Genomic DNA, 72,089 nt, shown 5'->3' with positions numbered 1-72,089 from the left:
TGCATAGGTGAAGACCCGGACAGAGATTGAGTTAGAAATTGTGCTGGTTCTTCTGGTGATTTGCCAAGCCCATTTCCTGTGGATTAAGTCCTAAATCCTCATGGTTTAAAAACAAAGATCTGTGCACTTGGCATTGGAGGGCTGAAGGTTCTTGAAATTCTGGTTCCGTCTCTGAACACTCCTGGTTTAAATCAGTGGGGCGGGGGCGGGGGGACGGGGTTGTTGTTTCGATGTTGCTGCTGCTACTGCTGCTGAGTCTTGATGTTACAGAGGCGTAAAATGCAGGGAACAGAAACCGATGAGAATGCTGTAGGCTTCAGTGTTCGTGTACTTAGCATTTCTTATGAAGCAAAGCATGCTTAGTCGCTCAGTTGTGTTCAGCTCTTTGCCACCCATGGACTGTAGCCCACCAGGCTCCTCTGTCCATGGGATTCTCCAGGCAAGAATACTTAGGTGGGTTGCCATTCCCTTCTCCAGGGATCTTCCTGACCCAGGGATCAAGTCCAGGTCTCCTGCATCGCAGGCGGATTCTTTTCTGTCCGAGCCACCAGGGAAGCAGGGTCTTTACTAAATGTGCTACATTCTGTCTTCTTTCATGTTTCCTGTAGGATATGACATCAGCCCCACTTCACAGATGGGGAAACTGAGGCTCAGCAACTTGCCCAAAGTAACAAATGTGTGAAAATGTGAAGCCAGAATTCACACCTAAACCCCTCATTTTTATTGCAATCTACTAGCACTTGACCTGTGTATTTTGACTTCTTGGAATAGAAGAGCAAGTAGCATGAACCCAGGCAGTAACTCTAGGAGTTGTGGTGATTTAATGAATGTCTGTTTTGTGTTCTGTGCTCTGCCAGCTTTATTGCATTTGGCTTATCTGACATCTTTACAAGTCAAAATGTTTCTTCCCATTTTATAGATTGGGAAATGGCCATTCAGAGAGGTTGCACGTTTCTTTCAAGGTCACAGGACTGGGACCAGAGGAACAACACTGACTGCAGGGATGTATGATGCCAAAAACCCAACCCTGCTCCTTGGAGTAGAGTGCCTTTGGAAGCATGAGAAGTATTTTCTTTCTTTTTCCTTTCTTTCTTTTTTTGCTGTACCAAGTAGCAAGCAGGAGCCTAGTTTCCTGACCAGGAATTGAACCCATGTTCCCTGCAGTGGAAGTGTAGAGTCTTAACCATGAGACCACCGAAGAATTTATGGGGTTTGTAAATAGAGATGTCTGAGCTTGACCCCAGCAGATTTCTGATTTGTGGGGGGACAGGTGAGACCCATGCATCTGTATTTTGAAAAACTCCCAGGAGATTCCAATGTACAACCAGAGTATGAACTGTGCTCACTGGGCTGGGATGGAATTGACTAGGGGAACGTTTAGGTTCTTTCTGCTCCCCAGGAGTCTGTTATTATGGGGAATTGAAGCCGTAATTATGCTTAGGGTCAAGGTTAAAGATGAAAGAATATAAATGCATGGATTTGAGATTTGTATCCTCAGAGTTTTAATGAGACACAAAATCTGCAATCATGAAGGCAAGGGCCCTGGAATTCCAAAGGTCCTCCAGGAGAGGGGCCTGGAAGTGATGGCCGGGAGAGGCAGCAGAGGGCAGCATGGAGAGGTCAGACCTAGACCCACCCACGAGGGCCAAACCTTTCCCAGCTGTGCAGCCTCCATAAAGGGCTCTACCTCTCTGCTTTCAGCTCCCACACTTGCACAGTGAGGCTGGAGATCATGCCCATCCTGCAGGGTGTTTAGGAAGATGGAAGAGATGCAGGGCACATGCAAACCCAAGGGCAAGACTCTCTCCCTCTTCAACAAACACAAATCCAGTTGGCTCACCCATCCAAGGTAGGTTGAGCATCAGAGAAACCAGCAAACATCATTGTGCTCCGACAAGGTGTCCCACACTGGGTGCTGAAGATCAGAGATCAGGAAACTGAGGTGTTTATCCTGTGCCAATATCTTTGTTCCTACGAGGGCCAGAAAGCAAGGCATGCAAAAGCTTGGGGACCCCAAGGATGGGGGCTAATGGTGCCTTGGGCCACCTAGCAGAGGGGACAAGGGAGCAGTGGTCCTTAGGGTAATAACCAGTCAATGTCCAGCTTCACTGCAGGAGTGACAGGCACTCTGCTGCGAATTGCTTTAACCTTTGAGTGAATTACTGTATTTAACCTTTCCCCATCCTCTGATTGGGCTTCTCTGGTAAAGAATCTGCCTGCAGTGCAGGAGACCTGGGCTTGTTTGATCCTTGCCCTGGAGAAGGGAATGGCAGCCCCCTCCAGTATTCTTGCCTGGGAAATCTCATGGACAGAGGAGCCTGGCAGGCTACAGTCCATGGAGTTGTAAAGAGTTGGACAGGACTGATTGACTATCACTTTCTTTCATGTTTTTTTCACCCTCTGATCATCTGTGTTTGAGGAAGTCCCCACCCCTCTCTCAGCTCAGGCTCTTTCCCCTGTGCACCAAGGCTTTGAGAGCAGAAGATCTCATTTAGGGGAGCAGGGGGGCCAAGGCTCTTTTGTTTTTATGACCCTTTGCATTTTTCTGAATAAAAATTATAAATGCTGAATGTGCAAAGAAACAGTTTATATAGATGCTGGCTGATCCCTGAGGTCCCTTCTGGTTTCCAGATGGACAGTGAAAACAGTAGAGCATGAGGTTTACTTATTCATTCCTTTAAAGTATTTCCTGACCAAGGACTTTATCCCAAGCACAGTGCTGAGTGTTGGTAGCACAGTAGCAAGTAATGACTGCAACTAACATTTATATAAATGTTAGTTGCATATAAATTGTGAACTTGCTGTGTGTAAGCTTCTTGCATACAGTTATTTTTAATCCATGTAAAAGTTCTATGTTATTATCCTAAGTTTATAAGTAAGGAAACAGACACAGAGAGGCTATATGACATCTTTAAGGTCGCATAGCTGGTGTTAATAAATGGCAGAGTGTGGGCAATGATGACCCCTTCTCTCAGGGAACTTGCAGTCTAACACGGGAAAGATGGGCCAGTGGTTAACCTTGTAGGAAGGTTCAGGCATACACCTGTATGAGGGCGCCCAGAGAGGCAGTGCTTCACCCAGACGTAGGAGCAGCAGGGAAGATTTCCAGAGGCAGAGATGAATAAGCGGAAAATAAGTTTAAATATAATTTTGAGGGCCGAGGGCTGGGAGAGGTGGATTAGCTGTATCTTCCAGCCAGAGGGCATGGGATATGAAGTATCGACAAAGGGAAAATCATGAAGCAAGGCAAGGAATAACAACAAAACATCTCGCAGCGCTACTCACAATAGGCAAGAAGCAAACTCAGTGTCCACTGATAGATGAATGCATAAAGAAGATGCGATGTAAAATATGCATGTATATACACACAATGAAATACTACTCAGCTACAAAAAAGAATAAAATAATGCCATTGGCGGCAACATGGGTGGACCTAGAGATTATCATACTAAGTGAAGCTAAATCAGAAAGAGAAGGGCAAACGATATATGATGTCACGGGTATGTGGAATCTAAAATATGACAGAAATGAACTTACTTATGAATAGAAACAGATGCACAGTCATAGAAGACACACTTATGGTTACCAAAAGGGAAAGGAAGTGAGGGAGGGATAAAGTAGGAGTTTGGGATTAGCAGGTACAAACTACTATATATAACACAGATCAACAACGAGATCCTACTGAACAGTGCTAGAAACTAAATTCAGTATTCTGTAATAAACCATAATGGAAAAGAAAAGAACAATGAAATATCTTAACATGGCCTGAGATACCCATTGGGTTGCAGGAGAGGGCAGAGGCTGGGGATGAAAATAGGAACTAGGTCACAGGAAGATTTTCAAGTCCTGGGTTCAAATTTTTCCATAACCAGAGTTCAGAGGGCAGGCTGCGTCTCCCTTCTGCCAGAGCCCCTTACTGGGACACGGGTCAGACCTCGAGCTCCCCTGCTTCTCCAAGGGCCATCAGGTTCTTATTTGGTTTCAGAAGCCTCTCCAATCACATCAGCTCACTTCTGAATCAGTTCTAGGCCGTTTGTCAAACTTCAGACAAAAAAAGAAAAAGGAAAAAAAACCTAACTCTAATAAAGAATCAAATTAGATGTGATTCAGAAGAGAGAATCAAAGACAACTGGATTTTATTTCACAAGGATAAAATAAATTGGCTTCTACAACAGAACAAGCCAGAACCATTACCAAGTACAAGCCTCTGATGCAGGAACATTGAGCTATTGGGCTATAAACTTGATGGCAAGGGGAAAAGTCAGGGGACTTTCCGGATAGATGAACTGTCCATATAACTGAGGTATCAAGCACTTCACACTTAGCAAATCAGTCTATCCAGTGGTCTGGTCTATCCAGTATCATTAATCTGAAAGCAATGACCATTATTCAGCATTAAAAAAAATAGATGTACACTGTTCTTGCCATAAGACTTGTGCCATGATATATCTTGGTTTGGAATGAGTCCTTCCATTCTTGGCTCCTGTGAAGAACTCCCCACATCTGCCTCTATCAAACACTAATTTTTGTCTGCCTTGTCTTAGAGTTGTGTATTTCATCTATCTCCTTTAGGAGACTGTACGTTCTTCAAAAACAAGTACTGTGTCTTCTTTTATTTTTCTTTATATGCTCTCTAGCCCAGAGCATCCTCAGAGACCACTTAGTCAAACTTTTCGACTCACCGCTGAGAACCTGAGAGCTATGAACTATCCAGTGGACCGGAATGAAGACCCAGATGCCCTTGTTCCCAGATCTGTGATCTCTCACTAATCTCCTTCCCTGCTGCTGTGTCTGCAGCCTCCTCGGGGCTTCTGCATTGCTGTGTCCACAAGGCAGTGAAGGTTAGATCTCTGCTGTCAATTTGGCACAAATAAACCAAGCAAGAGAAGGTGGTACTTGCCTTGGAACAGAACTCCCAAGCTGGTAGTTATCGCTTTGGGTTGTGAAGCTGTGACTGTTGTCTTTTCTATCTAACCGTGATTAAGCACATTCTGCTGTGGTACCTGGACCACCACCGCTGCTTACTAGCTGTGCGGCCTTCATCAAGTCACTCAGGTTCTCTGAGCTTCTGTTTCCCCCTTGGCAACATAGGGCTGGTCGTGAGGTTTAAGTGAGATGGAGCCTGTAAGTGCTTGCTGAACCTGTGTCTTTGGAGTTTGTGCCTCTGTGCGGTCCATATCAGGTTCTGAATGGGTGAGATGGTCAGTTTATCTAAATTGCCAAATAGGTGAGGAGTCGCCCTATTGAAAGGTATGTCTGCTGTCTCGGGATATTATCTAATCGAGACTGCCGTTCCTGTGCCAAGCTCTCTGCTCTGTTTTCCCCACAGGACAGTGCGCTCAGCTGCAGCAGCCGTTTCACACAAGCAGGACCTGGAATGACAATTTTTATTATCTAAACATATAACCCAAGGCTCTGGAAGTGAGCCAGAGTCAGGGAATTTAAAAGTAAGAGAAGATTTTAGAAAATAAAAGTGATTGTTGCTTACAGCTTTGAACATAGATTCCAAGGCTTTAAACATCTCAACTCACTCTGCAACCAGAGAGTAAAGCTGCCCTGTTGCTCAGAGGCTCCCAGCTCACTCTGCCCTGCCCTCCCCTGGACCTGGCCTCTATCCATTTGGAGGCCATATTGCCTTCTGGCTAAATGCATAGAGTTGGCTATGTGCCCATTGGCACATAGGCTAAGTGCCCGCTGGCACACAGGCTAAGTGCCCGTTGTACCACTTGCTCGCTGTGTGACTGTGGGAATGTTACTTAACATCTCTGAGGCTCAATTTCTCTATCTGGTAACATGGGGGCTGAGTGTCTATGGCATTTAATATATGAAAGAATCAGGATAAAGCTTCTTTTTTCCTTTTCTTATAGGAGATGATTTAATTAACATTAGCTCAAAAAAGACAAAAATTCCATTGAAAGACTTCCAGTTTCCTGGAAATTGAGGATCATCGCAAGTTTAGTGGACAGAACTTGTCCACAGGATCTGAGTGCCTGTAGGTAGCAAAAAGATCTGAAGAAATGTTGCACTTTTATACTTAAGAACACAGTGGGGCTAAACATTTACTAATGTGTCTCGGTCTCTTGTCCAAGGAGCTCAATGGTCATTACAGACATGTTGAAATGCTTCCTCATAATATGTAGGCAGGACTTGGACATGACTGTCACCTTTTTAGAGCCATTACGGTCCAAAGAGGTTAAATGACTTACTCAAGGTCACACGGTGAGTCCAGCTTAAATCCCAGGTCCACTGACTTGGAGATGACCCATTAAAGCACTGTACCCTGTCCACCAAATAGAGAAGCCTGAATGAAACACTGATTGTTAAGGAAGGAAAATGGCTATCGAGCTACGGAAGTTGACATTTAGCCAGCCCGAAATCATTAATGTGGCCAGGTTTAAGGAGAGCTCTATTAAACTGTCCATCAAACACTTTACTCTTAAATGGATTTATTGAGAAAGGAAAAAGACCAGGTTAGAGAGAATGTATTAGAGGTGGCTTTTCCTTTGTCCGCTGGCAGTTCATAGTCCCTCGCAGGGAGAAGGTTACGTCTCTAGAGGAGAAGTTTTCTAAGAACAAAGGGAGGAATTTCTCAGCACTTTGGAGCCAGAGAAAACCAGCTTGGAATGTTGGTCATTAAACCAAATAGCTGTGTGTCATCAGACACATTTTTTTACCTCTCTGGGTACCAGAAAAGCATTGGGAGGGTCCACTGTGATGATGCAAGTAAAACGTGGAGCTTGGCTTGTATATGCATCCTCTAAGGTGTAACTATCTGATGTTATTGTTTTTATAGTGAAAGTGAAGTCGCTCAGTCATGTCTGACTCTTTGTGACCCCGTAGACTGTAGCCTACCAGGCTCCTAGGTCCATGGGATTTTCCAGGCAACAGTATTGGAGTGGGTTGCCATTTCCTTCACCGGAGGGTCTTCCTGACCCAGGGATTGAACCCAGGTCTCCCACACTGTAGGCAGACACTTTACTGTCTGAGCCACCAGGGAAGTCCTATTGTTTCTATCGTGAGTTGAAAATAGAAGAAGGAAAGCGATTGGGTCCCTGAAGCTAAAAAGTGGTGGACCCAGCCCAGCCAACTATATCAAGCATGATAATAGGAGATGGAAAAGTCAAAGACTTGTTAGTTCAAGTTCAGTATCATTATCAGAGAGACATAGAAAGAGAGAGTCAGTGCACATCTCATCAGGCAGGAGCAGACCAGAGACTCAGGGTCCAGGGGGACACCCACTGGTAGAGAAAGGCTTTTAGACTGTTCTTTTCAAATGGCGTTGCAGGTTCTAATCCACCTTCTTGCCCAGAGTGGTCAGACGATTAAGCTGTGCTGCCCACCATACATGCTCAGTTCGGTTTTGTTGCTCAGTCATTTCCGACTCTTTGCAACCCCATGGACTGCAGCATGCCAGGCCTCATTGTCCATCACCAGCTCCCAGAGTTTACTCAAACTCATGTCCATCGAGTCGGTGATGCCATCCAACCGTCCCATCCTCTGTCGTCCCCTTCTCCTCCTGCCTTCAATCTTTCCCGCCATACATGCTAGCCCCCTGTAATACATGCTGGCAATGCATAGAAACCAAGTTCCAAACCAAATTGCCATCCTGGTCTTTGTTCTGAACCACTGACCTTAATCCACTCCTCAATACAAAACTTCATTCTGAATCCAGTCCCTTCGGACACTGATTCTCCCTTCATCAAACACGGTCTGTGCCTCGTGGGTGTACAGGTAAGTGTCGTGGCTGAGGTAGGGGCTATGGGCACACAGGGAGTTCCTAATCTGGTCCGGGAGCCAGGAGACCGTTATGACTGGGCAGAGTCATCGAGATGAGAAAGAGCTCCCCAGGATAAAGGGAAGGAGTGATCATTACAGGAAGAGAGAGGAGCACAAGTAAGCATCCACACACAAGAAATCGACTGGCTCCTCATGAGATTCAAGGTTACTGGGATGTCAGGGGTGGACTGGAGAGAAGCTGGAGAAGGCTTTAGAGAGAATGCCTGGGCTTGAATGATGGAGAGCCTTGTGTGCCGTGCTAAGAAGTTTGGGCATTTTTTCCCTGAAGGCAATTGTGAAGGTTTTTTTTTTTTTGGTGGAGGGAGAGTAGAATATGACCAGATATTTTTCTGAGAAAGGTAACCCGAGGACAGTGTGGAAGAGAGCTGGGGCGGGGTGGGGGGGGATGGGGGGGTGGTAGACAGAGGTGGGGACCAGTGAGAAGGCTGCCACATCCATCCATCATTCCTCTGGCCCAGCCTTTTGAATCTGACACCTGGCCCTGCGTGTCCTAGCTGAGACCTTCGCTCTGCTGGTCACGGGTCTGGATCTCTGCTCTGAATGTGCTTCATTGGATAGCATCAGGTAGTTATGTCTTCATGTTTGAAGAGGGTTGCCTTCATTAATCCACCCATCCATCCATCCATTCATTCAGTACTAATTTGACATAGAAGAATAAATAATGCTGAGACTTTGCTTTCAAGAGGAATTTGAACAGTCAGAATCCGCTAGATGTTAAGACATCGAAGGAGGCAGTGGGGCAAAAGGACGGGGTTAGTTTATCTGGACCAAGAAAGGTTTTCTAAAGGACGGAATGCCTATGGGGCTGCTTCTCTGGTGATAAGAAGGTTTCTACCCGTTGAAAAGGATGAGGGCATTCCAGGAAAAAGGAGTTACGTAAATGAGGGACTCAGAGCATAAAACAGCACAGAACGTGAGGGACAAACGAGCCGTAGGACGTGATGGATTGTCGGAGAAATCAAGACCCCAGTGCCGTCCACTTAGGACTAGACTGTCCCTCCATTTCTGCCACTTCCCAGCTGTGTGACCTTCTGCAAATCACTTGACCACCCTGAATTTTCTTATCTGTGAAATGGGGGAACACGATGCTTAATTTACAAAGTTGCCGAAAGGCATAAATGAGACGACGTTTGAAAAACATCTCACATAGGGCTTGCTCAATAAATGGTAGCTATTATTATAATTATTTTTATTCTGAGTGCCTAGAGGTTCAAAATAGAATCTACATCTGGTACTACAAAGCTGTTTCACCTTAAGTGCCAGTTCTTGTTGATCAGTCCTGGTTGTTTGGAGCAGAGAATGGTGAGGCTGCATTTGAGATCAGCAGGAACACATGCTCTGATCTATTAGTAATGTCTGTTCAGAGCAGGGAATGTCAAGTGTCATAGACCCTAAAATGGACGTTACTGAAGAGCTAGGAGGGGGCTTCACTCATGGGTCAGTAGTAAAGAATCCGCCTGCCAATGCAGAAGACATGGGTTTGATACCTGATCTAGGAAGGTCCCAGGTACTGCAGAGCAGCTAAGCCCGTGTGCCTCAACTCCTGAGCCTGTGCTCTAGAGCCTGGGAATTGAAGCTTCTGAGCCTATGCACCGCAGTTACTGAAGCCGATGCTCCACAAGGAGAGAGGCCACCGCAGTGGAGAGTCCAAGCTCTGCGAAGAAGAATAGCTCCTGCTCACCGCAACCAGAGAGAAGCCTGCACGGCAATGAAGATCCAGTACAGACAAAAACGAAATTATTTTTTAGAAGGAAAGACCAGGAGGCATGAGGATAGGCTAATGTGTTATGGGAGGAGACATGAGGGGACACTGAGACTTGAATTAACCCCTAAGGGTAGATAGGTATGGGGCAGGTACTGTAGAAAGGAGCTGGGTGGGGGGGGTGTGGGGGTGTGGGGAACTAACCCAGCTGAATTTGGATTTCATCTTATTGCCAACATCACATTCTATTTTGGGGCCCCAGCATCACAAGCCAAAATATTAGATACTCATCCCTATCGAATGGCAACAAAACAAACATTCCTTGGCAATGCAGGGGCTGATAGAACAGAATTTGAGCGAGTAGGGCAAGAGGTACGTGCTTTATTCCCCAAACCCCCAGGTCTCTGGTAACTTTCCGGAATGCTAAGCTGTTTATTTTGGGAGTCTTTAAGCTTAGTCAGTTGGTATTTAGAGACAGCTAGGAATTTTGGATTTCACTCTCATTCCAATAGAAAAGAGAAAAAAATCTTAAATGCCTTCCAAATACTGGTAAGTCAAGTGAGGACAGCCTGGCTCCAATCTGGGCTACTCTCCCACCCTCCACCCGCTCCCAGAAACACAGAATGAAAAGGAAAAGAAACATAATCAATGCACTCAGCCACAAGTTAAAACTTCCCCTGGAGAACGCTAGACAACCAGACTCCCTCTGCATTAGCGGATGCAGAAAAGCATCTGTCAGTATTTGTGAGTGTTCAGGGCAAAGGAGGGGCTCTGGAAGCCAGCTGGTCTGAGCCGTGCTCCAATATCCATAAGGGTGTCTCTCCTGTTCTTCGCGCGGGGCTTTGACACAAGCCTTTGAAAGATTTTCATTAGCGATGTAATTGATCTTCTGATGAAAAGTAAGACAAAGTCCAGCAAAAAAAAAAAAAAAAAAAAAAGAGAGAGAGAGAGTGCCTACAATGTACAGAACTAGACACATATTAAGCTGCAGTTTTCAAGTTTACAGTCACAACCATCTATAAACCATGCTTAGATGTCACTTTCATTATTTCCTGGGAACTGTCCTTAGCTCGTGAGTCCTCATTTCTGCCAGAGGCAGGAAAATTAATCTTATACATTCAAATAACTCACTGATTTTCAGATTTAAATGTGATCGATTTAGGATGTAGTGGTGATTTACTCGCTAAGTCGTATCTGACTCTTGCGACCTCATGGACTGAAACCCACCAAGTTCCTCTGTCCATAGGATTTTCCAGGCAAGAATACTGGAGTGGGTTGCCATTTCCTTTTCCAGGGGATCTTCCTGACCCAGGAATCAAACCTGGGTCTCCAGCACTGCAGGCAGATTCTTTACTGACTGAGCTACCAGGGAAACCCCAATTTAGGATGTAGACAGGTCAAAATTCGGTCTACTCCATCCTTCTCCTCATTTCCCCAAAGTGGGAAAGGTGAGCTAATTTCCAGTGGCCCTTACTTTTGTCAATCTGATATTGACAGGTGGAAATTTGGACCTCATAGACCTCCATCCAGATGCTTCTGTTTTTATTGGTGGTCGCTCTCCCACCCAGGATCGTGGCATCCTCTTATTTCTTCCCCTGCTTCCCAGTTATGAAATATTTTCCAGTGATGGGGGGCGGGGACTTCTCTGGCAGTCCAATTGCTGAGACTTTACCTTCCAACGCAGGGGTGTGGGTTCCATCCCTGCTTGGGGAACTAAGATCCCACATGCCTCGTGGCCAAAAAACCAAACCATAAAACAGAAGCAATGCTATCACAAATTCAATAAAGACTTTAAAAATGGTCTATATAAAAAAATAAAAAAAAATTTCTGGTCCACCAGCACCTCCATGCTCCACTGGTCTGCTTTCTCAGTGTTCCCTGAGGGTGTATGGACTTTATGAGTGTGTCCCTGGCTCAGCCCCTGGACATCTACTCAGCCAGGATGCCTGGCCTGTCCTGGGTCCTTGGTGGCCAGGCAACCATTCCCCTTGCTCTATAGTCCCCTAGGCTCCCTTGGGCTCCCACATTCTGCCCTGAGTAAATTGCATTATGGCCCCAAGGTTTTTTGCCACTCTTGATATTCATGCTTGTTGCCAGTGACTCTGGAATTCTTTTCACAAAGGCAGGGCACACACCTCCTCTGCCCCCCATCCCCAACCTTCCTGCTTTATTTGACTTTGAGTTCAGCCATGTGACTCGCTTTGGCCAATATAGTGAGGCAAACATAATGATGTGCTATTTCCAAGCCTGGGACTTCATAAACCCTCTATTTCCCCACTTGCCTTCTTTGCCTCTGCCATTACCAAGAGAATTTTTCTCAGCTTTCACTCTGATTCAAGGAGGATGAGAGATATATACAGCAGAACCACCACAGACAGCCCAGTCTAAATAAGTTGACCTCTAGTTGACAGATAGATCTGAGAGCATAAAAGCTTACTGTAATGTGTCATCAGGATTTTGTGTTTGTTATGCAGCAATAACTAACCAATACATTCCTACATCCAGAACTTACTTGGGAGGCTGGAAAGCATGTTTTTGGACAGCAAGAAATCATTTCCTCTCTTTTAAAAATCCTGTTTTTGTAAGCTTCAGCATTCCAATCTGCAGAATCAGTTAAGTAGTAAAAAACAAATTCATTCAGAAAGGCAAACCAATGGCTTTAGTACCCTTGACTGTGTCTGATTTCTATAGCATATGTACAAGTGTCTGCTTCTGCATATTGTCTAAAATATAGGGGAGGTTTATTTACACTGAAACTTGAGCTCTTAGGCACCACATAAAAAAACAACGGTAATAACATCGTGAATAATAATGACTGACTTTTACCAGTTGTTTACTTACTATAGGTTAAGTATCATTGTAAGAGGTTTGTGGACTAACCTGTCACAAAAGCTCTGATGGGAAAGTAATCTTCCCCCATTTTCAGAGATTAACAACTCGAACCCCTCCCCAACCTCAGCACTTATTTTATCCGAGTGTGTTCATTCATTATTTGATGCAACTGAGTTGTCTGCCACAGAAGGCATTTTAACAGGGACTGGAAGAGTATTTTCAGGAATTTTGTGTGCTGGACAGTGGGGATTTTGTATGCTATCCAGTGACCACTATGGTGTCTTTCCCTCTCTGACATTTCTTATTCGATACCTCATGCTCAGTCACAACCCTTCCATGTTCATGGACAAAGAATCCTTTCCACCTGCTGGTTTTCTACTCTGAGCCCAACACTAAGCCAAATTTTGTGTCATTACTGCCATGTTTAAAGGAGACACAGACATAAAGGACAGACTTTTGGACTCAGTGGGGGAAGGAGAGGGTAGGACGATTTGAGAGAATAGCATCGAAACACTCACATTACCATATGTAAAATAGGTAGCTGGCGCACATTCACTGAACAAATTGGGGCACCCAAAGCCGGAGCTCTGTGGCAGCCTGGAGGGATGGGGTGGGGAGGGAGGTGGAAGGGGGCTCAGGGTAGAGAGGACACATGTGTACCTGTGGCCGATTCACATTAATGATTGACAAAAGCCACCACAATATTGTAAAGCAATTACCTTATAATTAAAATAAATGTTTTTAAAAGTGAAAAAAACAAAAACAAAAACAAACCTCATCCCAATCCCCAGAGCACCTTGTTTTTGCCCTTCATAGAAGTTGCAATTTGTTCACTAGACACCCATCTTTCCCACCAGGCTACTACCACTAGAGACAGTGAATCTGCTTATTTTCTTTTGGTCTGTGGCCTGGGGATATAGGAATGCCTCTCTAAGCTGCTGGCCAAAGAGTGGGACCCAGGCTCACGGAGAAATGACCGTCTTCAAAGGCAGCTGCATATGGTGGATAACAGCAGGGCTCTGAAGCCAGACTACTTGGATTCATGTTTTTAGCTGTGTGAATTTCAGCCAGTGATAAAGTCCTCTGTGCCCCAAGCTTCCCCACATGTAAAGGAGACTCACATTTTTACTGCACAAGGACGTTAAGCCTGGAGATTAAAGTCAGGGCTCTGGAGACACACCGCCTACAGTCGTATTCCAGCTCTGCACTGACCCCTGGGGCACCTGGGGCAAAGCTGGAACTCCCTGTTTCTCCCCTGACCTGCAATAGCAGCTCCTATCTCAAAGGGATGTACAGTCTAAATGAGCCCGTCCTTGCAAAGCGCTCAGAGCAGGCTCTGGCACTGAGTGGACTATGCAGACTCAAGGACATCTGGCTACGTAGCGTGCTGGTGGAAATTGGAGTCCAAGTTCACCGAGTCCATTGCTCTTCATACGACCCCCAGGTTTGGAGATATGTTCGTAGCTTACATTGCTTTCTCCCAGCCCCTCTTTCCTCACACTGTTTCTCCCGTAGACACTTTCACATCCTAGAAACTTTTTCTACATCAGTAGAGACGAGAGTATTTTCTACCCAGGGAGAGAGTGGGGCTTCTAGAAAGTAATGAAAAAAGAGTCATCAAGAAACAGTCCAGCCAAGGAAGATGCAAAAATAATTAAAATAGGAAGCATGCCATCGTCTTCACAGGATTTCAATTCTGCCATTGCCTGGGGGAGGGGTGACAGACGTTCGCTTTCTCACACTGATACACATTTTGATAAAGTGTGATAAAGACTTAGAAAAATTGACAGATGAAACTGGAATAAGAGCTTTCCAAAGTGAGGAAAAGCAGCCCGTGGGCTGCGGACTCCAGGAAAACAGGTGCTGTGCTTTCCTGCTCTTGTAAATGGAGGTCTCTTCTCTTAACCTGCTCGATTCCCACTAACCCTTTGGATCTCAATTCAGACCCCATTTCTTCGGGGAAGCCTGTCCTGATTCCCTGGACTAGCCTGGAGACCTTGCCATATGCCCTCATTGCTCACTGCACTTTCCCTCATGGCGCTTGAGGATTGCTGTAACCGCTGTGGTTGTTTGAATTTTGTCTGGATCCTATAGGAGATTATTGGCATTGAGAGAACGGAGGATGGGTTTCCTTCCTTCACCACGTATTGCTAGGCTTTAGTACAATGTCTGATGCACAGTAGGCACTCCATAAACACTTACTGAAAGAAGGAATGAAGGACTGAGACCTGGGGGCGAGCCAGCAGGACAAACAGTCTTCATGTCAGGAGACCCACTGTGTGTACTTGTTCCAGAGTGTTCTTTTCTGCATGCCAATTCAATCTGAGCCCCAGAGTCCCACTGAAAATCTCTCAGCCAAATGGGATTCAGTGAGAAATGAAGCCCTCTGCACTGCCTACAAGAACCAATGTAGACGTTGTCATGTCAGGGGTCAGGGTGAGGAAGGGTGCCAACTGATCTTGTCCTGGGCATGGGGTTGTGATGGGAGCTCTTGGCATGCCTGAGGTTGTTGTCTTAATCCTGCTAGATTATATCATAAAGGGGTTTCCAAGCTCTCCAGAATCACATAGCAAGGAGGCTGTGGTGCTCTGGCTCATGCAACAGAGATTTTCTGGGTCAGGGTTTAGAGATGAAGACATGGAGTCTAAGGGATTAAATCCCTTGGTAGAAGGATTTTGGCAGAACTGGAATTAGAACTTAGGTCTCTTCATCCCTGGCCAGTGTTCTTTTCAGTTATCATTCATTCATTTATTCATCTGTCCATCCATCTATGCAGCTACCCTTCACTGATTTAACCACTGTTTATTAAAGATCCTCTAGTGGATACCAGGAGAAGGCAATGGCAACCCGCTCCGGTACTCTTGCCTGGAAAATTCCATGAGTGGAGGAGCCTGGTAGGCTGCAGTCCATAGGGTCTCTGGGAGTCGGACACGACTGAGCAACTTCACTTTCACTTTTCACTTTCATGCATTGGAGAAGGCAGTGGCACCCAACTCCAGTGATCTTGGCTGGAGAATCCCAGGGACGGGGGAGCCTGGTGGGCTGCCATCTATGGGGTCGCACAGAGTCGGACACGACTGAGGCGACTTAGCAGCAGCAGCAGCAGCAGTGGATACCAGGCACTAGATGTGAAGGAATTAGGATCAAGACCAACCAACACTAATGGCAGCTCATCTTCATTTTTATTTATTTAGTTTTATTTTCCTTTGTTCCCCCAAAGACTTTTGTCTTTCCGATTCCCTGACTCATGTGGGCCTCAGGGCAAGCTGGTGGAGGTCACCTGAGATTCCCTGTGCCCCCACTGTCAATCCAGCCTTAGTGATAAAGTCTTTTGCCCCCCACCCCTCGGTTTTTCTCCCTTTCCTGAGGGCCAGGAAGAGACAAGACTGTGCCAGCATCCTTAGGGGCTGGGGTCCGCCTGTCCCAGGTATGCAGAGTAGACCATCCCTTGGTGTTGATTCGATCTCTGAGTCAAGTTGGGTACTTAAATTCTCAGAGTGCTGAGGCCAGAAGAGAAGTTGGGTGTTGACATCTCTGGCTACCTCATCATTTGTTCCAACAACTCATGTTTATGGAGAAACTACTATATGCCAGCCCTGTGTTGAATGGCTGGGGCTGTAATCTTTAGGAGCTTCCAGTTTGCCAGGGAAGAACTCTCAATAAGCAATGACAACATAGAGCCTAGGAAGACAGAGATAGTCTTACACATCTTTGCATTTCAGGAGTTGGTTCAGAGCCTCAGAAAGTGGTATTTTTTGGAGTCAAATGAACTTGGGTCTAAAACCAATGAAGACCTCTGTTCTTCCAATGAAGACCTCTGTTTGACTTCAGTTCAATGCAGTTCAGTCACTCAGTCGTGACTGACTCTTTGTGACCCCATGGACCGCAGCATGCCAGGCCTCCCTGTCCATCACCAACTCCCGGAGTCCACCCAAACCCACGTTCATTGAGTCGGTGATGCCTTCCAACCATCTCATCCTCCGTCATCCCCTTCTCCTTCTGCCAGCAATCTTTCCCAGCATCAGGGTTTTTTTCAGATGAGTCAGCTCTTTGCATCAGGTGGCCAAAATATTGGAGTTTCAGCTTCAACATCAGTCCTTCCAATGAACACCCAGGACTGATCTCCTTTAGAATGGACTGGTTAGATCTCCTTGTAGTCCAAGGGACTCTCAAGAGTCTTCTCCAACACCACAGTTCAAAAGCATCAATTCTTCGATGCTCAGCTTTCTTTATAGTCCAACTCTCACATCCATACATGACCACTGGAAAAACCATAGCCTTGACTAGATGGACCTTTGTTGACAAAGTAATGTCTCTGCTTTTTAATATACTGTCTAGGTTGGTCATAGCTTTCCTTCCAAGGAGTAACTGTCTTTTAATTTCATGGCTGCAATCACCATCTGCAGTGATTTTGGAGCCCCCAAAAATAAAGTCAGCCACTGTTTCCCCATCTATTTCCCATCAAGTGATGGGATTGGATTCCATGATCTTCATTTTCTGAATGTTGAGCTTTAAGCCAACTTTTGCACTCTCCTCTTTCACTTTCATCAAGAGGCTTTGTAGTTCCTCTTCATTTTCTGCCATAAGGGTGGTGTCATCTGCATATCTGGGTTATTGATATTTCTTCTGGCAATCTTGATTCCAGCTTGTGCTTCTTCCAGCCCAGCGTTTCTCATGATGTACTCTGCATGTAAGTTAAATAAGCAGGGTGACAGTATACAGCCTTGACGTACTCCTTTTCCTATTTGGAACCAGTCTGTTTGACTTACTCCCTATGAATCCCAGGTCTGTCTTCTATAAAATAAGGAGGTAATGTTAGGGGCAATACATTGACTAAAACTGCCCACCCTGGCCAGGTACCATAGCAACTATTTGTGTGAGTTATTTTATGACAGGAGGTCCTGGTAAGGAATATGGAACTAAGAAGCCACCATCAACTGGAAGAGTTTAGAAAAAGTTAAAAGGAGATGTCACAGTTCCTACGACCTCCCAGAATCCTCCTCTCTGGCATCCATCTTGGCTGAGCCATGCATGCGCCACCAGGAAGAACCCGGAATCAGAGTAATTGGCCAGAAACAATCTGGAAACTAATTCCATCACCATAAAGCCTGAGACTGCAAGCCACACAGCAGAGCAGTTCTCCTGGGTTCCCTTTCCCTGCTGCTCCTCACCCAGGCTCCCCTTCTCAATAAAGTCTCTTGCCTTGTCAGCACATGCATCTCCTCAGACAATTCATTTTCAAGTGTTAGACAAGAGCCCCCTTTCGAGCCCTGGAAGGGGTCCTTCTTTCTTCCACAATAATACCTGACTCTGTGGGTGGTTGTGAGTAGTCACAAAAGATCATGTCGGTGAGGATCCTGGAACATGGTGGGCCCTTGTCAATGCCAATTTCCTTACCCTTTCCCACAAGAGCAGACACTCATCTCATGCCTGCAAACTGAACCAGGCCTGGCTGTGAAATGGCCAGCTCGTTGAGGACAGGTGAAGACTCCCTGCTGGCTGTGACCTTGGGCATCTCATCTGGAATTGCAGCATCGTCAAGCTTCATCTGAAGAGTTACATTGACTAGGTCAGGACCAGGCTGATAGGAGTGAGGTGTGTTGGGCCTCAAGTGTAAGGAGCTGGTCAGGGTTGCATCTGTTTGCACAGGGCCAGCACTTGTCCTGAGTGTGACACTGAATCCCCCCACTGAGGCAAGGTGGGGTGCCCCCGGCCAGGGAGAAAATGGGCGCTGCTTTTGTCTGGGGTTATTTTCTGGAGAGAGACAAAACCCCCTTCAAACTATTTCAACAAAAGTGAGTTTATTTTAAAGATAGGTTTGAGGTTAAAATGGGGAACAAGTTCTCATGGAACTCATCAAAGATCTAGCATCCAGGAATGGGCCAGGCCGCAAGGATGCTGGGCTAGGAGGGTGGTCCTGGAAGCATGGTGACCCCTGGAGCCTCGGCAGGAGTTCAGGGCCTCCAGGCTCCCTTAGCACCCGTGCCTCCTTGCCGGTTTCCCCCACCTCAACTCGGAGTCCTGTCCATTTTCAGACTGAAGCTGAGCAGGATCCTGCTGGGCTCCTGGGGACAAAAGCCTTTTTGTGTTTCTCATTTCTTGATGACTGGAAAGAAACAGCACCCCACTAAAGTACTGTCGCCTGAAAAAGCCAGTGGACGGAGGAGCCTGGTAGCCTACAGTCCATGGGGTCTCGAAGAGTCCGACACGACTGAGCGACTTCACTTTTCTTTCAGCCTCCAAGATCTCCCCTGAGTTCCAAAGGGCAGGTTCAATAGTTGCTGATGAGGCAAGGGAAGGGATGCAGAGACCAAGGAAGGGACAGTTAAGAAACAATAGTACAGCCTTGGGACAGGGTCCAGGTTCCCCCTCAAGGAATACACAGAACAATTATCTTTGAGCTGTTTTGCAGATACAGAAACCCCCACCAGGTGGGAGCACAGGGATTCCAGACTGGAATTTTACTGATGCTGACTCCCCCTTACCTCACCATCAACCAGTCAGAAGCACGTGCATGAGCTGATCCCCTCCCGCTCTTTGAACCGTTGCTATGAAACTCCTCGCGACCCCTCCAGGCTGGGGCACACAGTTTTGAGGGCTTTAGCCAGATACGGCTCTCTGCCTTCGGCAAACCAATAAAGCTATTCGTTTTTACTTCACCCAAAACTCTGTCTCTGAGATTTAATTCAGTGTTGGGGTACAGAGGCCGGATTTGGCTTCAAGACTAAGCTTCTGGAGCTTCCCTGGTGGTCCAGTGGTTTCCATTGCAGGGGGTTCTGGTCTAATCCCTGGTCAGGGAGCTGAGATCCCACATGCCTTGCAGCCAAAACATCAAACAGAAGCAATATTGTAACAAATTCAATAAAGACTTTAAGTTTAATCATCCACATCCAAAAAAAAAAAAACCATGAAACTTTAAAAAAGAAACACTACCCCTCTGTCCACAGTTTTCCTTTAGCCCCTGAGTACCCGGGTCCTTCCTGCCTCCATGCCTTCCTGCATGCATCTCTCTGCCTGGTCACTTTTGCCTCTTCTTGCCACCAGAAGATCCTTGCGCCTTTCTCAGGATCTAGCTTCACTGCCCTTTCATCTAAGAGGCTTTCACTGGCCCTCCAAATGATGTAGGGCTTCCCCGATGGCTCGGTAGTAAGGAATCCACCTGCAATGCCACAGGAGACGCGGGTTCAATCCTTGAGTTGGGAGGATCCCCTGGAGGAGGGCATGGCAACCCACTCCAGCATTCTTGCCTGGAGAATCCCATGGACAGAGGAGCCTGGTGGGCTACGTCCATGGGGTCGCAAAGCGTCAGACAAGACTGAAGTGACTTAGCACACGCGCATGCATACAACATAAATAGCCTGTAAGTCTCCTTCAAAGCCCTTTGTGAAGCTACACTTTTACTTGGATAGCTACTTGTTCCACATCTTGTATTTCCCACTAGAACATCAATTCCTTGATGAAAAGAACTGTCTCCATTTTGTTATTTATACTCCAGTGCCTGGCAGAGTGCTCAGTACGTGGGAAATCCTCCATAAATATGTGCTGAATGAAGAAAGGGTCCTTTCTTCACTCCGATAAACTAGCTATTACCATGCTTCCAGCTACACGCCATTTATCTGTTTTCTGTTGCCATTTGCTCTTCTCTGCTTCCGCGGTTTCTGAGACCCTTTCCTCCACCCTGAAACTCGCTCCCAGCCCCTCCCAGCCTCTGCAGGTCTTCTTCTCACCTTTCCGCTGCAGCCCCTCCAAACACCAAGTGGCAGTGTTCCTATGCTTCTTAGTTTGAATTCAGCTTTCTATGCTTCTTAGTTTGATTCAGCTCATCTTGTTGGGAGAAATCATAGGGCTGATTCTCTGGTAGACAGCCGATTTATGGACCAGTCGCCCCCAGACAGCTGTCAAGCTAACCCCACTCCGTTGTCACCAGCCACATGAGGCTATTGAACACTTGAAATCTGGCTGGTGCCATATGTTGAAATGGTATTTTTACATATTTGTTAAATCAAATATTATTAAAATCAGTGTTGTCTTTTTACATCTTTAACAGGTCTACGAGAAAATTTAAAACCACATACCTGCCTCACTTATTTTTGCTGCTCAGGGCTGAGCCAGTTGTTGCTGGAGGGAGTCAGGTGACATGGTGCGAACAGGGGCTGTGTAGAGGGACGCTTCCTTTAGAAGGAGGCGCTGAGGGACATCTCAGTTATGTCTTGATGACTACAATTATTATCACGGTTCTTTCAACAATTATTTATTGCATAACTCCACAGTAGTGTTAGGGCTTCCCTGCTGGCTCAGTGAGTAACGAATCTGCCTGCAATGCAGGAGATCCAGGTTCAGTCCCTGGGTTGGGAAGATCCCCTGCAGAAAGAAATGGCAACCTACTCCAGTATTCTTGCCTGGGAAATCCCATGGACAGAGGAGCCGGGAAGGCTACAGTCCACAGAGTCACAAAGGGCAGACATGACTTAGTGACTAAACCACCATTATCCTACAGTAGTATTATTTAAACATTTTTTTCTCATTGTATTAGTTGTCTATTGGTGTTACCAATATTAAGAGAAGCTTGGTGGTTTCAAGAAACACATGTTTATTATTTCACAGTTTCTACGGATCAGGAGTGCAGACACAGTTTACCTAGGACCTTGCCTTTAGGGGCTCATAAGGCTGAAGTCAAGGTACTGGTTGGGCCACCCTCTCTTTTCAAGGCTCTACTGGGTGGGTGTGGGGAGTTATGGGCTTGTGCGGCTTTGGAAGAATTTAGTTCCTTGTAGCTAGAGTACTGGGAAAAGGCAATGGCACCCCACTCCAGTACTCTTGCCTGGAAAACCCCATGGACGGAGGAGCCTGGTAGGCTGCAGTCCATGAGGTTGCAAAGAGTCGGACACGACTGAGCGAATTCACTTTCACTTTTCACTTTCATGCGTTGGAGAAGGAAATAGCACCCCACTCCAGTGTTGTTGCCTGGAGAATCCCAGGGACCGGGGAGCCTGGTGGGCTGCCGTCTATGGGGTTGCACGGAGTTGGACACGACTGAAGCGACTTAGCAGCGGCAGCTAGAGCACTAAGGATATCTGTTTCTTTCTTTCTTTTTATTATAGAAGTGTCAGGTGTACAGCATTATCGTGTTACATCTGTGTGCATTACAAAGTGCTCATCTTCTCAAGTCTGGTTACTATTCATCATCATACAATTGACCCCCTTCACCCATTTTGCCCACTACCTAATCCACTTCCCTCTCGTAACCACTAATCTGATCTCTGTATTTATGAGTTTTTAGAAATTTTGTTTGCCTTTTTTTTTTTTTTTTTTTTTTGCATCCCACATAGGAGTGAAGTCATTTGATATTTGTCTTTCTCTTTGGAGATCCTACAGGACATCCAATTAGCCATACTTGGTTCTGCCTCTGATTTCATGACTGTCTGGCTGGAGACATGCTAACATGCTTCCAGAGCCCTGTGGAGTGATACTCACCACATGCTCAATCTGGTCAGCCAGGAGGATGTGTACATGTAACCCTGAGAGGTGCAGAGTATCACACGGGGGTCTGAGCATACGGACAGTCCATCAGAGCTATCTATCTTTAGAGCTATCTATCTAGTCACTTGCTTGTTTATTTATACACAGTAATATAGTGCTGAAGGGTTTCCCCAGTGGCACAGTGGTAAGAATCCACCTACATGCAGGAGACTTGGGTTTGATCCCTGGTCAGGGAGATCCCCTGAAGAAGGAAACCTACTCCAGTATTCTTGTCTGGGAAATCCCATGGACAGAGGAGCCTGGTGAGCTACAGTCCATGGGGTTGCAAAGAGTCAGACATGACTTAGTGACTAGACAACACCAAGTATAGTATTGAATACGTGCTCCGTATAGCACAATTTCAATCTCAACCGTGTCCCGCCCTTTCCATTTGCCATATGGGCAAACTGAGGCCAGAAAAGCCAAATGGACTGAGCTGGAGCTGGAACCCAGATAACTTGCTTCCTGGGCTGGCTTTCTTTTTCCGAGCTAATGGCCTTTCTATGTCTCTGGGAGTCCTGCCTCTCCACGGAGAGGATGCAGGATAATTAAAATCCCCCTTTCCCACCCTTCTCTCCCTTTCAACACTTTGTAAACTATTTTTTCTCCAGTTCTACCTTTTTAGCCTTTCGCAGCTGCTCATTTGGATAAGATCTGGTACCCACGGTTTTCTCTGATGAGCAACATCACAGCCCAGTGCCCTTCCCATGGGAAGCAAGAGGAGGGGACAGGGAGAACAGGGAACATTTCCCATTAAATTGGCCTCTTGCAATCTGCAGAGTTTAATCTGAACTTGAAAGTGTTTTTGATCAGCTTTCAGGCTGCTCCCTCCTTCCAGCCCACCCCTGTCTTTGGGCCCAGCATCCTGTCTCTCCCTTGCGTTCGTCTGCATTCAAAGTTATGGGCAATGCGGGGTGGAGGGGTGGAGGGAAGAAATGAGTGGCCCTTCTTTTATCTGCATCTTCCAGCTGCCTTTCTGGACAGACGGAAGTGCTAACTCCAGTTCCTTTTCTAGTAGCTGAGGATCAGCTGCTGTATTGAGAACTGACCTGGTGTTTCTGTTTCTAAGGCATCTTCAGCCCAGTGCTCACAGCAGCTGCTCCCTCTTTCAGCCTCTTTCCTCCCCTCTCCTGCTTTCTCCTCCCACCTCCTTCCTCCTCTCCCCCCACTCCCCTCTTACCCCTGCCCTTGCCCTTGCCCTTCTTCTCTGGTCTCTTACACCATGTTTCCAGGGCTGTCCTTCTATGCTTTGGAACAAATCACTGACACAGCTTCCCTGCTAAGCAAATAAAGTCTGATCTCCTTCTAAACGGTCCAGGATTTGCAGGAAAAATAATGTCTGAATGTTTCAGAGGCCTCATTATTTATTTGTTTGGTGGAATGCAGGTTTACAGAGAAAGGGAGACCATTTGATTATTCCAGAAGTGAATTCCTGGCAGGGCAATATCTATCCAGACTGAAGGTACTTGACGATCCTCTTTTCCCCAGAGGTACAGAGAGGTGTTATTATTCCAGATGAACTAAACGCATCTTTACGGTCGCAGGGTGGGAAAACTCCTGACCGGGTAAGGCTAGCCATGTCCTTCGTGTTTACCAGACTTCTGTCTGAGATCTGGTTCTTCTGCCTTCTCAGGGTGACCTTGGGTAGGTTTCTAACCTCTGTGAACCTCAGCTTATCATCAGTTTAGTGCGGATAAAGGTAGTACCTACTCAGGTTTGCTCCAGGGAGCATGTGAGGCGATGATATTTAAAAGCTTCCTTTGACTATGGTAAGTGCTTAATAAACATCAGCTCTGTCTTCCCCTTTGTATGTGCTCAGTCACTAAGTCATGTCTGACTCTTTGCGACCCCAGGAACTGTAGCCCCCCAGGCTCCTCTGTCTGTGGGATCCCAGCAAGAATACTAAAGTGGGTTGCCATTTCCTTCTCCAGGGGATCTTCCCAACCCAGGGACTGAACTTGCAACTCCTGCATTGACAGGCAGCTTCTTTAGCACTGAGTCACCAGGGAAGCCCTCTGTCTTCCTTTCCTTGGGATCAACTGCAAGGAACAGGTCTTGCCCCTTGCAACTCCACCCTCTGCCCATGGTCCCCTATCTTGTTCAGTTCAGTTGCTCAGTTGTGTCCTACTCTTTGCGACCCCATGGACTGCAGCACGCCAGGCCTCCATCACCAATTCCTGGAGTTTACCCAAACTCATGGCCACTGAGTCAGTGATGCCATCCAACCATCTCATCCTCTGTAGACCCCTTCTCCTCCCGCCCTCAATCTTTCCCAGCATCAGGGTCTTTTCAAATGAGTCAGCTGTTCGCATCAGGTGGCCAAACTATTGGAATTTCAACTTCAACGCCACCCCTATCTTGATAGCTGTACAATTTGAGGAAGGACTTTGGGCTAGTTACTTTTCTGAAGCCTTGTTCTTTTCTTTGGTAAGGTAAAGGAATTCTAGCTCTGATTGTAAGGAGGACTCAGCTGCAATACAATCAGTGCACTGTGAGAACAAAACCAATCCAAACAATCATGTTCAAGAAAACATGTCTGCAGTGCTTTCTAGAGCTTTTTCACAAACTTTATCTTATTTGATCTAAAGTATCAGAGAAAAATTCAATTTCACTGCTAATTATGAACCATTCTTATGTCTTCATTAAAGCAGGCCTCCTCGACATTTCTACTTTCCTGTGCTATATGAGTCCAATCCACACTCTTGTATATTTTTAAATGTAATCGATTGCCTTTTTTTACATTGCCCTATTGTGCAAAACTTTCACTAGTTTGAGTTTTCATATGTACACACACATATACCTTATATTTAGATTTTAATTTTTTGCTAAGAAAAAATTGGGGAAACCATGCCTATTTTTCCTGCAAGCATCCCCAGTGCAGAAAAGGCTGCTGAGGAGGGCAATAGCAACAGGAGTTCTGGTGACTCAGGCGCTTCTCCATTCTGACGGTGATGGTTGACGTTTTGCCATCAAAACAGGATCATTTAGACTGTCTTGGATTCCCTGTATGAATGCAGCTGTCCTCAGCCATCTACACTGCTCTTCGTCGTTCGCACCTTCATTATGCGTAGCATGAAAGGATGGATTGCATTGAGGGATGTCGAGAGTGAGAACATTGACTTTTTGCAGCAGAGGAGAAAATAGTCCCCAGACCATGAAAATGACTTCAGAAGCTTGATATTTTAGAAGCTTTACTGATGCTTGCTTGGGTCATCCCTTTTATTCTATCCAGCTTCACTTCTTTAGTCCAAGACACTGGTGTTCATTATGTGAATCGTTGAACTGGCCTCTGTACTGACTTCTTTGCCTCCAGAATCAACCTCACTGGTAAAAGTGAGCCCCTAAGATGTGGTCTTTTGAGCCCCTATCACACTCTGAGAGATGAGAAAGCATTCTAACTTTACGTAGCTTGGAGCGAGGCATCATTTCTCGGGCTGCTTGCATCTCTGATAACTGGGTGTCTGGGTCGTTGCTGTCCTCTGTGTTGAGCTCCATTCACCAGTGCCTCTTCATCGCGCAGGGGAGGGAGCAGAGATTTGACCTGAGTCTCCTTGGAGTCCCAGACTTGCTGCTGCTGGGCCACCTCAGTTTCCTGTGTTTCAGAAGATTCCCACCTGTGCTCCTCTGTGGCCACCTGGCACTCTCTGCCCCCTTCAGAGCTGCTGACCAAGTCCCTGTAATGTATGAGTGTGAATTTGCTGTGAAATCTGCCTCCATCATCTCCTGTCACTGCTGAGTCCATAATGTGGGGGAGGGTAAGGGCCATTGTCTCTACTTATTCCCTGCCGCATATTTTAGAGAGAAAAATAGGAACAGGTGGGTGATTAAATAAACATGTCACTAGCAGTCAAGGTAACATGAGCAAAAATTTGGTCTCTATTGGATCTAGTAAGGAACTCTTGATTTACAGGAACAATTCTCCTCTTGTCTCCGTTGCTGGACTTGGAGAAGTCATTCCTCCGAGCTTGGCCTCAGTTTTCCTTTCTTCAAAATAATAATGGGAGGATGGGTAGGTCTGATGAATTTTAAATCTGAACTCTGTGCTTCACTAAATTTTGCATCTGCATATTTCATAGGTTGTTTTTCCCTCACATTTGAACGTTTCTCAAGTTGATTTGTCTCTTACCATCAGTGCCATGGCATAGTTTAATGGCAGCTTCTTTTCTTTGTCAGTGAGACAGAAGATGAGATTGACATACAGTTGATGGCAGCAAGCGTTTGATGAATTAGGTAATGCCCATTATGCCTGGCCTCTTCTTGTGACCGCATAAGCAAATGCAGGAACCAGGTCTCATCGTCGGTAGAATCTCCTTTCTGCATCACTTCTCAAATTAAGACATCTGGTTGTCATCACTAGGGTTAAGGGGGTGTGTGTGCATGTGTATGTTTAGTCACTAAGTCGTGTCCTAATCTCTGTGACCCCATGGACTATAGCCCTCCAAGCTCCTCTTCCCATTGGATTTCCCAAGCAAGAATAGTGGAGTAGGTTGCCATTACCCTCTCCAGGGAAACTTCACAACCCAGGATTAAACCTATATCTTAACATTGGCAAATAGTTGGAGAAACAGTGGAAAGAGTGACAGGCTTTATTTTCTTGGGCTCAAAATCACTGCGGATGGTGACTGTAGCCATGAAATTAAAAGATGCTTGCTCCTTGGAAACAAAGCTATGACAAACCTAGACAGCATATTAAAAAGCAGAAACATCACTTTGCTGACAAAAACCTGTAGAGTCAAAGCTATGGTTTTCCAGTAGTCACATATGGATGTGAGAGTTGGACCATAAAGAAGGCTGAGTGCCAAAGAAATGATGCTTTTGAACTGAGGTGTTGGAGAAGACTTGAGAGTCCCTTGGATAGCAAGGAGATCAAACTAGTCAATCCTAAAGGCTATCAGTCCTGAATATTCATTGAAAGGACTGATGATGAAGCTGAAGCTCTAATACTTTGGCTACCTGATGTGAAGAGTGGACTCATTATCAAGACCCTGATGCTGGGAAAGATTGAAGGCAGGAAAAGGGGATGATAGAGGAGATGGTTGGATGGCATTACCACCCTAATGGACATGAGTTTGAGTGTGCTCCAGGAGATGGTGAAAGACAGGGAAGCTTGGCGTGCTGTAGTCCATGGGGTCACAAAGAGTTGGATATGACTGAGTGACCAAACAACAACTCTAACATTGGCAGGCAAGTTTTTTACCACTGAGCCACCTGGGAAGTCCAGGATTTGGGCTAGTTGCATGTAGAAGTCCTCTTCCAAGTAATAGTGGCTTTACAGAAATCATATTTTTCTTTCTCACATAAAAAAATTCCAGAGAAAAGCTAGCCAAGTGTTGGCATGGCCACCGAAGGATCCTCAGGCACTCTGCATCCCATTATTATTCTGGCTTTTCCATCCCAGTGCCTGGTTTTGTCCTCAAGGTCACCTGATGGGCCAAGATGTGGATGGAACTTCTGCTTTTCATGGCTAGGGCTCATGAGGATGGAGAGGGGGGTTGGTTCTGCTCTTGTTGGTTCTGGTTCCATTAAAAGGTCTTCTTGGAATCACCCCACAAAAGTCTACTTACCCTTGGTCCAGAACTTGGTCGTATGATCAACCCTTGCTGGAGGGGAGGCTTGGAAACATTGGCTGATAAACGCTCAACATTGGGTAGCAGTCGCTGTTGTTTTCTACTTAATGGCTTGCTGCAAATGAAATAAGAGTCTGCTACTAAGGGAAAAAGAGAAAACATAGCTCTTGGGTAGCCAACCAGCTGTCTCTGCCACGTCAGTGAGGCGTGAAAACTGAATCTGGGGATCAGGATGCAATTTGTCTAAAACTGGCTTGGCCTCAGTTTTCTCACATATGTAATGAGGTTCATTATGTTTCTATATAGTGAAAATAATTTTCAGGCAATTTATAGGAGACATAATAATGAAACAATTTCTTAAAATATACTCTTTAAAATGAAGGGATTGGGGTTTTAATGTTTTCGAGAAAACCTATGAGACGTTAAAGACCATCATGAATAAGTTTGCTTCTCATTCTGCTCATCTTCGTTTCCAAACTTTACTCAGGCCTCCTAGTCTGTGCCACAGTGTCCAACTTGGACCAGATTCAAACTTTCTGGGCTTAAGGGCACCTGTGTCTTTAGAAATGAATCTGTTCTTATTTCCACTCTGGTACCTGCGTACTTTCAGGCCATTTCTTTTTACTCCAATTTCAGTTTCTCATTCTGCAGCTTAATCCCTTCCCCTTCCTTCTGCTAGAGCTGACGTAGGATGCTCTGTGGGCTCTGGGGGCTGGCGGGGACGTTTGCATACACTGTGGAGATAATTCTGAGGTCAGAGAAGATGTTGCCCTAGTCAGAACCCCCCTGGATTTAATGCAGTGCTGCCTTTGATATCTGTGTGAATTCGGAATGTTCACTCCCCCTGCTCTGCATCCCCTTGCGGTTTCCTTGTCGGGAACATGAGGACTTGTGGGCATATTGAAATCTACAGAGATGTGAGGCTAGATAGCAAACATGAGAGGGCCCAGTAGAACTGCTGTCTCAGAATAACTGTATCTGTTAGTCTACAATGGGGACTTTTGAATATTAGAGCCACACAAGGCTTTTAAAATCGTCAGTTCCTTCCTCCTCACACTGGAATAAATAGACATCCAGTTCAGAGAGTACAGAGTGATTGACCTATGCCCACAAAGCTGGTCTGAGTATCTCCAATCCGATCTAGTCGGACTAAAAATCGCCAACTTTTGCCCATGTCCCAGCTCTGAACGCCATTAGCCTGTACATTTGGATCTTTAAATTGTGCATTAAAGCCGTAAGTGCCTGCAGTAGCAAAGAGGATGGACTCTGCCTCAGCGCCCGGGGTGCGTCTAACACGGGGGAAGCGAGTCCCGGTGGCTGGTCTCATTTGTCTTTCTTAGATCATTTGAAGCCATCTTCAGTAATGACGGGAGCCACAGAGCACCCATGATACCACCCGGACCCCCAGGACCAGTGGGGTCAGGGTGGGCTTGTCCACTGATGAGATTCAGAGCAAGGCAGGCATTGCCCGGACCTGTGCACAGGGCGCTAACAGCTGCCTCTGTGGGGAAGTGCCGGGCTGGCAACTGATAGCCGGGTGAGGCTGTGCGACAGCCATGGCTGCCGCCTGGGGCCTGGGCTGGGAGATGCCTGTGACGGTAACGAACTCCCGCGGGATGCTGCTACACTGAAATAGGCACGTCCTGCCACATGTCGAACCCATGGGCACAAACTTACAGAGAGCACTGGCTAATCAACGGCCAACCTTGGGTAACAGCCTCAGTTGTTATTCTGATCCTCCGTCAAGAAAGGACTTGTGGTCCAGCTGCAAGGGCTGCAGTTAGGTGACCACGTCCAATTGCTGGAGACTTTGGGCTGACCTCAGCCTTGGTCTTCTTGTGGCAGCCCCTGCTTCTGAAATGATGTCTTTTCCTCATTGCTCAATTCATCCAATACACATCCAGTAGACTTTGATTAGGTGTGTGGCACAATAAAAGAAATCAAAGGAGGAGATCAAAGGTGTTCTCGGATCAGGGGAACTAGTGCGTTGTAAGCTGGGTGATGGGGAGACAGAGATGAGGGGGAGGATGTCACAGCCCCACCCTCAGTGTAACATGTGTGTAACATGCAAAGAGGGGTGCTGAAGACACGTGTCTGCTCATGGCAGAGATGCACAGGGCAAGGGGGAGGAGCGGAGTCAGTTCCTTCTAAGAACAGGGCAGGTTTCCTGGAGGTGTTAGCATTAGGTTCAGACTTTGATGTAAAGAGCATGTACTCCAGGAGTGAGAGGGCACGGCTGGCAATCAAGGGCCAGCCATTGTATAAAGAAAGGCGAGGAGGCAGGGAACTGTGTCTGTGATCAGCAGAGTGTGAAATGGCCCACTTTGCTCTTTCGTTTGGAGCTACCCCTCCAGCTCATTGTGCCCATCTCATCCGCACGTGTACCTCGAGCCTCAAAGATCTTTCAGTGTGTTGATGGGCCAGCCTCATGTCCACTGCTGAAGCTCATCCGTATTGATCCCTATGCCTACAATCTTCCCCCTCTGCTTCTTGGTCTTGCAAACTGTCACTAGATTTGAATGTCATTTCCTTGCGGAAGTCTTCTCCATTCTCCAGTGGAGGTGACCTGCATTTGCTTCATGCGGTCACAATCCACAGCACATTCCTGTTACACTCTGCAGCCAACTGTTATGACAACATCACACTTAGAATGCCGGAGTAGGTTTCCATTCTCTCCTCCGGGGGATCTTCCTGACTCAGGGATCGAACCCGTGTCTCCTGCATGGCCTGCACTGCAGGCAGATTCTTGAGCACTGGGCCACCAGGGAAGCCCTGTGTGTTGTTATACCATCTATATTTTCTTTGCCATACACCTGGGCCTATGAGCTCCACCGCTGTTTATTTAGTGCCCAGAGTGGGCCATGGAACACAACGATTATTCTTTGGATGATTGAACAATAAGGGTAACATTGGACACACAGGTAGCAACTCCTAGAAGTTCTTAAGAGCGGAGTCAAGGAGTTTGGGTTTTCCTATTAAGTAAAGTGGGGACTCTTGTACTTACTTAGGAAAACAGTCCAGCAGACCTCCGCGGTAAAAATTAACAATATTTCTTCTCTTTGTGGTATTTATTTCATAATGCCTTCAAGGGCCATCTGTGTTGCATGGATTAATTCTTCTTCATCTATGGGGAAGGATTTCCTTCTTTCTTTTGACTGAGTGCTGTGTGTGTGTGTGTGTGTGTATATATGTATGCCACATCTTCTTTACGCATCATCTGTTTGTGGATGGACACCCTTAGGTTGTTGCCATATCATCTCTTGGCTATGTTAACGGTGCTGCAATGAAGATGAAAGTACAGAGACTTTTCAGAATAGCTTTCATTTCCTAGACTATGTACCTAGAAGTGAGATTGCTGGATCCTATGGTAGTTCTATTTTTAATTTTTTGGGTAACCTCCATTTTGTTTTCCATAGTGGCTGCACCAGTTTACATTCCTGCCAGCAGAGCCAAGGGTCCGCTTTTCTCCACATCCTGGCCAGTACTTGTTATCTCTTGGCTTTTTGATGATGGCCATTCTAACAGGTGTCAGGTGGAACCTCTTTGGGGTTTAATTTCCATTTCCTTGATGACTGGTGATATTTGAGACTCTTTTTAGTGTACCCGTTGGCCATTGATACGCCTTCTTTGGAAAAATGTCCATTCAGTTCCTCTACTCATTTTTAATGCAGGTTTAAAAAATTATTTTAGTTCTTGATATAGTTTGGTTATTAATTCCTTACCAGACATGTAATTTGCAAATATTTCCTATCACTGTATGGATTGTTTTTTTCACTGTGCTCATGGTTTCTTTTGCTGTGCAGAATCTTTTTAGTTTGATATAGCCACACTTGGTAATTTTTGCTATCCTAGAATAATAGTGACAACATACAAAGCTGACAAGGTTTCAGAGAAACTGAATTACTCAAATGTATGTCATAGAGAATGCACTCATAAGCATTTATTCCAGAGAAAGGAAAGCTTATGTTCACATACAAACTTAACACATAAATGTTCATAGCAGCTTTATTCATAATCACAAGAACAGCCTAGATGTCGTTTAACAGGTAAATGGTTAAACAAACTCAAATTCTGGTGTAACGACACTATGAAATTGTACTCATTTTCAGCAGGAAAAAGGAACAAACTTCTCATACATGCAACAACCTGGATGACTCTCCAGGGAATTATGCTGAGTGAAGAAAATCCATTCAAAATTGTTACATACTGTATAATTCCACTTAGGTAACATTATTGAAATCAGAAAACTTTGTAAATCGAAAACAGATTCGTTGTTGCCAGGGGTTAGGGATGGTGCGGATAGGCTGTCGCAGGCATGCTTATGAAAGGAGAACATTAGAGATGCTTGAGATTTTGGAAATGTTCAGTTTCTTGGCTAAGTTGATGGAACTAAAACTGTATAGAGTTTAGCACAAACAAGTACAGTAAAGTGGGGGAAATCTGAATCAAATCAATGGATAACACAAATGTTTGTATCCTGTATGTGTTTTTATATTAAACTTTTACAAACTGTTCATTGGAGGAAACTGGGCAAAGTGCACTAGAGAGCTCTCTGTATTATGTCTTACAACTGCATGTGGATCTACAATTATTTTGTTGTTCAGTCACTAAGTCGTGTCCCACTCTTTGTGATCCAGTGGACTGCAGCATTCCAGGCTTCCCTGTCCTTCACTGTCTCCTGGAGTTTGCTCAAGTTCATGTCCATTGACTCAGTGATGCCATCCAACCATCTCATCCTCTGTCGTCCCCTTCTCCTTCTGCCATCAATCTTTCCCAGCATCAGGGTCTTTGACAATGGGTTGGCTCTTTGCATCAGGTGGCCAAAATATTGGAGCTTCAGCTTCAGCATCAGTCCCTTCAATGAATATTCGGGGTTGATTTCCTTTAGGATGGACTGGTTTGATCTCCTTGTGGTCCAAGGGGCTCTCAAGAGTCTTCTCCAATACCACAGTTCAAAAGCATCAATTCTTTGGTGCTCAGCCTTCTTTATGGCCCATCTCTCACATCAGTACATGACTGTTGGGAAAGTCATAGCTTTGACTATCTGGACCTTTGTTGGCAAAGTGATGTCTCTGCTTTTAATACAGTGTCTAGGTTTTTCATAGCTTTTCTCTCAAGGAGCAAGTACCTTTTAATTTCATTGTGGCTGTCACCATCCTCAGTGACTTTGGAGTCCAAGACAGTAAATCTGTCACTGTTTCCACTTTCCCTCATCTATTTGCCATAAACTTCAGGGACTGGATGTATACAGTTATTTAGATAAATATATTGATTAAAAATGAACTATACCACTGTATCTGGGACTTCTCCGGTGGTCCAATGGCTAGGACGTTCACTACTGGAGCCTGTGTTCAGTCTCTATGGGTCAGAGAACTATGCTCCTGCAAGCAGTTTGTCACTGACAACAAAAAAGAAAATAAAAAGGAAAATGGAGTAAGTCTATTTTTTTTTTTTTTCCTGCCTGGACTCGGGTGGTTCCCAGCCGTAGAATAAAGCCAACATCCCAGAATTAAGGGCAGAAAGATGGGGGGAAAATTAGGTCCATTAAGACTTTTCTGATCTCCAGATCCAGTCAGTGAAGTGAAATGAAAGTTGCTCAGTCATGTCTGACTCTTTGTGACTGCATGAACTATACAGTCCATGGAATTCCCCAGGCCAGAATACTGGAGTGGGTAGCCTTTCCCTTCTCCAGGGGATCTTCCCAACCCAAGGATCGAACTCAGGTCTCCCATATTGCAGGTGGATTCTTTACCAGCTGAGCCACAAGGGAAACCTAAGAATACTGAAGTGGGTAGCCTATTCCTTCTCCAGTGGATCTTCCTGGCCCAGGAATCGAGCTGGGGTCTCCTGTATTGCAGGCAGATTCTTTACCAGCTGAGCTATCAGGGAAGCCCCAATCTGTCTCTGTGCTTGTCAGTCACATAAGCCACTGAATTTCCTTATTGTTAAGGAACTTGTCAAGGGGTTTTCCTCCCCTAATACTAAGCAAGTTCTCACTTCTGCCCCTGGGAAGTGAGCCAAAGAGAAAGGTTATGAAATTCACATTGGCAAGGCAGTGAGAATAAACCAGAAGTACAGTCTTTAGGAGATGACTTGAGCTCGAAGCTCTTTAATAGCAGGTTACCTTGGACTTCCCTGGTGGCTCAGATGGTAAAGCGTCTGCCTACAATGTAGGAGACCTGGGTTCAATCCCTGGTTTGGAAAGATCCCCTGGAGAAGGGAAAGGCCACCCACTCCAGTATTCTGGCCTAGAGAGTTCCATGGACTGTGTAGAGTTCATGGGGTCCCAAAGAGTTGGACATGACTGAGTGACTTTCACTTTCACTTTTCACTTTCTGAAGAGGCTACTGATACTTCTGTAATTCTTTGGTTTAAGTTTCCAAAACAAATATTCACTGTGTGTCTTTTCTAGGTTTTGGAACAGCAAGTTAAATGGATAAAGTCCCCACCGCACGGAGGTTACATTCTAGTGTAGGGAGAGAAACACTAAACACAAAACCACAGAAATAAAATACAATACATTTAAGTGGCTTGCCTGGTGACTCAGACGGTGAAGAATCTGCCTGCAATGCAGGACACCTGCGTTTGATCTCTGGGCTGGAAAAAATCTCTGGAGAAGGGAATGACAACCTACTCCAGTATTCTTGCCTGGAGAATTCCATGGACAGAGGAGCCTGCCTAGCTACAGTTCATGGAGTCGCAAAGAGTCGGACACAACTGAGAGACTAACAGTTTCCCTTTCAAGGGTGATAAGTACCAAAGAGGGAGACACATCAAGGGCCAGAGCATCATGGGTGTGAGCAGGGAAAGTGGTGGTTGATATTTTGCTGTGAGGTCAGGAATGATGTAGACTATAATGTGTCATTTGAATAGAGATGGAAGAAACTGAATGAATGAGGCCATGTGGTTTTCTGGGTGAAGCGCATTCCAGGCAGGAAGAGAAAATGACTTGTCTCTTTGGACATCTGTTTACAGAGCTGTAAAAGATGGATCCGATGATCTATTTAGGAAGTCAATCTGCTTTTTCAAAACATTATATTGACTTGGGGCTTCCCTGGTAGCTCAGCTGGTAAAGCATCTGCCTGGAATGCAGGAGACCCCAGTTCGATTCCTGGTTCGGAAAGATCTGCTGGAGAATGCATAGGCTACCCACTCTGGTATTCTTAGCTTCCCTTGTGGCTCAGCTGGTAAAGATTCCACCTGCAATGTGGGAGACCTGGGTTTGATCCCTGGGTAGGGAAGATCACCTGGAGAAGGGAACAGCTACCCACTCCAGTATTTTGGTCCAGAGAATTCCATAAACTACATAGTCCACGAGGTCACAAAAAGTCGGACACGGCTGAGCGATTTTCTTGTCACTTGTCATATTGACTTGGTGCAGAGTAAGAAAGCAAAGTTTTAATTTAAAAGGTTACTTTTAAACTGCCTGAGTCAGTTTCATATGAATAACCTATATATGACCTCATGACTCAAGGAGGTAGAGAAAATGTGTGAAATTCCCTATGAAGGCAGTGGGCTCAGATGTCAGTGTCTCTTCTTTTTCCATCACAAGAGAGTGGCAGGCAGGAAAGAATAAGTGGGTGTTAGTGGATATGAGCTTAGACATATCTGTGCTCCGTTTCTATGTCTATCAAAAAGTCATAATTGCAAGGTGAGTGCCACAGCGTTACAGATGTGTGAGTAAGTGAGGAAAAGACATTTTATAAGCTTTATATTCGTTAGTATCTTGAGTGTCAGACTAGTGAGATTGTTCCCATGACTTGGTGGTCCAAATTCTCTCTTTTTTTTTTTTTTTGAAGAGAGAGAGACATAAGATGAAATCCATGGATATGAACATCGAGGGAAAAAAATGCATGCACACCCAATTTCAGAGGGGAGTGGTTCAGAGATCCTCTGAAATTCATCCTATGAGGTTCAAGTTTAAGAGCCCTATAGAACCATTGGGTCTGACATATCTTGTTTATTAGATAACACATGGGAAAAAAAAAAAAAAAGGAATAAAGTGGAAAAATGGAGGTAAAAGGACTGTGTGTTGTAAAAACGGTGCATTGACCATTTGTTAAATGCCTAGGATGATGCATTTGTGTGTAGACATGTATGTTTTTACATTCGTCTGATTTTGTGCTTGCCATGGTGGTGAAGGGGACAATATATTGCTTGTTTGTGAAAAGATATGCATGAGCACATTTGTGAGCCTTGCTGGGCATAACTTTCCATTCAAATGCATCTGTGTGTGTGTGTGCATGCGCGTGCAGGTGTGGGTGTGTTTCATTAGCGTTTGTTGAAAGTGAAGACTTTTGGATCAATACACCAAAAGATGAATCTCGGGTAGAGCAGGACCTGGCCCCAGGGGCTGACATCCTGCAAGGTTGTCTGAAAAATCCTTTTGCAGGCAGATGCTAGCATAAGCTAAAAAAAACACTGACCATGTCTAGAATTGTGTCTGTTTATTTTCTGTAAGTTTTAAAGAGAAAAGGAAGACATAATCCTCTCTTTGGTCTTTAGTTGTTTTCACTTCTTTTGTTCCTTATATTGATGGAGAGCCAGAAAGGAGAAAAAAGTTTCCATCAGGAAATAAATTCCTTCTGCATCTCTGTGATTTTCAGGGCATGGAGCACACTGGCAAGAATTTGAATTTGGGAGTTAAACTAGGTTAGTTCTGATGCTACTCCACCATCACTGTGACACACTGGGTAAGGCATTGCCCTGCCCAAGCTGCAAATTGCTTGTCACTAAGATGGAGAATAATATCTATTTTACAAGGTTGAGTCATTGTTGAGAGTGTCATATAAGATAATATATATATAATGGCTTGCACAGAACAAACCTATATTTATTTAAGTTTAAAATACTCCAAAGAGTTAAACAGTGTTTTTTTCCCTGTGGTAGGCTTTCCAGATTCACTTTGAAAAAGAGCTTGGAAAACGATCATTAAATATTAAAACAGATATTTCTCAGTGCTGACTTTATGCCAGGCACTGTGTTAGGGGTTGGGGATACAGGGGAAAACAAATTCATAATCCTTACATAAAAGCATTTGCAGTCTACTGAGAGAGAGAAGCAAGCAGACAAATAAATATATATTGAAAACTGTAGCAAGAGGAATAAAAATAATAGCAACTCATGCTATGAGGCTGATGAACAGGAAGGGTCTAATTTAGCTAGGTCATCAAGGAAGACTTTTTGGAGGAAGTAACAGTCAACTTGAGACCCAAAATGTGTGCAGAGCTGAAGTAGTGGCTAAAATCTTCCTCTTAAAAGCTGCTTTTCTGCCTGCGATTCTGTGGAACAAACATGAAATTGAATTCTTTTCCCATGTATAAAAGTAAGTGAGGGAAAGGGGTGGAAGGATATAGGTTAGGAGGATATTAAGAGACAAATCTTTTTTTTTATTATTGTAGTCTCTTTCCTTCACACTGTGGCTAATCCCCTGATTTTTGATTCATAAATAGATAGAATTTTCCCTCACGTCATAGCCTTGCCTAAAGACAATGAGTGCATTTAACAAAAAATGATTTATAGACTAAAATCTGGAGAGATTCTGCTCATAAATGTACTCCAGCCGTTTATCTTGATCATCTGCTATATCAGGGCCTGGCTTGGATGCTTTTGAATTAACTGCAGATTAAATGATTCAAGCCAGTTTGAAAAGTACAAAGGCAGAAGGGTGGGGGGCACATGGAGGGAAGCTGGTCATCACTGCGATGGTATCCTAATTAATTTTAGAAGGCAAAGAACTTCTACCACTCACCTCAGGATTAAAAGCAGGAGAGGTGGAAGGGAGTGTCAGATCCTTGGGGGTTAATGGGTGGATGAGCGTTCAATCAGCAATGCGTATATTGAGCATGTACTGTGTGTCAGACATGGAGGGCTCAGTGGGGAGCACCTAAGCCATGGGTGCAGTTCTCAGGGAAAGTACAGTCTGGGGGCAGGAGGAGAAAATACAGCGAACGAGAGAACAAGAGATCTACTGATCTATCTTGAACCCAGTGTCAGTTCAACCTAGTGGAATCTGAGCCTGGCTCAGATCATGTTGCAGCCTTCCAAATAGCCCAGCTTCATTCCCTCTGCCAAGTTATTCTCCTTCCTCATGATTATTTATTCATGCAATCATCACCTGCAGTTTGACAAGTGTAGATCTCGAGCTTCTATTCTGCTTTTTATTCTGTGCAACTGGTGGGAGTCCCTGAAGATGAATGAGATGGGACCTCCATCTTCAGAAGAGCTCAGAATCTCCTAGGAGTAAATAGAATTCCTGCAAATCATTACAGTGCAAGACAGATTTGGGTAAGTATGTCAAAAGAGTTGCATTGGGGAAGTTGTGAGTGTTCACAGGGAACAGACGTCTTATTTAGTTTGGTGAGTGACGATGAATGAAGCCAAGAATTCAACCACTCTATCCTGAGTGTTTTACTCTGATACAGGCTCTATGCTAGATTCTCAAGCTATGTAGATGACCAGCCAGTGGTGCTTCCCAATAGCAGGACTTAGTGTAGAAGATGAGACAGACATTTAGATAATAATTTTAGTAAAATGTGGGGACATTCACCCACTTAACAACTATTTCCCAAGTATCTACCATAAACCAGTCTTTGTGCTCTTGTATATGGATACAAGGTGAGTAAAATAGACATCCCTTGCCCCACGGCATTTATACTCAGGCCTACAGTCTGGTAGATGTATTCTGTTATTTTACTACGCAACAACAGTTTTAGTGACTTCCAGATGCAGTAGGTGCTGAAGGGTCCATGGAACTATTAGGAGAACTAACTTGTCTACTTCCCTGGAGGCTCAGATGGTAAAGCGTCTGTCTACAATGCAGGAGACCTGGGTTTGATCCCTGGGTCGGGAAGATCCACTGGAGAAGGAAATGGCAATCCACTCCAGTACAATTATCTGGAAAATCCCATGGACAGAGGAGCCTGGTAGGCTACAGTCCATGGGGTCGCAAAGAGTCGGACACGACTGAGCGACTTCACTTACTTACTTACTTAACTTGTCTACTGGGGTCAAAGCACTGGATATCCAATGGGCAAGATTCTAACTGGGGATGGTTCAACAAGTAGCCCAGTGTATGAGGGTTTTTATTTTTTTATATTCTTATTAATATCTGTTAGTATGTGACTTTTTGTTTCTAACCACCTTAGTGTGTGTGAAGTGATAGCTCGTTGCAGTTTCCATTTCCATTTTCCCTATTACTGATACTGAGCCTCATTTCATACGCTTATTCGTTTTTTGCGTGTTATCCTTAGAGAAATGTCTATTCACATCATTTGATCATTTGCTCATTGCTAGTAGGTTAATTGTTAATTTTATTGTTGAAGACTATTTTTGTCTGAATAGTCTCAAGATACTATGGATTTCAGGTAAGGCTGGATCTAGTGGCTCAACAATATCACCAAAGATCATTTTGTTTATGTATCTTATTTGCAAGGATGTCTATTTTACTCACCTTGTATCCATATGCAAGAGCACAAAGACTGATTTGTGGTAGATACTTGGGAAATAGCTGTTAAGTGGGTGATCCATAAGCCTCCACAGTATAGGCTTCCTCTCAGAAGTTGAAAATGGCTACTAACTATGCTGCTGGGTCAAATGCTGCCTCAGGCATATCCAGTGGCAGAGAGCAAGTATTCTCTTCCCTGCTGTAGAAGCCCTGGGCTTCTCTTTGGTTTGATTGGTTTAGGTCACATGACCACCTCTGATGCTGGACAGAGTGGAATGGAAATTACAGTTAACCTCAGTGAGGCTGGAATGGGAATTACAGAGATTGGATTGGGCCACTTAGGATGCATATGAAGACCTGAGATTGGGTTCAGCTCCTGCTCCCACCCCAAATGCACATGGCTACTACCCAATGGGGGAGGGTAGAGATAGACATTAGAAGGGCAACCAACACAATCTACTGTAGAACTTTTGTAATTATAGGTTTACATAGCTATTTGATTAATGTCTATGTTCTCCATTAGAGCATCAAGGTGGGGATCATATTTCTTTTGCTTGAGTTGCATGTTAATGGATAGCCATGAGCTAGATAATGAATTCTGTGCTTTATATGGATTAAAATGCTATTAATATATGGTTGATATTATTCTTGCATTGTTTTTGTCATCATCCCTATTTTCTCACATCCAACGTAAGATCCATCATCTCACACCCAATAACGGGCAGAGCTGGGATTTGAACCCAAGCAGCCTAAGTCCTGGGTGTTCATGATTTCTCTCCCCAGGAAAGAATTTTTGTCTTTGTACCTCTCAGCACAATGTGTGGCACAAAATAGGCATAGGCCCTCAACAAGTATCTGTTGAAATGAAATTGAATTAAATTATAATGTTTTAAAGCCACGAGCTCGTCCCTTTCATGGCAAGAAAAGTAGTAGAAGTCAGAGCCAGGTGGCTGGAAGAATTTCCCAGCGGCCCTTCCACCACACTGATGCTCCTGACCACAGCTTGGAGACAGAATTCTGAGTCAGAATGTCCGAAGGCTCATGTGTCCGTTGAATACATCTTCTGACCTGCCCTGAGCTCTTCTCCCAGCGGTTCAGAACAGCCTCCCAACATGCACAAGTGAGTGTAGAAATCTATATACCAACTTTGAATCCAGGCCTTAAATGTCTTCTATGATAAATAATTCAAAAGTCCTGTAGGTTTTTTCCCCCTTCCTTTGACTCAAAAGAGAAATAATGTGAGATCAAAACCCCCAGAAGAATATGAAGAAAAATATTCAGAAAAGACATGGGTGCTTGGAATAGAAAGCATCTTCTTTTCCCATGCATCAAAAGAAGCTCTCAGTTTATCAGACATTTCCACGTGGGCTGTAGCACACTGGGATGAGAATAAAAGCATAGCAGTGAATTCTAGGTCATTAGACTGGAAAGTCAGCTGAAATGAAGCTAAATCTTGTCTTTCCTTTGAGACAGGCGCATTTGCAAAAGCGCTATTCAATTTATGACTGTTCCCTAATTTGTTTTTTCCACATTTGGGATTGAGAGATACCTTAAATGACCTGAAAAAATACACTCCTTTGGTGGAAGGTACTTTATACTTTTGAAGGAGCATTCATTTGCATTATCTTGTATGCCATCACAAGGATTGCACATCCACTTTGATATAAGAAAGGCTAGTATTATTGGTCCCATTTTACAGCAGATATAATTGAGGCTCATACAGGTGCAATGATGTATTGAGTGCGATACAGCTGGTGAGGGCCAGAGCTGAATTTCTATCAGGTCCCCAAGTTGTTAATTACAAAACTGCTAGGTGACTTAGCAATTTCACTGCTCGGTATATATCCAAGAAAAATAAAAACATGTCTACATAAAACATTTGCATGCCAAGATGAATAACAGCATTCCTTCATAACAGTCAAAAAGCAGAAACAACCCAAATGTCCATCAGCTGATGAATGGAGAGGCAGAATTTAATATATTCCTGTGATGGAACATTATTAAGCAATGATATATGCTATGCTACAACAGAGATGAATTTGGAAAATGTTATGCTGAATGAAAAATGCCAGACACAGAAAGTTACCTGTTATCTGTTTACATTTATGTGAAATGTCCTAAATAGGAAAACCGGTGACAAAAGGTAGATTAGTGATTGCCTAGAGCAGGGAAGGCAAAGAGTGTTGGGAGAGAGTGACTGCTAATGGATTCACGGTTTCTTTTGGGGGTGATGAAACATTTTAGTATTAGATTATGGTGATTGTTGCATAGTTCTACAAATACAATAAAAACCATGAAATTGTAAATCTTAAATGGATGAACTTTCTGGTATGTCAATACCATCCCAATAAAGAGGTTTTATGTGTATATATATATATACAGATATATCAGCTTCAATTCTTGTGTGTGTTTGTATAGGAGGAAAGAAGAATGATTTAGAAAATGTGGTGAGAAAAAAAAGATAACCATCAACCTTATCTGCTTTAAGCACAATGGAAGAGAGAACTCTTAGAATAAGCTTCAGGGAAGAGTTCAGGTAGCCCAAGGCTGTGGAAAGAACCTCTAGTGAAGTAGTAGAAGCCATCAGTTCAGTTCAGTCACTCAGTTGTGTTCAACTCTGCAACCCCACAGATTGAAGCACACCAGGCTTCCCTGTCCATCACCAACTCCCCGACCTTGCTCAAACTCATGTTCATTGACTCAGTGATGCCATCCAACCACCTCATCCTCTGTTGTCCCCTTCTCCTCCTGCCTTCAATCTTTCCCACCATCAGGATCTTTTCCAATGAGTCTGTTCTTCACATCAGGTGGTCAAAGTCTTGGAGTTTCAGCTGCTGCATCAGTCCTTCCAATAAATATTCAGGACTGATTTCTTTTAGGATTGACTAGTTGGATCTCCTTGCAGTCCAGGGACTCTCAAGAGTCTTCTTGAAAACCACAGTTCAAAAGCATCAGTTCTTCAGTGCTCAGCTTTTTTATGGTCCAACTGTCACATCCACACTTGACTACTGGAAAAACCATAGCTTTGACTAGATGGACCTTTGTCAGCAAGGTAATGTCGCTGTTTTTTAATAAGCTGGTTTGTCATAGGTTTTATTTAGGTTTGTCATAGCTTTTCTTTCAAGGAGCAAGTGTCTTTTAATTTTGTGGCTGCAGTCACCATCTGCAGTGATTTTGCAGCCTGAAAAAATAAAGTCTGTAACTGTTCCCATGGTTTTCCCATTTATTTGCCATGAAGTGATAGGATCAGATCAGATGCCATGATCTTCGTTTTTTGAATGTTGCATTTTAAGCCAGCTTTTTCACTCTCCTCTTTCACTTTCACCAAGAGGTCCTTTAGTTCCTCTTTGCTTTCTGTCATAAGGGTGGTGTCATTGCATATCTGAGATTATTGGTATTTCTCCTGGCAAACTTGATTTCAGCTTGTGCTTCATCCATGCATGATGTACTCTGCATATAAGTTAAACAAGCAAGATGACAAACTACAGCCTTAAAGTAATCATTTCCCAATTTTGAACCAGTCTGTTGTTCCATGTTTCAGCTTGAACATCTGGAAGTTCTTGGTTCACATACTGTTGAAGTGTAGCTTGGAGAACTTTCAGCCTTACTCTGCTAGCGTGTGAGATGAGTGCAATTGTGCAGTAGTTTGAACATTCTTTGACATTGCCTTTATTTGAGATTGGAATGAAAACTGACCTTTTCCAGTCCTGTGACCACTGCTGAGTTTTCCAAATTTGTGGGCATATTGAGTGCAGCACTTTCACAGCATCATTTTTTAGGTTTTGAAATAGGTCAGCTGGAATTCTATCACCTCTACTAGCTTTGTTCATAGTGATGCTTCCTAAGACCCATTTGACTTTACAGTTCAGGATGTCTGGCTCTAGGTGAGTGATCACACTATCATGGGTATTTGGGTCATTAAGATCTTTTTTGTATATTTCTTCTGTGTATTCTTGCCACCTCTTAACTTCACCTTAAAAGTTCTACTTCTGTTGGGTACATGCCATTTTTGTCCTTTATTGAGACTATCTTTGGATTAAATGTTCCCTTGGTATCTCTAATTTTCTTGAAGAGATCTCTAGTCTTTCCCATTTTATTGTTTTCCTCTATTTCCTTGTATTGATCACTTAGAAAGGCTTTCTTATCTCTCCTTGCTATTCTTTGGAACTCTGAATTCCTATGGCTATATCTTTTCTTTTCTCCTTTGCCTTTTGCTTCTCTTCTTTTCTCAGATATTCATAAGGCCTCCTCAGACAATCATTTTGCCTTTTTGCATTTCTTCTTCTTGGGCATGGTTTTGATCACCACCTCCTGTACAATGTTATGAACCTCCATCCATAGTTCTTCAGGCACTCTATCTACCAGATCGAATTCCTTGAATCTATTTGTCACTTCTCCTGTATAATCATAAGGGATTTGATTTAGGTCATACCTGGAATGGTCTAGTGGTTTTCCCTGCTTTCTTCAGTTTAAATCTGAATTTGGTAATGAAGAGTTTATGAGCTGAGCCACAGTCAGCTCCCAGTCTTGTTTTTGCTAACTGTACAGAGCTTTTCCATCTTTGGCTACAAAGAATATAATCAATCTCATTTTGATATTGACCATCCATTGATGTCCATGTGTAGAGTTGTCTCTTGTGTTGTTGGAAGAGGGTGTTTGCTGTGATCAGTGCATTCTCTTGGCAAAACTCTATTAGCCTTTGCCCTGTTTCATTTTGTATTCCAAGGCCAAACTTGCCTGTTACTCCAGGTATCTCTTGACTTCCTCTTTTTGAATTCCAGTCCCCTATAATGAAAGGGCCATCTTTTTTTGGTGTTAGTTATGGAAGATCCTGTAGTTCATCATAGAACTGTTCAATTTCAGCTTCTTTGGCATCAGTGGTTGGGGCGTTGACTTGGTTTACTGTGATATTGAATGGTTTGCCTTGGAAATGAACAGAGATCATTCAGTCATTTCTGAGATTGCACCCAAGTATTGCATTTCAGACTCTCTTGTTGACTATGATGGTTACTCCATTTCTTCTAAGGGATTCCTGCCCGCAGTAGTAGATATAATGGTCATCTGAATTAAATTCACCCATTCCAGTTCATCTTAGCCTGCTGATTCCTAGAATGTCGACATTCACTCTTGCCATCTCCTGTTTGACCACTTCCAATTTGCCTTGATTCATGGACCTAACATTCCAGGATCCTATGCAATATTGTTCTTTGCAGCATCGGACTTTATTTCCATCACTAGTCACATCCACAACTGGGTGTTGTTTTTGCTTTGGCTCCGCCTCTTCATTCTTTCAGGAGTTATTTCTCCACTCTTCTCCAGTAGCATATTGGGCACCTACCGGCCCTGGAAGTTCATCTTTCAGTGTCATATCTTTTTGTCTTTTCATACTGTTCATGAAGTTCTCAAGGCAAGAACACTAAAGTGGTTTGCCATTCCCTTCACTAGTGGATCACGTTTTTTCAGTGCTCATAGTTTCATTGAGTTAGACAAGGCTGTAATCCAAGTGATCAGTCTGGTTAGTTTTCTTTAATTGTGGTTTCCATTCTGTCTGCCCTCTAATGGATAAAAATAAGAGGCTGTGGAAGCTTCCTGATGGGAGGGACTGGCTGTGGGGGAATATGGGTCTTGCTCTGATGGGTGGGGCCATGTTCAATAAATCTTGAATCCAATTTTCTGTTGATGGGTGGGGCTGTGTTCCCTCCCTGTAGTGGTCTGAGGCCAAACTATGATAGGGGCAATGGTGACCTTGCAAAGGGCTTATGCCAGGACTGCTGTAATCAGTACCCCAACCCCATGGCAGCCACTGTCAACCCAAGTCTCTGCCGGAGACTCCTAGACACTCCCAGGCAAGTCTGACTCAGTCTCTTGTGGGGTCACTGCTCCTTTCTCCTTGGTCCTGGTGCACACAAGATTTTGTTTGTGCCCTCCAAGAGTCTGTTTCCCTAGTCCTGTGGAAGTTCATAATCAAATCCCACTGGGCTCCAATTTCCCTGGGGGTTCTCAGTCCCTTTGCTGGATTCCCAGGTTGGGAAATCTGTTGTGGGCTCTAGAACTTTCACAACAGTGTGAGAACTCCTTTGGTATAACTGTTTCCAGTTTGTGGGTTGTCTGCTCTGTGGCTCTGTGGTGGGGCTTACAGGTCATGCCTCCTAGGTCTGTGGCAGCCAGAGCCCCTGTTTTCACGGCAGGCCACTGCTAACCCTTGCCTCTGCAGGAGATACTCAAATAATCCAAGACAGGTCCGGCTCAGTCTCTTGCAGGGTCCCTGGGTCCTGGTGTGCACAAGGTTTTATTTGAGCCCTCTGAGTGTCTCTGATGGGTATGGGGGTTTGATTCTAAATGGGCTTTGGCCCTCCTACCATCTTACTGGGGCTTCTCCATTTTCCTTGGACGTGGGGTATCTTGTTTTTGCTGGGATCCAACATTCTCCTGTCAATGGTTGTCCAGCAGTTAGTTATAATTTTGGAGTTCTCACAGGAGAAGATAAGCACAAGTCCTTCTACTCTGCCATGGAAGCCATAGGAGTTTTTTTTTTTTTTTTTTTTTTTTGGTGTGGACCATTTATAAAGTCTTTATTGAATTTGTGAACATTGCTTCTACTGTGTGTGTGTGTGTGTGTGTGCGCCTCATATACACATGAGGCATTTGGGAGCCCGGATCCCAGATCAGGGATCAAACCCACACCTCCTGCATTGGAAGGCTAAGTCTTAAGCAGTGGACCACCAGGGAGGTCCCTATAGGAGATTTTCCTGAAGGAAAACCCTGACTTGCAGAGGGCACTGTGGAAGGGTCTGGGGAGTAGGGAGGAGGGGTGGGATTGGGGGATATATAGAATGGTGATGAGAGTCTGGTTATGAGAAATGACTTCAGAGTCCCAGATTTCATGGTGATTGATATAAATAAGGATGCAGGGCATGACAGGATTCAGTCTGAAGGTTTGCAACCAGACTGTGATGAGAAGTCTGTGACTATCGGAAGGAAGAAAGCTTGTCCCCTCTTAACTCTTGTAATGATGATGTCAAATGAGAGGAAAGGATGGTTCTACCAGAAATAAAGTTATTTATAATGTTGTTTACTTTGATAGGGGAAGAGAACATAGGAGATGATGTAGGCAGGGCTGCTTGAATACAACACTCTGGGTAGCACAGTGGTCCTCTAAGGAGAAAGGACTCCACTCCCTGTGGAACTTTGGGAGAGCCCTTCTCTTCACAATGGCTGGGACGTGTGGGTTTCTAAAGGACGTGTGGGGTTCTCTCTGCATATCCCAGTCCTGTGTTTCTCTCTTGCTTGGTGTACACGGGGTGGTCTGTTGGTGTCGTCTTCATTTGGGAGCTCCCAGAGCAGTAAGATAGAAATACCAAGGGGGATATAAACACTGCCTGGTTCCTCTGAGTTTGGCTTCACATGGGCCTACCTCTTTCAAGAGCTGCTTCCAGCCTCAGATCCATCTCTTTCCCATGCGTGGGGCTTCTGTAGAAGCAGAGACCAGCTATAGATGTTAGTGACGCTGATTACTGATGTCCAAGGCAACAACTGAGACAGAAGACAATTGCTTAGAAACTGGCAACATTGTTCAAATGCTCTCAGGCCCTCTGATACTACAGAATACTTCTGGCACCAGCAGATGGGCTGATGATGTGAGATGAAACTATTGGACTGGCTTGTATGGTTATCCCATAGCTTCCAAAGGCAGTCCTCTGAACAAGAGAGGAGGGAGAGGCCAACCCCAATAGTCCTGACTGACAGATATCAATCCAGTATTCTGCCACTGAAGTCTGCATTTTACATGCTTCTTCTTTTTACAATAAGCCCACAAGGTAGGTACTGTTATACCCATTACACGTGCCCGCTGCCTTGCAGTGTTTAAAATACTTGCTGGTTTATTACTGTCAGTAGTGGAGAACTGGAGATTAGAATCCAAGTGCTTTTATTCTGGTGTCCATATACTCAACCATCACACACAAAAATATGTATTCTAACATAAGTCAGGCCACCAATTCAGTTCAATCCCACAAGCATTTATTGAGGAAATGCTGTGGTAAAGAAAAATATGAATAAAACAAACAGTTTGGAGATCCTTCTATAAGGGATCAGTATTCATCCTGCATAAGTAATATTTTGTATCCTTAGACCATATCTCCTCATTTCCCTCTCCCCCAGCCCCTGATCACCATGATTCTACTCTTTGCTCCTATGAATTTGTTTTAGATTCCACATATAAGTGAGATCACGAGGTATTTGTCTTTCTGTACCAGGCTTATTTCACTTAGCATAATGTGTTTTTCCAGCTTCATCCATGTTGTGGCAAATGGAGGGATTTCTTTTTTTCTTGCTGCTGCTGCTAAGTCTCTTCAGTCGTGTACAACTCTGTGCAACCCCACAGACGGCAGCCCACCAGGCTCCTCCATCCCTGGGATTCTCCAGGCAACAACACTGGAGTGGGTTGCCATTTCCTTCTCCAATGCATGAAAGTGAAAAGTGAAAGAGAAGTCGCTCAGTCGTGTCCGACTCTTAGCAACCCCATGGACTGCAGCCCACCAGGCTCCACCGTCCATGGGATTTTACAGGCAAGAGTACTGGAGTGGGGTGCCATTTCTTTCTTAAGGCTGAATAATTTCTCTATGTCTATGGCTATGTCTATCTCTATATCCATTTCACATTTTCTCACACCTTCATCCATCGATAGATATTTGGGTTGTTTTCATATCGCGACTATAATGAACAATTCTGTGATGAACATAGGAATTCACATTCTCTCTTTGAGACACTAATTTCATTTCTTTTGGATATACACCCCAAAGTGGGATTTCTGAATCATGTGGTAGTTGTATTTTTAGGTTTTTGAGGAATTTCCATACTGTTTTCCATGGCAATTGCACCAATTTACATTCCCACCCACAGCAGTCCTGGATTCCCTTTTCTCCCCCTGCTCACATCATTTGCTATTTTGTTATGTTTTGCTTTTGTAGCCATTCCACCAGCTGTGAAGTACTATTTCATTGTGGCTTTGATTTTAATTTTCCTGATTAGTGATGCACCTTCTCATATACCTGTTGACCATTTGTGTGTCTTCTTTTGAGAAATATATAATCATGTCTTTTGTTCAGTTTTTGTTTGTTTTCGGCTATTGAATGCATGAGTTGCACGACATCTTTATGTATTTCGGACCTTGGTGCTTTGTCAGCTAGCGGTTGACAAGCGTCCCCCTGTTCTGTAGGAGGCCTTTCCGGTCGTTTCCCTTACTGTGCAAACGGTTTAGCCTGATGTCATCACATGTGTCTAGGTTTGTTGTTGTTGCTTATACTTTTGATGTCATATGCAAAAAAATCATTGCATAATTCAAGGTCAAGAAGCATTTTCTTTATGTTTTCTTCTAGTAGTTTCATGGTTTTAGGTCTTATATTTCAGCCTTCAGTCCATTTTGAGTTCGTTTTGGTATATGATATAGCAGTCTAATTTCACTCGTCTAATGTGGATATTCAGTTTTACCAGCACCATTTATTGAAGAGATTATCCTATCCCCCTTGTGTGTTCTCGGCACGCTTTGTTGAAGATCGTTTGACCATAAATTTGTGGATTTGTTTCTGGGTTTTCTATCCTATTCCTGTGGTCTTTATGTCTGTTTTCATGACAGTACCATAGTGTTTTGGTTACTGTAGATTTGTAACATGTATTGAAATCAGAAAGTATAATGACTCCAGCTTTCCTTCTTTGGATCACCTTGGCTGCTGTGGTCCTTTATGGTTGCCAGTGAATTTTAGCCTCATGTTTTCTGTTTCTGTAAAGAATACCGTAGGGATTTTTATAGAGAGTACCTCAAATCTGTGAATCACTGTGGGTAGTATGGACATTCTAACGATGTTCCAATCCATGGATGTCTTTCCATTTATACATGTATTCTATAATTTTCAGTGTATGAGTCTTTCACATTTTTGGTAAAGTTTATTCCTATGTATTTTATTTTTGTTACTGTAATATTATAAATGGGATTGTTTTAATTTCTATTTCAGATCTTTTGTCTAGAAACGCCACTGATTTTGTAAGTCAGTTTTGTATGTTGCAACTTTACTGAACTTTTTAATTTGCTTTGAATTTTTTGCTGTTACTATTGTTGAGTCTTCAGGGCTTCTACACATATGTTGTCATCTACAAACATTTTAAATGTGCTTTCTCCTTAACTCTTCTCATCGAGTGTTGGGAAGTGAGAATTGTGATGTTTGTTGGACAGAGGGGGAAACTGAGATTTTAAAAGTGAATCTCATGGCAGAGCTAGGGTGGTTCAGGAGTCCTGAACTTAAGCTCTGTGGTCTATCTGCCTCCTTTGACATTCACAACTTGCTCAAAGGTCAAAAGTAATATATGCATATAAACATAATAAATAATATAAAAATAAAAATATTTATTTAACACACATCATCATTATCCCCATCTCAGAGAGCAATTGAAAAGACCAAATTACTTACCAATGAATGTGGAAACACATTATAACCTATAAAGGATTGTAAGCAGGTTGTTATTTATTATTATTACTCTTACAGTTATTATTACAGTTACAAAATACAGCTACTCATCTGTGGAGGGTGCTCCTTGACCCACAGCGTGTAGGGTGTCTGGGGAGCCCTGGAAGACAGAATTTTGCCTTTCTCACCCTTTCCTGCTGACTTCACAACTCTGCTTCAGCACAAATAAAAAGAAAAGACTGATTAAGTGGTGTGATGTTGACTTCAGCTCTATTAAAGTCACAGAGGGATGGTGTCAAGGGAAAAGAGATCAGCCTATTAGAAGCAGGTGGGGAATGAGGTTTGCAGTTGGCTGGCTCACGGGCCTTTCACTGTGTGGGACTCCTTCTCTTTCTACCCTCAGAGCCTCTCCCAGGTGCAGAAAATCCCAACAACTGCTTGGAGACGTGGTATCTATATAGATTTTGAAGCTGAGCAGGGACTTTTGGAGAGAGCGATGGGGACGATATTGAAGAGTGGAGGTGGAGGGCGCCTCACTGACAGGCACAAACAGTTCTGAGCCAGAGTGGTTGTCTTCACACGTGGCTTATCCAGGAGGCTCTCCAAATGCAAATCCCAGTTAGTTCATTGTGACTTTTGGGAATTTAGGTAGGCTAACTGCCACTTTTCATCTCCATTTCCTAATTTTTAAAGGATTTTATTAGAATGTAATGCTGTAATGTTGATGGAAGGAAATCACATATGTAAAGTTACTAATGCTGAGCCTCACACATAGTAAGTACTGAGTGAACTAGCTACCATTATGTTATACAACCAGCCAGATGCGTCCCACCACGATAAAAGCAAGCAAATCAGCACCGTCAGTTCCCTTCATGGCATTTCAAAACGAGATGTGTGAGTGTATTGAAAGGACTCAGAGGTTTGACATCCAATAGGCCTGAGTTCGAATCTCTAACTACCTCATTATTCTCATCAATAAAATGGAAATAATAGCTACTTCTCTTGGAATCTGAACAAATCGAAGATCGGATCCCTCTTTCATTCCTGACATGGGAAGGAGACTGAATCAGAATGAGAAGAAAAGAAGCCACATTTATTCATTGCCTACTGTGTGCCAGTTTTGAGGTCTGACTATATGTGAAATGCCTGCACACAGTAGGCACTCAGGACAAGGTATTGGTGCCCTGGGGGTGAAATTTCAGCAAGACACCCGTAAAAGCTTAGATCCCACTGTGCTATCTGCTCTCCTTTTTCCAGGATCCCCAACTAAGGAGTTATATCTATAGAACAATAAAGAGACTGGAGTCTGGGATCACACTTTGTAAATAACCCCACAAAGCCTGTTCTCCCAGGCAAAGGCTTATTGACCAAGGGAAGAGGTGAGCACATGGCTTAGGCTGCTGCTGCTAAGTCACTTCAGTCGTGTCCCACAAAGGGGGCCCAATATGTCCACTCCATCTGCATCAGACCTGCCTCTTAGGAGCAGCAGGCTGAGCAGAGATAGCGATGACCAGGACTTGAGAGCCACGCTGCCTCTCCGGCTGGTGTAGAAGCTGGGACTGCCAGAGTGGTGGTCTTCTCCCAAGGGGGAAGCCTTGCCTGAGTGTGGGGCAGGATGTACAAGCAATGGGGAGAGCATGGGGCCTGCCCTGGAGGTTCAGGAACTGCCCTCTCTAGTAAAAGCTGGCCCAGCGAGTGCCCAGGCTCTGACTCCTCCTACCCTGTGGATGTGGGTGGGGCTGTCGGAGGGGACTGTAACGTGGAGAGAGTGGTGTCCCCTCTTCCCATGCTCAGTATCATTCCTTCCCACAGGGACCTGGTAGGCTGGTATGTGGGGCGTCCTTTGCCCCCTCACGGTCCTTGTGTCTGGATGTTATCTTCTTTCCTGGAATCTGAATCCACCTGGGAGTTGGAGGAGCTGCACTCAGACCTTCCACATCAGCCTCCGCCTCTCTCTGTCTGATGCCACAGGCTTCTAATGCATCTGGTCTCCAGATTTTCAATCCTCTCCCATTCACTCTTCTCATAGTCACTATGGCTTCTCTGGAATACACTCTGTAGCCCAAGATCTTTACTGGCTGCAAATTCAAGGTCAAATCTCTCTACACGGTGCTCTAGACCACTGCGTGCTGACTTCATCTAGCCTTTCCATTCAGGGAGTTGTCAATTTAATCCACTTCTCGCGTGTTCCAGGGCATTGGTTTCTCACAGCAGACTATAAACCCTGTGAGATGGGAGCTAGAACTACAGCTTATTAATCTATATAATTCCTACAGCACCAAGTACAGTGCTTGAAGCATAGTAGGTGTTTACTCTATTGGAATGGACTCTCAGATTCAGATACCGCTGAACTACTGCATGGCTTTAGAAAAATTATTCAACCTCTCTGTACTTTTGAAGGTGTACAGTAATTACCACAAATTTTTGCCATTAGGTTTATTGCTATCATCACATTTCACATCAACAATTTTAAATTATTTTTATAACCAACTATGTGAAATCCTTTCCTTGAGATGAGGAAACTTAAACAGAGAGGGGTTCAGTGGCCTCCCAAAGAGACATAGAAAATGCTCAGGATTACATTAGATCTCTGGTTCATTACTCTTTCCATTACACTGTGACCATCCTATGACTTCCAAGAAGAAATTAAATATCGGTTCTTCTCTGGTGACTCAGATGGTAAAGAATCCTCCTGTAATATGGGAGACCTGGGTTCAGTCCCTGAGTTGGAAAGATCCCCTGGAGAAGGGAATAGCTACCCACTCCAGTATTCTTGCCTGGAGAATTCAATGGACAGAAGAACTTGGCATGCTATAGTTCATGGGGTTGCAAAGAGTCAGACATGACTGAGTGACTCACACTTTTACTTTTCTGTGCTAAATTGACTTCCCTTACCTTTTTATTTTTAAAAATGAGATTGTGTATTTCTTGAGTGTCAAGACCATATTTCATTTTTGATCCTCCTGATCTCATACAGTACCTGAGACAAGGCATACACTCAAAATGTTGTTGAAAGCAAAAGAAAGAAAGAAAATGATAAAGAAGAAAATATTTTAGGGTATGAAAAAAATCCCCCCTCCATGTTTTGAATACTTATAATATCACTTAAATTAACTATTCATTACCAGGAATGAAGGTTCTTTTCCTTTATTCTTGTGGATAAATAGGCACTGCTTCCAGGTGGCACAGTGGTAAAGAATCTGCCTGCTAATGCAGAAGACGCCAGAGACTGGAATTTGATCCTTGGGTCAGGAAGATCCCTTGAAGTAGGAAATGGCAACCCGCTCCGGTATCCTTGCCTGGAAAATCCCATGGATAGAGGAGCCTGGCGGGTTGCAGTCCATGCGGTTGCCAAGAGTCAGATGCAGCAAACCACACACAGGCATAAACAGGCATTAGCAATCATGTTAACCCAATTCCCCCTCAAAAAATGCAGAGCAAGTGAAATAATTATCCCTATAACAGTCCTCCATTTCTCTGACATCAGAAAAGCATTCATAGTATAGCTCAGCATGAAAGAAACATTAATTATATTCATAACTCTTGAGTATGTTTCTTAGTTACTGGAGATGAAATTAGCAAACTCCTTTATTTTAATAAAAATCATAAACTCAGAGAAGAGACTCTTTCAACTGCCTCTCTCGGCCTTGGAAAGTCATCTTAGCCAAAGTCTTGGAAATGAGCACATCTATAAGATGCTTCATTAAAACAAATGCTCCCCAAGAGCCCTGTCCGTCTGTGTCTTCTGGTGTCCCAGGTGCCTGGAATAGTGTCTGGCATATAGTCAGAGGGTAGTGATTACTTACTGGGTAAATTAAATGAGTCCAATAAGAACTTTCGAACGAGAATGGCCTATTTAAGATCAGTTCAAGTTAGGGAAACTGGTCTTTGTATGATTATCATCCTCTTTTAAAAATAAGTTAATCTCAATTCTCCTAACAATTCTGTGAAACCAGGCAGATCTGGCTGGATATTTATGGTCGATCATACCAATTAGCAAACAGATAGACTTCCCCATACAAACCATAATACCCGGCTTGTGTATTCTGCAAATCCAAATGTATTCAAATTGTTCACACTGCCATGTGCAGCTTACCAGAAGAAGACTTGATTGCCTTCTTTCGAGCAATGCTCAATGGAGTCGCATCTCAAGCTGCTTCCATGAATCACGCCAGCTTGTTCTCTTTGGGGCTCAGAACAAAGACGTTGTCTTTAATTCTAATTGAGGGCTTCAATTTGGGGACATCTCAAACATTGCAGGTGACACATGCTGGCTCTTCCAAGGCCACATTTCGAAGGGTTTTCTAACAAGGAAGCAGCCAGATTTGAATATGGTGACATTAGACCTTGTCAGACAAAAACATCGATATTGGTGCATAATTAATGCTTGGAGCTTATCCGTCATGGACAGAGCAGGCCCAGAGTGCTTTCAAAAATCAATTTGCTACCTGAATTACAAACATCGTAGATACAACCTGACAGGCTGATGTTATTAAAACATGGGGGTGTCTAGAGAAACATTTGAGCAAATCAAAGATGTGATCTTTCTCTCACTCCTGATATAAGAAGAGACTAAACAGGGTTGACAAAAAAGAATTTACTTTTATTAAGGCTCCATAACAATTGGATGAAGTGAGGGTTGTAATACTAATATTAAAGAAGGGGGGACTTCCCTGGTGGTGGTCCAGTGGTTAAAAAATCTGCCTTGGAATGCAGAGGACACGGGTTCAATCCCTGGTCTGGGAATTAAGATCCCAGGTGCCACGGAGCAATGAATCCCGGGCACTCCACCTACTGGAGCCCACGCAGCACAGTAAGCCCGGAAGCTGCAGCCAGAGTCCTGAGCTGAAAGATCCTGAGCACCGCAGTGATGACCTGACACAGTCACATAAATAAACAAATAAAAATATTTTTTAAAAATAAAAAAGGGAAAACTGAGTCTCCAGGAACTTGAAGAATGTGACCAACATCCCATTGCTAGTGAAGTGAGGGAGGTGAAATTTGAACACAGATAGGCTCACCACGTTCTTGTCCTACATTCCTTCCCAAGATCACACACGTTGATATTCCTGCCTCCTCTAACCTTTCTGCAAAGTTCTTCCAAAGCTGGATTCTAGGGAATGGTAGGTACTCCTGTAGGACAATTGGAACTACACAAGTCATAAGTTAACTTTTAAAAAATTTACTTTATAAACTATAATTTACAATAATGTACATGGTTCATTAAATCATCCAACACATTTACATACAAAAATGGCTACCAAAAAGTTAACTTGTTTTGTATGTGCATGTACGTAGACTTTGAAGTAAATGGAATAAACCGACTTCCGTAGTTTGTATACATCTCTATTCTCTGGATCCCTGGTGGCTCAGATGGTACAGAATCTGCCTGCAATGCGGGAGACCCAGGTTCAGTCCCTGGGTCAGGAAGATCCCCTGGAGAAGGAAATGGCAACCTGCTTCAGTCTTCTTGCCTGGAGAATTTCATGGACAGAAGAGCCTGGCAGGCTACAGTCCATGGGATCAGAAAGGGTCAGATAAGACTGAGTGACTAACACTTTCACTTTCACATCTATTCTCCATCTATCTCTGTATCTATCTGTTTACATACCTTTGAAATGTAAAGTGAAAAGTGAAAGTGAAGTTGCTCAGTCGTGTCTGACTCTTTGCAACCCCATGGACAGTAGCCTATCAGGCTCCTCCATCCAAGGGGTTTTCCAGGCAAGAGTACTGGAGTGGGTTGCCATTTCCTTTTCCAGGGGATCTTCCCGACCCAGGTATCGAACCTGGGTCTCCTGCATTGTAGGCAGATGCTTTTACTGTCTGAGCCACCAGGGAAGTCAAACGTACCATTAATAAGAAGACAGTAACCCCATAGTCAGATTTTGTTTTAACCCCAGGACACTGATTTTTCACTCATATAAAACTCTGTAAATGAATACGCTTATCTGTGTGAAAGGTTTTCCTCTTTCAATTAGTACAACTCAAACAAAATACCAAAATATATTAAAACACTCAGGCTGCTTTAAGATCATAACTCCTGAGTTAGTGTTTAATCTGAACAACCTCATTGTTTTTAATGATGGGTTTTAAAATAAGTGTTGTAAAAAAGGAACTTAAGAAGTGAATACATATTGCTAAGATATGCTTTCATTGGCGTTCCGTATTAGGGTTTCTTGTAAAATTTCATTTTTAATAAAAGGGCTCCGTTATTAAAAAGAGTTGAAAATCACTGAGATAAAGGAATTGGGGCATCCTTGAGTTCTATTTCCTTTGGTCTCAAGGATTTCAGTTAATTCTGTGTCTAAGAATACATATAGTGTTAACTATAATACCAGAAGTGCCTAAAGTGGATTTTGTATATTCAATTGACTCATCTTCCAAAGCTTAACTGAAAAAAGAACCTCTTGATGAGTTTTTCTTCTTTTCCTAGATCACATGGTTTTCCTAATGTGTAAATGGCCCCCGGAGTGGGATTGCAACAGGAGGAAATGTGGAACAGGCTAGATACAGGACTCAACAACATTTTCTCTTTGCATGTCAGTTTAGTTCAGTCACTCAGTCCTGTCCGACTCTTTGCAACCCCATGAACTGCAGCACGCCAGGACTCCCTGTCCATCACCAACTCCCGGAGTTTACTCAGACTCACATCCATCAAGTCGGTGATGCCATCCAGCCATCTCATCCTCTGTCATCCCCTTCTCCTCTTGCCCCCAATCCCTCCCAGCATCAGAGTCTTTTCCAATGAGTCAACTCTTCGCATGAGGTGGCCAAAGTACTGGAGTTTCAGCTTTAGCATCATTCCTTCCAAAGAGCACCCAGGACTGATCTCCTTCAGAATGCACTGGTTGGATCTCCTTGCAGTCCAAGGGACTCTCAGGAGTCTTCTCCAACACCACAGTTCAAAAGCATCAATTCTTCAGCGCTCAGCTTTCTTCATAGTCCAATTCTCACATCCATACATGACCACTGGAAAAACCATAGCCTTGACTAGATGGACCTTTGTTGGCAAAGTAACGTCTCTGCTTTTTAATATGCTGTTTGGGTTGGTCATAGCTTTCCTTCCAAGGAGTAAGCATCTTTTAATTTCATGGCTATAATCACCTTCTGCAGTGATTTTGGAGCCCCCAAAAATAAAGTCTGACACTGTTTCCACTCTTTCCCCATCTATTTCCCATGAAGTGATGTGACCAGATCCCATGATCTTAGTTTTCTGAATGTTGAACTTTAAGCCAACATTTTTACTCTCTTCTTTCACTTTCATCAAGAGGCTCTTTAGATATTCTTCACTTTCTGCCATAAGGGTGGTGTCATCTGCATACCTGAGGTTATTGATATTTCTCCCGGCAATCTTGATTCCAGCTTGTGCTTATTCCAGCCCAGTGTTTCTCAAGATGTACTCTGTATAGAAGTTAAATAAGCAGGTAACAATATACAGCCTTGACGTACTCCTTTTCTGATTTGGGACCAGTCTGTGGTTCCATGTCCAGTTCTAACAGTTGTTTCCTGACCTGCATACAGATTTGTCAAGAGGCAGGTCAGGTGCTCTGGTATTCTCATCTCTTAAAGAATTTTCAAGAGTTTGCTGTGGTCCACATGGTCAAAAGCTTTGGCATAGTCAATAAAGCAGAAGTAGATGTTTTTCTGGAACTCTCTTGCTTTTTCAATGATCCAATGAATATTGGCAATTTGATTTCTGGTTCCTGTGTCTTTTCTAAAACCAGCTTGAACATCTGGAAGTTCACAGTTCACGTATTGCTGAAGCCTGGCTTGGAGAATTTTGATCATTACTTTACTAGCGTGTGAAATGAGTGCAATTGTGCGGTAGTTTGAGCATTCTTTGGCATTGCCTTTCTTTGGGATTGGAATGAAAACTGACCTTTTCCAGTCCTGTGGCCACTGCTGAGTTTTCCAAATTTGCTGGCATATTGAGTGCAGCAGTTTCACAGCATCATCTTTCAGGATTTGAAATAGCTCAACTGGAATTCCATCATCTCCACTAGCTTTGTTCGTAGTGATGCTTTCTAAGGCCCACTTGACTTCAAATTCCAGGATGTCTGGCTCTAGGTGAGTGATCACACCATCATGATTATCTGGGTCATGAAGATCTTTTTTGTACAGTTCTTCTGTGTATTCTTGCCACCTCTTCTTAATATCTTCTGCTTCTGTTAGGTCCATACCATTTCTGTCCTTTATCAAGCCCATCTTTGCATGAAATGTTCCCCTGGTATCTCTAATTTTCTTGAAGAAATCTCTAGTCTTTCCCATTCTGTTGCTTTCCTCTATTTCTTTGCATTGATCACTAAGGAAGGCTTTCTTGACTCTCCTTGCTATTCTTTGGAACTCTGGATTCAGATGCTTATATCTTTCCTTTTCTCCTTTGCTTTTCGCTTCTCTTCTTTCCACAGCTATTTGTAAGGCCTCCTCAGACAGCCATTTTGCTTTTTTGCATTTCTTTTTCTTGGGGATGGTCTTGATCCCTGTCTCCTGTACAGTGTAACAAACCTCTATCCATAGTTCATCAGGTACTTTATCAGATTTAGTCCCTTAAATCTATTTCTCACTTCCACTGTATAATTGTAAGGGATTTGATTTAGGTCATACCTGAATGGTCTAGTGGTTTTCCCTACTTTCTTCAATTTAAGTCTGAATTTGGCAATAAGGAGTTCATGATCTGAGCCACAATCACCTCCCAGTCTTATTTTTGCTGACTGTATAGAGCTTCTCCATCTTTGGCTGCAAAGAATATAATCAATCTGATTTCGGTGTTGACCATCTGGTGATGTCCATGTATAGAGTCTTCTCTTGTGTTGTTGGAAGAGGGTGTTTGCTATGACCAGTGTGTTCTCTTGGCAAAACTCTATTAGCCTTTGCCCTGCTTCATTCTGTACTCCAAGGCCAAATTTGCCTGTTACCCCAGGTGCTCTTGACTTCCTACTTTTGCATCCAGTCCTGTATAATGAAAAGGATATCTTTTTTGGGTGTTAGTTCTAAAAGGTCTTGTAGGTCTTCAAATAACCATTCAACTTCAGCTTCTTCAGCATTGCTGGTTGGGGCATAGACTTGGATTACCGTGATATTGAATGGTTTGCCTTGGAAACGAACAGAGATCATTCTGTCGTTTTTGAGATTGCATCGAAGTACTGCATTTCGGACTCTTTTGTTGACCATGATGGCTACTCCATTTCTTCTGAGGGATTCCTGCCCACAGTAGTAGATATAATGGTCATCTGAGTTAAATTCACCCAGTCCAGTCCATTTTAGTTCATTGATTCCTAGAATGTCAGTGTTCACTCTTGCCATCTCCTGTTTGACCACTTCTGATTTGCCTTGATTCATGGACCTGACATTCCGGGTTCCTTGGAATATTGCTGTTTACAGCATTGGACCTTACTTCTATTACCAGTCACTTCCACAACTGGGTGTTGTTTTTGCTTTCATTCTGTCTCTTCATTCTTTCTGGAGTTATTTCTCCACTGATCTCCAGTAGCATATTGGGAACCTACCAAGCTGGGGAATTCATCTTTCAGTGTCCTATTTTTTTGCTTTTTCATACTGTTCATGGGGTTCTCAAGGCAAGAATACTGAAGTGGTTTGCCATTTCCTTCTCCAGTGGACCACACTCTGTCACACCTCTCCATCATGACCCGTCTGTCTTGGGTGGCCCCACACAGCGTGGCTTAGTTTCATTGAGTTAGACAAACTGTGGTCCGTGTGATCAGATTGGCTAGTTTTCTTTGGTTGTGGTTTCAGTCTGTTTGCCCTCTGATGCCCTCTCTTAGTGCCCACCATCTTACTTGGGTTTCTCTTACCTTGGACGTGGAGTATCTCCTCTTGGCCACTGCTCCTGACCTTGGATGTGGGGCATCTCCTCTCGGCCGCTGCTCTTGACCTTGGATGTGGTGTATCTCCTCAAGGCTGCCTCTACTGACCTTGGACGTAGGTTATCTCTTCTGGTCCGCTCGCCGGTCCAGCGCCACATAGGTCCATTTTCGTTGCTGCAAATGACAGAATTTCCTTCTGTTTATGACTCAGTAATATTCTATTGTGTAAATATACCACATCTTCTTTATACATATTCTTTGTCTTGGACACTTGAGTTGTCTCCACGTCTTGCTAATTGTAGACGGTGCTGCTGTGAACGTTGGGGTGTGTGTATCTTTTCAAATTAGTGTTTCTGGTTTTTTTGAGATAATTAGATGCTCCTGTGTTTTTTTCCATATATGTTAACATGTATAATACTTTCTTCCTGTATTAATCAGTTTATCTCTATATAATGCTCTTCTTTATCTTTTGGTATAGCCTTCATTTTGCAATCTATTTTATCCTGATATGAGTTTTGCTACCCTTGCTTTTTTGTCATTTCTGTTTGCATGAAATATCATTTTCATCCTTTCATTTTCAATCTCTACATATTTAGTTCTGAAGTGAGCTTCTTGGACATAGCATATTGAAGGGTCCTTTAAAAAAAAATCCCATCAGCTAGCCTATTTCTTTTGACTAGGGCATTTAGTTCATTGACATTTAAAGTGGTTATTGATAGGTACGTACTTGTTGCAATTTTATTACTTGTTTTCTGATTGCTTTTGAAGTTCTCTGTTCATTCCTTTTTCTTTTTACCTCCTCCCTTGTGGCTTGATAAGTTTCTTTGGTAGTAGGCTTGTGTTGCTTTATTTTTAGGTTTTGTGTATGTATTGTAAGTTTTGATTTGTGGTTATCATGGGGTTCATACATGTTGACCTGTAGCTATAGCTACTCGTTTAAATTGGTAGTCATTAAAGTTCAGTCACACTCTGAAAGATCACATTTTTTTACCCCCTTCCCCCATATTTACTGTTTTTGATGCTATATTTTATATCTTCATGTTTCATTTCTTTTTACAGTTTTTTTTTTTTTTTTTTTTGCTGTTTAATCTTTGTATTGGCTTATATGAGTGGCTGATGGTCAATCCTTATTATATATTTGCCTTTCCTAGTGGGATTTTTTTCTTTCCTATAGATTGTTATTTCTTTTTCATTTAAAGAAGACCCTTTAACATTTCTTTTAGGGTAGGTTTAGTATTGATGAACTCTCAGTTTTTGCTTGTCTGAGAAGCTTTTTATCTCTCCTTTTGTTCTAAATGGTAATCCTAGACTGCATGTTTTTCCTTTCATCATTTTGAATATATCACAGCATTCTATAATGGCCTGCAAAGTTTATGCGGAGAAATCAGCTGACAGTCTTGTGGGGACCCCCTTGTATATGACTTTTGTTTTCCTTGTGCTGCCTTTCTCTCTCCATCTTGAACTTTTGCCTTCAAATGATAATGTCTTCGTGTGAGTCTGTTTGGGACCCTCTGTGCTTCTTGTTCCTGGATATCTGTTTCCTTCTTTGGATTTAGAAAGTTTTAAGCCATAGTTTTCTCAAGTACATTTGATTTCTTTCTCTCTCTCTTCTTCTGGGACCCCTATGATGCAAATGTTGGCAGGCTTAATGTTATCCCAGAGAGCTCTTCAACTGTTTTTAGTTTTTAAACTTGTTTTTCTTTTTGCTGTTTTGTTTGTGTGAGTTCCATTATTCTGTCTTCCAGATCATTTATACATTCTTCTCTGTCACTTAATCTGCTATTCACTCCTTCTAAGTATGTATTTTATTTCAGCTATTGAATTATTCATTCCTAATTGTGTCTTTATATTTCCTAGTTCCTTATTCAAATTTTCACTGTATATACCTATTCTTTTCTCTAATTCATTTAACATCATTACCACCAATGCTTTGAATGCTTTATCTGGCAAGCTGCTTATTTGTTTGGTTATTTATTTTGGGGGAGATTTTCTCCTGCTCTTTCAACTGAGAGCAGTTATCACTGACTCAATGAACATGCGTCTGAGCAAACTCAGGGAGACAGTGAAGGACAGGGAGGCCTGGCGTGCTGCAGTTCATGGGGTCACAAAGAGTGGGACACGACTTAGAGACTGAAAAATGACAAACATTCTGCTTTTTAATTTTTCTTAGCATTCTCTGCCTCTATGAATTTAGGTGAAACAGTTATCTATTGTGGTCCTGAAGGGGTGTTCTTATGAGACAGTGTCCCTGTACAGGCTGTGTGTGCCTAATGTCTTCGGTGAGAGGGCTGGATCTGCTGTGGATCCAAGTCCTGTCCTTCCTCAGTCTGTGCCGGCAACTATCGCCTTGGTGGGGGGTGGGGGGCTGGAGACGGGAGAGGCTGGAGCTGGATCCAGGGGTACGGTGGGACTTGCCCTGTGCTCACTGGCCATCACTGCCCTGTTGGCGGTGGAATCTGACCACAAGTTGCTAAAGCAGAGCCTGGATGTTTGGGCCTGCTCCCTTTGGACTAGTGTTCCCCACTTTCCCATCCTCAGGCCATTTGTCCCAGAGAGGTGGAAGGCTGAAGCAAGTGGGGCCTGCGAGAACCTGAGGCTCGGCTCAGGTCAGATGGCAGCCCCAGACAGAGGTCCGGGCTGTCTCCTGTGTGCTGCAATGGTGTCCCTCACTCCACTCAGAGACTCAAGTGTGAGTCCTCCTTGTCCCTCACAGCGACAGCTGTCCCCAGTCTCCACGGTCACCTCCCCCCGCCCCCCACCCTGTAGCCACATTGCAGGGCTGTGGGGCCCATGTGGACTCTCAGCATGCATCAGGGGATGAGCTGAGTAAGTACCAGCGATGGCCACCAGCGCCCTCCTAGCCTCTGCCCCAGCCTGGTTGCCTCTGCGTCCCCTGGTCTGCTGGTCCGTCGAGTCCTCTCCCTGCCTGTGGCTGCCCCAGATCCAGTGCTGCGCTGTGACTGGGGGTGCAGCCAGGGCACTCACTTGGCTTGGGTGTGCCGGCTGAGGAAAACCCGGCTGCCAGAGCAGACCTGTTTCTGCCCTGCCTCGGGGTGAAGCCAGGGCACATGCCCTCCTCAAGAGCAGAGTCCAGGCTTCCCTCAGCCTTCCTGTAGTCCCAGTGTTTCTCCAACCTCCAATAAAGGGAGCTTGAATGCAGAACCCCAGAACGGGGGCACCCAATCTACGGATCTCCCCACTCACTCCTGAGGCCAGGTGTCTGCCCAAGCAGTCTCCCTTTTCCTCTGAGTCCCCTTCCAGCAACATAGGTCCAAATCCAGTCTCTCTTCGTCCCTTCTTACCTGGTTGCCTGTGTGTTTTTCTTATAGCCTTGGTTGTACAGGAGCCCTTCTGCCAGTTTCCAGTTGGTTTCCAGTGGTGATTGTTCCACATACAGGTTTTTTGTTTTGGTTTTTACGTATGTGCTTGTAGGGGGAGGTGAACTTCATGCCTCTCACTCTGCCATCTTGATCGATGTCTCTGGGCTGGTTTTGTGACTTGCTTTAGCCAGTTACATGCAGCAGAAGGGACCCTGTGCTGTGTCTATGATTAGGTCTCAGGAAACCTCGTCTACTTTCACTTAGGTTCTTGCATAATTTTCTTTCTTTCACGATGGCCTTGACTTAAGAACATGATAGAAGGAGATGAAAGACACACAGAGGCTAAGACTTACTGAGAGCAGAGCCCCTCTAGCTGACAACCAAGCAAAAACCACAGGAATTGCCCAGCTGTGTCCAGCATAAACTGACAACCATCGAAACTGTGGTAAAAACCCAGTTGCTGCTTTCTATTACAAAGTTGTAGGATGGTTTGCTATGCGCAAGAGCTAACTGATAGAGCAGTGCTCTTGGACTCAACTCAGCCCCGTTCCCCCGCTGGCCTTGGCTGAGTCCTGCCATATGCCTGGACATGCAGTCTTCTAGCTGCCCTTCTTTCATAGGAGCTAGCCTTTTTTTTGCAGAGAAGGCGATGGCACCCCACTCCAGTACTCTTGTCTGGAAAATCCCATGGACGGAGGAGCTTGGTGGGCTGCAGTCCATGGGATCGCTAAGAGTCGGACACAACTGAACGACTTCACTTTTACTTTTCACTTTCATGCATTGGAGAAGGAAATGGCAACCCACTCCAGTGTTGTTGCCTGGAGAATTCCAGGGATGGGGGAGCCTGGTGGGCTGCCATCTATGGGGTCGCACAGAGTCGGACACGACTGAAGCGACTTAGCGGCAGCAGCAGCCTTTTATTGAGGCAGTGGGTAAAGGATCCACCTGTAATGCAGTAGAGACACAGGAGATGTGGCTTCAATCCCTGGGTCAGAAAGATCCTCTGAAGCAGGAAATAGCAACCCACTCAAATATTCTTGCCTGGAAAATTCTATGGACAGAGGAGCCTAGTGGGCTACAGTCCATGGGATCACAAAGAGTTGGACACAACTGATCTCTCACACACACATTTATACCTTAAATTATCATATAGATAGGCAAGATATAAGGTATTGAGTTGACAAAAAGTTTGAGTTTTTCCTTACCATTTTATCAACACCCAAACAAACTTTTTGGCCCACCAAATACAGGGAGATATATAGATATAATTAAGGTATCTATCTATGCCTTATCTTGTCTACTTGATGGAGAACATCTTACAAAAGAGATTTGTGCCTAAATCATTCTCCAACTTGCTCTGTAAGCCCTAATCACATTGCCCTTCTAGAATAAACCCTTTTGTATCTTGTCTTGGGCTTGTGGCACTCACTGTTTGTGTTGATAGAAGCACTTTCCCCCAAGCATCTCCCGTTCTTCTCCTGGCCAGCTTCTTTGCATCTTTCAAATTTCAGTTTGAACATTACTTCCTCATAGAGGTCTCCCCAAGGATACTTACACTAAATCATATCGTCTTCCTCAATCTTGGTGTTTCCTATTACGAGGCTGTGTTTCCCCCTACAGGATCTGACCATGCACAGTTATTTTCTGTGTTTATTAGTTTTCTTATTAATTATGAAGTTCCTTCACTAGAATGTAAACTCCGTGAACTCAGGGACCATGTCTGTCGATTTCTTCACTCTGTCCAGAGTGCCTACCCAGTGCCTGAGATACAGGAGTTATGTTGCTAATATTCATCGAATAAGTGAATTCATAGTGCCTTTATGTATCCTTGCACATTGTAAATATTCAACGTATGTGTTCATTGACTGGTTAACTGGATGATTTCTTTCCATCACTCAAAGCCTTATGAGGTCAATCTAACTCAGAGTAATGCCTTTACTCTCTGGATGAGAGAGGCCCAGTGAAGTTATTTACTTACCTAGAGTCTCTGGGTAAGGTCGGAAGCAATATGATGAGGATCCAGATTTTCAGAACTCCTGACTGGGACTGTCTAAACCATGCCACCGTGCTTTTGCACAACAAGCTCAGTGGAAGGTTTGCTCATTTAGAAGAACTAAAAGGAAGCAGTGGTGAATTACTCAAATCTTGTAATTTAATGAAAAGATAGTTCTTAATTTTCAAGTACCCACTACAAACTCAAACTCGGCTAAGCCACTGTCTATAATATAGCTCCTCAGAGGTCCTTTAAGTGAGTAGATGAGAGTGGTTTCGTAATATGGTTTTATTTGCATGGGTATGAATCCCACCGTAAGCTTTGGCCTTCATGCCACACCATCACTATGGTTACATCGGTCTAGAGAAGCTGGCTCACAGAAGCTAGTTAGCTAGTCTTCCTTCCTGTCCTGCTTACCAAAATGTTTACCGCCTTGGTTGAATTTTTATAAAGTCTAAATGAATTCATCTGAAATTGTGAAGTTTGGTTATTCTTGGAATGTTGGAGGTTGGCTGAGAAATGAGGCAAACTTTTTTAGGGACAGGTTTGGCCACCTGATGTGAAGAGTTGACTCAATGGGAAAGACTCCGATGCTGCAAAAGATTGAGGGCAAGAGGAGAAGGGGGCAACAAAGGATGAGATGTTGGATGGCATCACGGACTCGATGGACATGAGTTTGAGTAAACTCCGGGAGTTGGTGATGGACAGGGAGGCCTGGTGTGCTGCAGTCCATGGGGTCATGAACAGTCGGACACGGCTGAGTGAACAACAGCAACAACCACCTAGCCACGGACCCCCAAGCAGGTGATGGAGTGGTGTGGACCCGGCTCACAGGCGCTGTCAGAAAGGGCGGCGGGCAGGGCTCTGACAACAGTTCAATCAAACGGACGCTCACTCCACCCTCCAGTTTTAATTCTGTCTGTGGAAATCAGATGCTTAAGCAACCCAGGCAAAGTGTGTGCTCGCTTTAAGTAGGGGTGATTCCAGGCCAGGCAGGAAGGTAGGGAAGGAGTCACAGGCTGTTCTAGTTGGAGGGTGCTTAGCAGTCACCTCGTCAGAAAAACAGATTCAGACCAGAATAGAGGAGATAAATAAAATGTGGTTAATGTGAGAAAACCAGAGACGGGCACAGATCTCTTTCCTTGCTCTGGTGGAGAGAGTGCTGGGATTAGAGCCAGGGAACCCCTGCGACCTCCAGAGTGCCCACTTGTGACCTTGTCACCCTGGGCAGGGTGTGCCCACTGTAGGCCTCAGGTTTGGGGTTTCTAACCTGAGTCAGGGTGTGTGTGCGTTATTGATTAAGGCTCTCGGGTGTCTTCTAATGCTGGCTTTCTTGGAGTAAATCAAGATGATAGAGAACATGTCAAGGAGAGACTGAGAGAACCTGGACCCCAAGAGGCAGAGAGCGCCCAAATCTGGCCTTTTAGCTCTGACCTCACCTCCTTTCCCTCAGAGGTTTGCAGAGACTCAAATAGATATCCTGGAGTGAATAATTCACAAGATTTAAACATTATAAAAATCTAGAGAGTTCCCTGGTGGCTAATGGTTAGGATTCTGAGCTTTCAACACTGAGTCCTGGGTGCAATCCCTGGTTGGGGAACTGAGATCCTGCAAGCCTCACAGCATGGGGGAAAAAATGTCTCATTAATTACTTCTTAACTTTCATGTCACTCTAGCCTCCAACCTGACTGGCAAGAAGGGGAGAGGAAAGGGAGATATTAAAATTTGGCAAAAATAATGAGAACCTGGTCTCCAGTTTTAAACAATTCATCTTGAGGGAACCCAGCTTCTTTCAAGTTTTAATACCTGTTCTGCCTTTTGGTGTTTCTCTTCTTTCCTCTCTCTCCTTCCCAAGATAGCAGAAGGGTGCAAGGAAGAGCTGACTTATTTGGTTCGGCAGAGAGAGGGAACCTTGGAGAGCAGAGAGCCCCTGGCCTTGCTGGCTCAGGGGTCCCAGCCTGCTTATTTCTGGGCACTTGTCCCTGTCCTCGCTCAATCTTCACAGGTCCCATGGGGCCTCAGGACCTGCACTGCATTGACTGCTGACCTCAGAGTGCCCAAGTGAGATGAGAGGGCCTCACAAGCTGACCGCGGGGAGTCGGCAGCGCTTGCTGTGCTGCAGGTGGGAGCGCGGGGCTCCTAGCTCCTCGCATCTTGGTATGTTTGGTGATGAGGTCAAACAGCAACCTGAACGCCCTCAGATTCCCCATGACCCTATCTGGGTGTTCTGGTGAAGACTTCGTTGTGTTATGTCCTTTTCCTGATCCTTCTTTGGGCTGGGGACCTGGGGGTGGGTGGAGTCAAGATTTTCTTCTTAAGGGCTCTGACCTCATCTTGACCTTTGTCTTATCTCTTCCAAATCTCTGTCCCTTGGCAAAACATTTTCCCTTCCTTCTCCTGTCTGGTGGAAACTCAAATTATGTCATACCCCAGGTTTTTCTACCTACGATGTAGAATATAACAAAGATTGGTCTGCTTAAGTTGATGTCTAATGGGAGTGTGAAGAATTTAGAAATCCTTTTTCTTTCCAAACAAATATCCGAAGACAACTGTTACGCTGAAAAAAAAAATCTCAATTGATAGTCTAAGTTGAGGAGTAGCTTCATTATTTTAGCTGGCAACTGTCTTTCCTCTAAATTTCAGCAACCTGCTGATTCCACAGCTAGGAAGCAACAGCGCATTATGTGTTGAGAAGCATGGAAAGCACAGTGCTCTGTTTTCTCAGAAACACTGTGTCCTTTACACAGAGAACAGAGAGAAAGAGGAGGAGCGCGGTGGAGGGTGTATAAAGAGCCCGGCATCTGGGACTTAGGATACCCCAGTGTCAGTCTGGACCCCTGACTCTAACAGACTGTTGTTTCAGCAAGTCTGGTCCTCAATTTTCCCTGTAGATGAATGAAATAGTTGGGCGAAAGAATCTGGAAAGTTCTTTTGTGTTCTAACGGCCAAGTCTGTAGATGGCTGCTAGTCTTTCCCGGGTTCAGCAGAACCCATTTTTAAGGACAGGAAGGAGCATGGTCAGGCAATGCTGGTTTTAAATGTCAGGTCTGCCAACTTCCTCTCTATGTTATGGGCCAGTAACTTATCCTTTCTGAACATCAGTTTTCCTATCTGTAAAATGGATATATTAAAACTTGCTGAGTTTGTCATGAGGCTTAAATGATATTATTGGCCTTTCTCACTATGAGAGCAGTGATGTGTTCATTTTATCCACCTCTACATTCCTAGTGCCTATCATAGAGTCTGATGAATAATAAGTTCCCATAAATATTTGTTTAATAAGTGAAGAATTGATGCTTTCGAACTGTGGTGCTGGAGAAGATGTTTGAGAATCCCTTGGACTGAAAGAAGGTCAAACCAGTCCATCTTAAAGGAAATCAACCCTGAATATTCACTGAAAGGGCTGATGCTATAGTTGAGGCTCCAATACTTTGGCCTCCTGATGTGAAGAACTGACTCATTGGAAAAGACTTTGATTCTGGAAAGATTGAAGGCAGGAGGAGAAGGGGACAACAGAGGATGAGACGGTTGGATGGTATCACCAACTCAATGGACATGAGTTTGAGCAAACTCTGGGAGATAGTGAAGGACAGGGAAGTCTGATGTGCTGCAGTCCATGGGGTTGCAAAGAGCTGGGCACAACTTAGTGACTGAACAACAAACAACCACACATGAAAGAATGAATGAATGACATTTAAATGCATAGCTTGAAGCTTAGGCATGCTGAATCTTCCTCTCCTTCCTTCCTTCTCCCCCTGCTTCTCTGTCTCTACCTTTCTCTCTCTCTTTCTTCTTTCTCCTGTTTTCCTCTATTGGGACAAAACTCTCCCTTACCAACTGCAGGAAATCCTGAGGTGATGGGTCTCTCCAGCTGAAGACCCCAGGGGATACTGTTGGGCTGACCTGAGCTGGGGGGCGCTGTCGAGCACTCGGAGGAGGAGCAGCAGAAGTCACAGCTGGGGCTGTTGGTGCCTGTCACCCAGGCAGCGAGCTGCGCTGCAGGTAAAAATAGTCTGCAGGAGTGGAGAGCGCTAAAGCTGCCACCTCGGGAGCGAGCGGTTCTCAGCATAAACAAAGCAGCATATGGTAAGTTGTCGATGGGGAGGGGCAGGCGGGGCTGGGGGGGAATGTAGGAGGAATCACGGAGCAGGAGGAAGGAGGTAGGGCAAGAAACTCAATGATCTCTTTGTCCCAGCTTCCCAAGCTGCCTGCTAACACTCCTTGGCATCATTTTAGGCAGTTAGGATTGGGAGGTTTCTAAATGAACCCAGAGCCTGACTCACCCATTTTACAGATGCAGACGCAGAGACTCAGCAAGGGGCTTGACCTGATGAAATCACAGAGTGAGATCAAAGAAGATCAATCTGTTTGTTCATTCTGGATGCCCAAGCAGGATCGTGGAGGCCGCAAGCTTGAAGGCAGGTGGCCAAGGCTGGCCTGGGCATCAGGAATCAGACACTCCCGGCCTGAGAAAGCACACACAAAGAATGGGCAAGCTTGGAAAAGGACACACTTGAAACACACAGATGTGGCAGGTCCCTGGATATTCCTAAAACTCAGTATCTCTTTCTAGGATACCACACAGTCTTAGAAAGCAGCAAAGCCAGGCTGGGCCAGTAGACTGTGGCTGCAAACAGCCCCAGATAACACAATAACCACATCTTATCAGGGTCAGTGACAAAGAATCTGCTTGCCAGGGCAGGAGATGCTGTTCAATCCCTGGGTTGGGAAGATTCCCTGGAGAAGGAAATGGCAACCCACTCCAGTATTCTTGCCTGGGAAACTTCATGGACAGAAGACCTGGGGGGCTGCAGCCCATGGAGTCGCCAAAGAGTCAGACAGGACTTAACAGTTCAGCAACAACAACTGGGGTCCTGGGTCTAAGATGCTGTGGTTTGGTTTTCTTGCCTGCTGCTGCTGCTAAGTCACTTCAGTAGTGTCCGACTCTGTGTGACCCCATAGACGGCAGCCCACCAGGCTACCCCGTCCCTGGGATTCTCCAGGCAAGAACACTGGAGTGGGTTGCCATTTCCTTCTCCAATGGATAAAAGTGAAAAGTGAAAGTGAAGTCACTCAGTCGTGTCCAACTGTTAGCGACCCCATGGAATGCAGCCCACCAGGCTCCTCTGTCCATGGGATTTTCCAGGCAAGAGTACTGGAGCGGGCTGCCATTGCCTTCTCTGTCTCTTACCTATATGGCCCATTTTAGAGATGGAGGAATCGGTGGTAGTTGGGGGAGGCAGGAAATTTAAAACAGAACCCAGGAGCCCAAATGCCTCAGTATTCTCTCTCTCTGACTCACTCTCCAGTGATATGGGAGACAAACAGAGATTCACAGACTTTGAGCTCTATGAAGATAGCAATTTCTGTCTTCTGTTTGATATGGTACAATCCCAAGGCCTAGAATAGTATTCTAATTGTATCATAGGTGCTCAATAAATATGTATTTGTGGCACGAATGAATGAATGTGTCCTGGAATTAGGTAAGGTTAAATTCTAACCTCAACTCCAAATTTTACCAGTTGTGTGGCTTGGGTAGGTCACGTCCCCTTTCTGAATCCTCATTTGTTCATTAGGAAGTGGAATCATTACTTGAACTTATAGAAGTTTTGAGAAGATTAAATAAAATGGGTTGTGGGGGAGATTTTGCGGCATGATCGGTACACAGTTCCATAACTGTGGCCAATGTCCAGGTGTTGTGACCATCATCCCCACTGAGGGAACTTTTCACAGGACTGGGAGATGGCTTCCCCTTTGGGTAGGGAAGCTCATTCAGAACTCAGATCCACATTGGTTAATATTATGTTCCCCTCATGCTTTTCTAAAAATAAGAAGATCTCAATCTATATTTCCTTTTTCTATTTAACAGGGACTCTTGGTAACACCCTGGACTTTCTTTTATCTTAGAACGTCTCACATTTTTCTCATTGACATGTTCTGGTCATAAGAGAGACCAGAAAGTCAACATCCTTGGAGGGCTCATGACTATGCAGATTGTTTCCCAGAGCTCATGGGGGGTGGGGGGTGGTATATGCCACAAGATGCAAAGAGCCACCAAGAAAAAAACAGTCCCTGAATGGAACCCCTGAGGACAAACAGCTCAGAAGATATTCCTCCTGTCTCCAGTAATGACACGCCCACTTCCGCTGGGTTCGTGGAGCTGGACTGGGCTGCTGATAAGGGAAGGGTTATGCAACCTTAAGATTAGTGAAAGGTTTTTGTAGTTGGTGGTACTGTGGTCTGGACTTACACGTGAATTGACCAAAATGTACACTTTTGAAATTAACATGGGACATTCATTTGGACATAATACAATTTCCAAAGATTCAGTGAGCTAAGTAATTTCTACCTTCCCTACATTATTCAGAATTGAAGACACCTTTTAAGAAAGTTCTCATGCCGGTTATATCACCTACTCACCCATTCAGGCAAGAGGTCATTTTCAGGTCAGTGGAGGAGAAATAAGTCTCTAACTATATAAAAATTTCCAATTTTGATCAGTGTCCTAAAGTAAAAGTATAGGGTGCTATGAAAGAAAGTTACACGGGAGGAAATTTAGATGTGGGTCTCTTGGAGAGCTTCTTTGAGGATATGACATTTAAGCAGGACCTAGGGATGACTAGCCAAGAGAAGAACTGGGGTGGAGTGCGCTCTAGGCAGGTGGGTGGATGAGTGTGAATCTTCCAGGCTTGAGGTAAGCCAGTGCATGCTGTGTCTGAGTTCAATATTAGCACCGCATGGACCTGACGCTTCTCTTCTGGGAAGCTTGGGTTCTGCCTCACCATGAAGCCTTGGAAAGCCCCTGCTTTCTTGGAGCATCACTCTCCTGTACGATACAGTCACACTGCATGGTCATGGACCAGTCTTCCTCTTCCTCTTTCAGTGATGATATACCCTAGAGGAGCTTTCTTCATAACAGATGTGCCTGTGACCTTTAGCAGGCTGCTCTCAGGGCCATCCTGGTGTCAAGGAGAGAAGCCATCTCCCCTTCTCTAACCTCAGCTGCTGAACAAGACACAGCTTCTCAGGTTCTGAGCTGTCACAGGTCAGTGTAACCCTGGGGCTCAGCATTGCATTCGGTACCCATGACGAGGGGCAGGGGGGAGGTGCGTTGACTAAAGGAGAGGATGAATTACTGCATGGATGAAAAAGAAGTGCCTGAACTCTTGAGAGGAAGAGGAGACTGTCCAGAGGGGATAGGACTGCTCTTTAAGGAGACACCAGATGTGCCATAAACCTCTGGAAGCATTTCTGGTCTGAGCAGAAATTGACAGTCGAGCCATCTGAATGACCTGTGGGGACCTGGGAGTGTCAAGAAGCAGATGGTCCCGGTCGATTTGCAGCAACCATAAAACGGCGCAGAGGAGAGCCTGCCAGTGGGGTGGGCCCCATCCACACAGATGGGATTTACATCCTTGCTTCTGAGACGGGCACATGTGTCCTGGGCTTTCTGACGCGTCCCAGCTGGACCTGCACCCAGATCGGATGCTGCTGTTCTAGCTTGGGTTTCCCTGGCAGGCAGCATCTAACGATGGTCTCAACTTGAACATTCTGTTTCTGATTTTGCCCCATTGGTCAGTTTTCCTTGCCAAAGGAGTCTGTACCCTTCTCCCCTCTTATCCTTAACAG

The 72,089-nt window shown here is 44.4% G+C and overlaps 1 long non-coding RNA gene across 3 annotated transcripts; it reads right to left on the bottom strand.

Moving 5' to 3' along the window:
• Positions 1-32,088: 32,088 nt before the first annotated feature.
• LOC129651793 (uncharacterized) lies at positions 32,089-62,623 on the bottom strand. 3 transcript variants are annotated; one of them, XR_008714311.1, is made up of 4 exons: positions 62,450-62,623; positions 59,136-59,343; positions 32,707-32,815; positions 32,089-32,433 (listed from the first exon to the last, which is right to left on the bottom strand). It is a non-coding gene; the product is annotated as an uncharacterized LOC129651793 (long non-coding RNA). The 3 variants fall into 3 exon arrangements; XR_008714312.1 differs by having other exon boundaries at positions 59,136-59,321; XR_008714313.1 differs by lacking the exons at positions 32,089-32,433; positions 32,707-32,815 and adding an exon at positions 53,923-54,473 and having other exon boundaries at positions 59,136-59,321.
• Positions 62,624-72,089: the final 9,466 nt, after the last annotated feature.

This window comes from Bubalus kerabau, chromosome 4 (assembly GCF_029407905.1).
Source record: "Bubalus kerabau isolate K-KA32 ecotype Philippines breed swamp buffalo chromosome 4, PCC_UOA_SB_1v2, whole genome shotgun sequence".
Lineage (NCBI taxonomy): Eukaryota > Metazoa > Chordata > Mammalia > Artiodactyla > Bovidae > Bubalus > Bubalus kerabau.
This window is presented reverse-complemented; position numbering and strand designations above follow the sequence as displayed.